General features: G+C 47.6%; 1 long non-coding RNA gene and 1 pseudogene across 1 annotated transcript; both read left to right on the top strand.

The window, feature by feature from the left end:
• The first annotated feature begins 8,589 nt into the window (after positions 1-8,589).
• On the top strand, positions 8,590-13,427 carry LOC147001529 (uncharacterized). Its single transcript, XR_015044871.1, has 4 exons — positions 8,590-9,028; positions 9,728-9,810; positions 10,796-10,840; positions 13,269-13,427. It is a non-coding gene; the product is annotated as an uncharacterized LOC147001529 (long non-coding RNA).
• A 4,396-nt stretch (positions 13,428-17,823) lies between these two features.
• Positions 17,824-17,957, top strand: LOC147001528 (U2 spliceosomal RNA; annotated as a pseudogene).
• The last annotated feature ends 50,479 nt before the right edge of the window (positions 17,958-68,436 follow it).

Genomic DNA, 68,436 nt, shown 5'->3' with positions numbered 1-68,436 from the left:
CCTCAGACTTCTGAGTGCTGGCATAACAGGTGCACTGTACCGCTACACTCAGCTTTCAATTTTCCTGTTTTTATAAAGATGCCAGTCATACTACATAGGGGCCCATCTACTCTAATGATCTAATTTAACTGTATTAAATTGGCTTCCACGTAGTGTCACCTTGCAGGTACCATGGATTAGGACTTCAGTACATCCTCTTGTAGGGTGGGACACTGGGACACAATTGAGCAAGAGCAGTGAGCAAAGGCTCGGAAGGGACAGAGCTCAGGGCCAGATGTGCCCCAGGCTGGCCTCATACTGCCCATCCTCTGACCTCAGCCTTCTGGTACTCATTATCATATCTGGCTTGGCAACTAGGAATGGCCCCATAGGCCCATAGGAAGTGGCGCTGTTAGGAGGTGTGGCCTTGCTGGAGTGGGTGTGGCTTTGTTGAAGGACGTTTATCAGGAGGGGGTGGGCCGTGAGGTCTCAGAAGCCAGACTTAGTTGGCTCATTTGCTCTTCCTGCTGCCTGCCAATCCAGATGTAGAACTCTTAGCTCCTTGTCTAGCACCATTTATGTCTGCCTGCAGGCTGCCATGCTTCCCACCACAACAATAATGGACTAAACCTCAGGAACTGTAAGCCAGAACCAATTAAATGATTTCCTTTATCAGAGTTGCCGTGATCATGGTGGTCTCTTCCTTCACAGCAATAGAACGATACCTAAGACAGTCGGCAACCTGTCTCCTCAGGGAATCCTCAGACACTGACATAGCTGTGTGGGTGCCTGCCTCTGGTGTAGGGCCCACCTCATCTACTGCCCAGGGCTCAGGTGGGGCATTTCTTGCAGTCTCATAGAGTGCCATGTCCAGTTTGGCCTTAGAGCCTTGAATCTGGCCCCTCACCCAGATCCTAAACACTTTTCTGCCAGACTTCTCACCTGGGCTTGGATGTCTTCGCCACAGGGTGTACACAGTAGCAAAGCTATCCAGGACGCCACAACTCCTGACTGCTGGGTGGGCTTTTGTGCTCGGGACCCCACCAAGTCCCTCCCAGCATCTTCCTCCAGCCACTGAAAGACCCACAGAGGTTCCCCTCCGCCCCACCTAGACCAGGACTATGGTGGATTACAGGCCGGCTGAAAGACCCTTGGCCCAACCGTGTCCCTTACCTGCCTGTCAGTGTTACCCCGAGAAGGCTTAGGCCCCGGGAATAGCTGGGTATTTCCCCTTCAGGAGCCTGACAGGCTGTTGGGAGCAGGTCCTAGGCCTAAAGGAGAACGGTCGCTGGAGCTGGGAATGGGCTCTTCTGTTGGGGCTTGCCCACATCAGCAGCCTTTGAGGTGAGGGAAACCAGGCAGCCCTGGCTGGCAGCTGAAGAGGTCTCAGGCCTCCTGGTGTATGCCTGAAGCTTTAGGGCTCCCCCTCCCTCCGGTCTCTTTCCTCATCCTGGCTAGCACATAGCCCTAGGCGTACGCCCAGCTTCTGGCTGTTAGTGGCCTTTGGACTAGGGAAGTTGCAGTTCCTGGGGCCCCATGCCAGGCTGGCACTCATGGCAATCAGGGAGAGGCTCAAACTGTAACTCTGTAGCACCCACAGGGCAGTCCCACAGGGCCTTCAACCAGCCAGTACTGTTCCGCCTTTTCTTGCTGAGAGGTGGAGTTCTGAGCTGGACCTGGAGGACACCTGGGAAGGGAAGCATACAGGACAGATCTGGCTGCAGGCACCATGTGACCACTTACCCTCAGCCTTCGTGTGTGGTGCTATGGAGTTTGACCTCTGGGTGGATGGAGGCCCTAGCTACTCCTGCATCCTTGGGGCAGAAGAGAGTGAGGTGTGCTCATCACCAGATGCCCCAAGGGCCCAAAGACTCATTTAGGTGGGTGAGCCAGCCATGTGTAATACAGAACTATTTCAGGTCTCTGAACCGCTAGTCTGTCTAGTCTGGGGTTGCCCAAAATAGCCAGTTAATGGAAGCCAGTGTCTGCAGGAATGGTTAGGGTCCCAAGGCTCCTGTTGTCCAGTTCACTTCCAAGTGGGATGTTAGAGGTTAGTCTGAGCCCCTGCTCCCCACCTCTTCCCCTCCTCCCATCCTAGGCATGGCTTGCTCTGCCACCTAGAAATCCTGAGGGAATGCCGGAACTCCTCCCCTAACAAGCTTCGAGGCAGGAATCATGTGGCTGCCACAAGCAAAATGCTCCTTAGATAAATGGCTTTGTGGGAAACTTCACGGTGCCTAGGAGAGAAAGAGTTCCCAGGGCTTTGAACCTGCTGCTCAGGTGGAGGAGCCATCTCTGTACCAGGCATGAGCCCGTGCAGGAGGTCAGGTTGAGACGGCTGGGTTGACTTCTTTCTCCAGGGTCATCCTTCATGCCCTTCTCCTAAGGAGCACTGAGATGTAGGGCCGTTTACTTTACCACACAATACCCAGAGTGTTGTTTTATAACAAGATGAGGAGCGAAGGAATATGTTTGGTAGAGGTGCAGTCAGGTGTGAGGGAGTGGGGTATCCCTGAGGGCCCATGCTCAGGCATCCCTTACCCCTGAGGGACCAACCAGCCACAGGATGGTATAGTATAGAATATAAGAGAGTTTATTCAGGACATGGGGAGGAGAGTTAAGAGGGTAGTAGAGACAGAGAAAGGCAGAGAGAGAGAAAGAGAGAGGAGTAGAGGCCAGCCATGAGCATGTGGGGGGGGGAAGGGTGGGGAGAGAAGGGGAGCAGGACTAGAGGTCAGAGGGAGAGCAAGAAGGCAAGGAGGGGGCAAGCAGCCCCTTTTATAGTGAGTCAGGCATACCTGGCTATTGCCAGGTCACTGTGGGGCGGAGCTTAGACAAAATGCTAACACAGAGGGACATCTTGAACCAGGCCTGGCTTTCCAGGCCTTGAATTCAACCACTCAGTGTCAATCTCAGCTGGGTTTGGACGTCCCCCAACAAGCACGGAGTGGCCCTAGAAGCCCCCTTCACAGGCTTTACTAAGGGTGGTAAATCCTGCTGTGTCTCCAACATCTCCTCCCCTACACCTGGAGTTTGTGAGCCACCTTGAGGATGGCATCCCTGCTAAGAGGCGTGAGACATACAGGGACACCCAAAGCACACCCCTGGGAGAGCAGAGCCAGCTTCCTTGGCATTTTCAGATAGATGGTCATTCATGCAGCAAGATCTTGCTGTGTGCAAAGTCCTTGTTATGGTCTCAGAGACTATAGGGTCAGCCTGCTCAACTTGAGACTGCTTATCTAGGGGTATAATACCCCAGCCCAGCAAACCTGACCTCTTCTTAACTCCCTGTGTAGCTGAGAATGACCTTGAGTTCCATGCCTTAAGTGCTGGGGTTACAGGGCTGTATTACCATGCCTGGTTAATGGACTGAGAGGACTGAACCCAAGCAAGCAGTCTACCAACTGATCTATACCCCTAGTCTCCCAAAATTAAAACATTTTTTAAAAGATTTATCCTATATATGTGTGTATGATAGTGACATATTGTATAATGACAATAGTGACATTTTATATATATATATATATATATATGTATGTATATATATATATATATATATATATATACATACATACTGTCATTGTCTTCAGACATACCAGAAGAGGGTATCGGATTACAGATGGTTGTGAGCTGCCATGTGGTTGCTAGGAATTGAACTCAGAACCTCTGGAAGAGCAGTCAGCACTCTTAATTGCTGAGTCATCTCTCCAGCATCCCTCCACCCCCCTTAAATACTTATTTTTATTCCTTGTGTGTGTGATGTGTTTGCATGTGCAGGTGTGTGTGTGTGTGTGCGTGTGCGTGCACGCACACACGCATTACACAGGGCCGTGGCATGTGCTCAAGTGCATGTATGTGTGTATGTTTGTCAAAGGACAATCATGGATGGCAGTCCTCCTGGGCTATCTGGTCTACCAACTTCCAGGGATTCTCCTGTCTCTGTGTCTCTGCCTCTGTTATTACAATTCCTTCCCTTGGGAAGATGTAAACACGGTCTTCTCTTCCACTTAATGTTCCAGAGACAGACAGCCAAAGTTCACTACCTATGGGGGTATGCCCAGCAGGGATGAACCCCTCCCCATCCTTTCCAGAGCTATATACTCCAGCTCCTCTCCCTGGCATGTGTGTTTAGGGAAGATTTGCATACACCAGGTGGTAGGGAGCAGCTGGAGCCTCAAGCAAGGATCTCCTGATGGTCCCCATTCCTTCATGAGGGGATGTGAAGCACCAGCAAGCCCAGTGGGGATGATCTGTTGCAGGGTGCACAGGTGGATGCCCCCCCCCTCCCCCCGCAAGATAGCAGTTGCTGGGCTCAGAGGATTGTTGCCTGAGGGAGTACTTCAATTACAGATTTGTGTTCTGAGGCTGCTCTGAACTCAGGTCCTCACGCTTGTGTAGAAAGTGCTTTATTCACCAAGCCATGGTTTCAGCCCCCTAAACAGCTAATCTATGTGTATGTACCTGTGGGTACCACTTTAAGGTAGGATCACCTGAGGCCACTAGAGGGCGTCAGATCCCTTTGAACTGGAGTTAAGGATAGTTGTTACGGGTGCTGGGAACTGATCCTGGGTTCTCTGCAAGAGTAGTAGGTGCTCTTAACCACGCAGCCAATTCTCCAGCTCTCCTCTGAGCTCCTCTTCCTGACTTCTTAACGTCCTCTGATGTCCTTGAGCAGCAATAGGAAGAGGGCAATCCTCCACAACCCTATGCTTGCCTTTCCTCGGAAGCTCATGCCTTCTCTTAATCCCACCCTAAAACCACATTCTAACCCTGGAGTCAATGCCAACCCCACCTGGATAACTGAGTCAGTGACCTTGAGCAGGTACCTAATGTCTCTGGGCTTCCTCTGCATCATTTGCACGGTGTAAATAATGATCGCTCATATCTTAAAAGTCATTGTGAGACTCAAAGGTCAGCTAGGGTCTGGGGATATTGCAGGTGTGCCCCACCCCCAACTCCAGTGCTAGGGATGAGGTTCAGGGTCTTACCAACACTGTGCAAATACTCTATCCTCAGTCCACAGAGAATGCTTAATAAATAACAGGTGGGGATTGGTGCAATGGCTCAGTCAGAAAAGGGGCTTGCAGCCAAGCCCAAGGACCTGGGTTTGATTCCTGGAACCCACATGGTGAAGGAGAAATGGACTCCTGCAAATTGTCTACTGATCACCACATGTGTGCATAAATAAATAAGACCATTAAAAACAGTTAAGTGCTATGGATTACTGTTGCTGAGAGAAAGTCCTTTAAGCTAGCCCCTCCTGTGTCTCTTCTTCCATGTTCCACCCTCCTCCCTCCCTCTGAGCCTCCTGTCACTGGGGGGGGGGGGGGGGGAAGAGGTGGACAAGGATCTACACTGAAGCATCCTTTGTCCCTGCTAAACCCAGGAGTCTCCTGGAACCCAGTGCCCTCTGTTTTCAGTCACATATTCACTCCTAACAAAATTTCAAGAATCAGAATTCTGCTTTGGAAGCCAAAGCTAAGAGACAGAGAGAGAGAGAGAGAGAGAGAGAGAGAGAGGAGAGAGGGTGAGGGTGGTATGGAAGGGACACAGCTGGGGACACATCAACCAGCTCTTCACACGTGTGTGACTCAGTGGCTCTTGTCTCATCAGACACCTTCGCCCTGGGGCGCTCCTTTCTCGAGAAAACAGAAAACAAAGTTTGGAGCCAGGCACTGGGCCCGAAGCCTGGGCTCTGGGGCTGACCCACACGCCGCAGAAACCTTACCAGAGCTGATGATTCAACTTCCTGCCTATTGAGAGAGTCCTGACCACAGAGGTTTCCTTGCTGGGAAGAGGGGGCAGCTCCCTTCGGAGGGCTAGCTACGATGGGATAAGCGCCTACCACATCCCTCAAGGACCTGAGGACCAGGCAGTGAGTGGGCAGACTGCAGAGGGCCATTCTAGAGCCCTGACTGTGTGTCTTCTGAAGCCTGGTCCCTCTGGGTTAATAGTTGCCAAATAGGGTGACCAGCTGTCTGCTTTGCCTGGGATGCCCTGGCTTTAACACCTAATGTCCCAGATCCTAGGAAATCATCTGCCCAGGGCCAACCACAGCCGCTGGCCACTCTATCATGACCCATGACTTATGGGCTGCGGTGACTGGCACTCTAATCCCTAGGACAGAACATTCTAGACTAGAGAAAGGACAAACTATGCCCCAAAGGCCACATTTGGCCCACTCTGGGGTATTTATTTAACCCATAAGCTAATAACAGTTTTTACTTTTTTGTTTTGTTTTGAATACTAGATCTCATGTAACCTAGCCTGACTTGGAACTCGTTATATAGCTAGCCCAGGATGACCTTGAACTTCTGATCTTTCTACCTGTGTTGGCTAATTTTTATCTACTTGACACAAACTATAGTTACCTGTGAAGAGGGAGCCTCACAGAAGAATTCCCCCATCAGATTGGCATGTGGGTATGTTTGTTGGGCAGGCCCAGCCTACTGTAGGCGGGTCTGTTGGATGGGCCCTGCCTACTGTAGGCGTGTCTGTTGGATGGGTCCCGGCCTACTGAGGGTTTGTGTAGACCCTGAGCAGATGGTCCTGGATTGTATAAGGAAACAAGTTGAGCAAACCATGGAGAACAAGCCAAAAAACGTTTCTTTGTGGCGTCTGCTTCGGTTTCTACCTTGAGTTCCTGCCTTGGTTTCCCTGTTTGATGGACTGAAAAGTGTAAGATGAAATATACCCTTTCCTCCCCAAGTTGCTTTTGGTCAGATTATTTATCAAAATAGAGAAGTAACCTGGGGATGCCACCTCTGCCTCCCAAGTGCTACGACTAGTGGCTTATACCTGGTTTGAGTGTGTTGGGAGTCAAACCCAGCACTTTGAGTGTAGAAAGCCAGAACTCTACCGTCTGGGCTACAGCCCAGCTCCAGAGTTTACAATTTTTAAATAGCTGAAAACAAACTTAAGAATAACACCTGATGGCATGTAAAGTTATGTAAGGACCTGGAAAAATGTCCCAGCAATAAAGAATGCTTACTGCCAGTTACTGCCAGGACTGAAGAGATGTCACAGTTGTTAAGAGCACTAACTGCTCTTCCAGAGGACCCTGTTTTGGTTTCCAGTACCTAGATGGTGGCTCTCAACCACCTATAACTACACTCCCAGCAGATCTGACAGTCTATTCTGCCGTCCAGTGGTATCAGGCACACACACGTTCAGGCAAAACACCCACACACACACAAAGAAAAGACAATGCTTACTGTAGCTGGGTGTGGTGGAACTCACCTTTAATCCCAGCACTGGAGAGGCAGAGGCAGGCGGAGCTCTGTTTATTTTATTTTTTTTAAAGATTTATTTATTGATTATATGTAAGTACACTGTAGCTGTCTTCAGACACTCCAGAAGAGGGAGTCAGATCTCATTACGGATGGTTGTGAACCACCATGTGGTTGCTGGGATTTGAACTCCGGACCTTCGGAAGAGCAGTCGGGTGCTCTTACCCACTGAGCCATCTCACCAGCCCAGGAGCTCTGTTTATTAAGCATAGTCTGAGGCTAGCCTATTCTACCAAGCAAGTTCCAGGTCAGCCAGGGCTATAGAGAGACTCTGTCTCAAAACAAAAATAGTGTTGACTGCTCTTGTAGAGGACCCGGTTCAGTAAACATGGCGGTTTACAACTATCTATAACTTAAGTTTCATGTGGTCTAATGCCCTCTTCTGGTCTCCTTAGGCACCAAGCATGTATATGGTACACAGACATCTATACAGTCAGAGCATTCATACATATAAAATAAAGTTACAAGGAATTCAAATTTCAGATTTCAGTGCACATGGATAGGGGACCTAGCTTTGCTAGTCATTTGCATAGGGTCTCTTGCTTCCACCCACATGGGTGGAGAGGGTTTCCCTGCAGACCATCTTTAGGGACACATGAGCGACAAAGCCAGTGAGACACTTCAAATGACCCTTCCTGAAAACAGATGGCCTGCCTGGTTCTAGAACAGGGCAGAGGTGTGTGTGCATGAGAGAAGGCAGTGGTGACTTAGTAAGGAAACTCTAATCTGGGGCAGGGGAGCTATCAGAGATCTGCAGGCACCGAGCAAGGCCAACATCAGCATGTGAGCTGCAGGGACAAGGCAGCAGTCCCCTCTGAGACTTAATTTGCCCATCTGTACAATGGAGTGAAGGGAGAACAGTAGGAGCCATCCTTCTCTCTGGTTTCACGGTCTAGACTTCTAGGAAGACATACCTCTACTCTCCAGTAAGTCATCCATACAAGGACACTGTGTGCCCAATCAGGACCCAACCTAGATCTCTTCAGTCTATTGGTTGGGTGTCTCTATGACTTGAAGGCAGACCCTTCATCCCATTCAGACTTCCCTTAGGGGTCTCGAAGAGCCCATGGCACACTTGACACTCTTAGGGCCTCTTGCTGTTGGTGGGTTCTGTCGCATCCTGCCATGGGGATGGGAGTACTTGCCCTGAAAGCAGGTGTAGATGGGCCACAGTCCAGCACCTCCTCCCCCATCACTGGAAGCCTGACAAGTGCCCAGACTGCTGGCCTTGTGTGCAGGCAAGCTGAGCTGAGCCAGCAGGAAGTACACAGGCTTTGAGAGTTCAAACAGCAGAGAGAGAGACTGGGCTCACGGCCAAGGCCAGTCCCTCCACCATCCTGTCTTCACGCTACCACAGGTGCAACCTCTATCTCTCCTCCCCCTCTCTCACTCTCTCCCTTCCTTCCCTTCCTCTTCTTCCTCCTCCCTCTCCTCCCCTTCTCTTCCTCCTCTTCTTCCTCCTCCTCCTTCTCCCCCTCCTCCTTTCTTTAGACAGTCTTACTACACAGCCCAAGCTATCCTGGAACTCACTAAATAGTTTGGCATAACTTTGAACATATGCTCCCTCAGTCTCTGAAACGCTTTTCCAGAGAGCTAAAGAAGAGGGCAATCTTGAAAGAGGCCTTGGGCAATCAACCTCTGCTGAGCCTCCACAACGCCCCACACAGTTTGCTTAGACAAGGCCAAGGCCAGGACAAGTCCTCTTCAGGCTGCCTGGGGAGCCTCTGATGCTTCACTGTCTTCCTAGGGGTGTGACCCTGGTAAGTTATCTCTCTTTTTCCTATGTCCCCAGAACTCTGTTTGCTGACCTCAGGTTTGAACTCTTAGGAGAATCAAGGACCTGCAGAGGTTGACACAGGATGGGCTGTACTGGTTGAAATTGCCCTGGTTCTGGGCTGGCCCTGGAATTCATGCATGGAGTGGCTTGGGCCACAGGGGCTCTCTCTCGTGTTCTCTCTCTCTCTCTCTCTCTCGTGTTCTCTCTCTCTCTCTCTCTCGTGTTCTCTCTCTCTCTCTCTCTCTCTCTCTCTCTCCTGGCACTGGAGTCACAGGTGGTTGTGAGCTGCCTTGTAGGTGCTGGAAATTGAACCCAGGTCCTTTGGAAGAGCAGCCAGTGCTATTAACAAACAAGCAAACAAGCAAATGTGTGTGTATATACATTTTAAGACAGTGTCAAACGTAAGTACTATATGTGTGTACACTCATATCCAGCTTAAATAAACTTATTAAAAATATATTTGCCAAGACAGCCATAATAGCAAATGCCTTTAGTTCCAGCACTGGGGAGGCAGAGGTCTTTGTGAGTTTGAGACCAACCTGGTCTATATAGTAAGTTCCAGGACATCCAGACCTACATAGTAAAAGCCTGTCTCAAAGACCAAAACCAAAACCAAACCAAACCGAAACAAAACTGACAAAAATTTGTTTATGTGTGTGAATGTTTTGTTCCCATGCACCAGGTGCATGTCTGGTGCTGTCAGAGGTCAGAAGAAGGTGTTGGGAGTTCCTGCAACTGGAGTGATGGATGGCTGTGAGCTGCCATGTAAGTGTTAGGAACTGAACCCAGGTTCTTTGTAAGAACAAGCGCTCTTAGCCTCTGAGCCATCTCTCCAGGCCTCTTAAATACACTTTTTAAAAAAAGATTTATTTATTTATTTATTTAATGTATGTGAGTACACTGTAACTGTACAGATGGTTGTGAGCCTTCATGTGGTTGTTGGGAATTGAATTTTTAGGACCTTTGCTTGCTCTGGTCGGCCCTGCTCTCTCAGTTCCTGCTTGCCCAAAGATTATTTATTATTATAGATAAGTATACTATAGCTGACTTCAGATGCACCAGAAGAGGACCTTAGATCTCATATGAGTGGTTGTGAGTCACCATATGATTGCTGGGATTTGAACTCAGGACCTTTGGAAGAGCAGTCAGTGCTCTTACCCTCTGAGTCATCTGGCCAGCCCCTTAAATACACTTTTAACTGAAGAGTAAATACACACAGAAAATGCTCCAATCCTGCCACCTCTCCTGTGTGAACGGAACAATACCTCCAGCCCAAGGCTCCTGTGTGCTCCGCCAGTCCCATCCCAAGGGCAGCCACTGTCTCGGCCTCTGCCACCACGGATGAGTTTCATCTATTTTTGAACTTTGTCAATGGAATCTTGTAGTACGGGCTATTTTTATGTCTGGCTTCTGTTCACTCGTGTTGTGGAGGATAGAACACTTTGCCCAGCCTCTTGCTGTACTGTGTTCTATGACTGTCACTGCTAGGGAACGAGGACTGCCTGTGTTTAACATTGGAGGTGACTGCTGAACATGTGTCACTGGTTTTACATGGGGGGGCTCACTGCTTTTATGATAACCTGAAACTTCAGGTGATATGCTAGAATGGTTTAAATTATCAGAGAGGGAACCTGTGAACCCGTTTCTTCATTCTTTCCTCCTTTGTTGATAATGAATTTGTCATGTAGCTTGGGGTGACCTTGAACTCTTGATCCTCCTGCCTCAACCTTCTTATTGCCACTATACCCAGGTGATTCGGTGCCGAGGATCTAACCCAGAGCTGTGTGTATACTAGGTAAGTATGTCCACAGACCATTCATTTCTTTACTCATTTGTTTGTTTGTTTATTGGGACAGGGTCACACTCTGTAGCTCTGGCTGTCCTGGAACTCACTCTGTAGACCAGGGTATCCTCAAACTCATAGAGCTCCCCTTGCCTCTGCCTCCAGAGTGCTAAGATTAAAAGCATGTGCCACCACAACTGGCCCTTCACCTACCCATTTCAACCTCTCATTTCTGGCAAATACTTGCCGACATGTCTTGTGACTTCTCTAACGATGTGAACCATTGTTTTTTCACCCTCCATAGGGCACCACCAACAAACCAAACAAGCCTATCCACTCAAGCCCAACTTGGCGAATCAATGTGTTTATTGGACTTATGTATAGGAGACTGGGTGAAGAGTTACAGGAGCATAGGAGACTCAAAATCAGTCATGAAGAGTCTCGTCGCAGCACAAAGCAAAGAGGCATCTGTCTTTAGTTTACTTGCTCCTTTCTATTTGCTCTCTCACCTCCCCAAGATCAAGTGAAGCTAAGGGGCAAAAGAGAGAGATGGGAAGCATCCCCCTCTGCTACAGGGGACCAGAAACAGCAGGGACCTTTTTATCTGTTGCCATGACTACAGGACCAAAGGTTTCTGTGCTCTGGGATGGTAAGGGGACAGTCATCTTGTGACTAAGGGAAAATCTGTATGTGCCAACTCCCAAACAGATCTCCAAGATGATATTGTATGGGATGGGAGTGGGCTGACCCTAAGCTAAATAAACTCCAGAGCTCAGGCCAACGGAGTGCTGGGAACCTGCAGAAAACACATATTGGGAGGACCTTAGTCCCAAAGGCCACAGAGCCCACTCAGGCAGCACAGAGGCCCAACCTAGATCAGACTATGGGGTTAGAAAACTGAGGCTGGGACATATCCCTGCCACCTGAGAAGATTAGTTTTATGACTATGGATGCACACATATGGGGTCAGGTACTCCAATGTTGTCACATAATGGTATAAGGAAAAGAGAGGTCTCCCTACCTATTCCAAGGCTGTTGCTTTGAGGGACTGGCATATAATAGCTCAGGGCTAGAGGTTAGCAGGTTGTTCCTAGAACCTGGAGGGGAATGTCTTGATCTGGTCCATTTCTGAGCTGGGTTTCGTTACCAGATTTTTAAGATCGAAGTCTTGACTCTGGCAGTCCCAACAAGCTAGATTTGGTCCTTTGATGACAGTACACCACTTAAAGAGATACTTAGCAGCTGGAAAGATGGCTCAGTGGCTCAGAGCACTGACTGCTTTTCCAGAGGTCTTGAGTTCAGTTCCCAGCAACCACATGGTGGCTCACAACCATCTGTAATGGGATCCGATGCCCTCTTCTGGTGTGTCTGAAGACAGCTACAGTGTACTCATATAAATAAAATAAATCTTAAAAAAAAAGATAGATAGAAAGAAAGAAAGAAAGAAAGAAAGAAAGAAAGAAAGAAAGAAAGAAAGAGAAATACTTAGCGACCAAAGGCAGAGAAAGGATATTTATCCTGTGTGGTTACACTGTGATGTTTAGATGAAGGGGTCCAAGGACCCCATGTCCATCCTTTCAGGTTTAAAGAGAGGGCAAGAGGCGTGAGGACTAAGCAGTCCTCGTCAACTGGCCCACCGTTGCCCATCACCGTCTTAGTTCATGTCTGCCTTACAAGGTGGTCCAGTAAGTACAGTTGCTAATCCACCAGCTGCAGAGAGAGAGAGAGAGAGAGAGAGAGAGAGAGAGAGAGAGAGAGAGAGAGAGAAACCTTACCCATGGATAGTTCTCCTCATCTGGGGATGTGAGGGTTCTAGCTGTCCTCTGAGTTGTGTGCTGGGTGTCTCAAAGGAAGGTTAAGGAGCGCCTCTCACTGAGGTGTCAAGCAAACCAGAAGGAACGCAGCCGAGATGCTGGCTTTCATCCCAGTTTTCATTGCCTTTCCGAGTTGTCATTGTGATACTACGGGGTTTCTCATCTCTGGGCCTTGTCCTCCTGTCTCTTCCTGGAAACTGGGAGGGTGGAGCTAGGGAGTCATTTTGTTAGTTTGTTTTGGGGTGTGTGTGTGTTTTCAACCATGTAGCCCTGGCTGTCCTGAAACTCACTCTGTTGATCAGGCTGACCTTGAACTCACAGAGATCTATCTGCCTCTGCCTCCCGAGTGCTGGGATTAAAGCTGTGTGGTTACTGCCTGGCTAGGGGCTCAGGAATCTGGCTAGGGAAAGGATTCTCTCAAGGTTTGAGCAGAGTCATCCCTCAGTGTGAGGGGCTGGGGTGAAGGCTGGCACCATGGCTAGCTCACCATGCCAGGGACACTGACAAAGGTCAGACGGTTGCCTTGGCCTCTTTGGGTTCTAGATTATTGGTGAGAGGAGCTGGTCTTTCTGGATTTTACCTGAGTTTCTTTTCATTTAATTAATGTATTACTTGTATCCGTATAGGTGTTTTGTCTGCATGTATGTCAGTGCACCACAGGCATGCTTGGTGCCTATGGAGGCCAGAAGAGGACATCAGGTCCCCTGCGTGGTAGCTGCGAGCTGCCATGTGGGTACTTGGAATTGAACTCCGGTTCTCTGGAAGAACAGCCAATGCTCTTGACTTGGTAAGTCAGTTCTGCAGCCCTATGGAGCCTGTCTTTTTATCCTTTCCTTTGTTTGTTTTTGTTTGTTTGCTGGTTTGTTTGCAGGTGTGCTGTGTTGGACCTCTGGCTTCGATCTCCTGGACTCAGGTGAGCCTCCTGTCCCAGCCTGTGGAGCATCTGGGATTATCACTGCTTGCTGCCTGTATACTTGGCATATAACCTGACCTTGGACAGACTTGGGCCAAGAATAGCCAAGACTCTCAGTTTGAATATTACCATGATTCTAGAAGTGTGTGTGTGTGCGTGTGTGTGTGTGTGTGTGTGTGTGTGTGCACATGTGTGCACATGCTTCCGGAAACTGAATCCAGAGCCTTGTACCTGCTACGAATCCCCCCACCACTGAGTTATAAAATGTATCTATTATACTTACTCATTCTGTGCATGCCTGCATTTGGGCTGTAAGCTTTACATTTTCAAAAATCTGCTTTTAATATGAGTTCTAAACACTTTAGCCTCCCTTCTAGCCCACCACCCGCCAGAAGTAGTGGGAAAGAAAGATTATTAGGATAAAGAGGAAGTGGACTTGTTTAGAAATGGTTCTTTGGAGCAAATCCCATCTGCATTGTCAGGAAATCAGCAGTTCAGTTCACAGGAATCAGCAGCAGAAGCTCGACCCACTCGCAGACACGATACAGATATAACAGCAGTCCAGTTCCTTAGAGTCGGAAGAGCAAACGTGAATCAGCGGCAGTAGCATGATCCAGCAGAAACAGCCAGGCCTCAGCTGAGTCAGCACAAGTCAGCCGAAGGGACCAAGACCACTACGGATGCCAGAAGTTCTTTGCTGTGCCTCTCTCAAAGAAGCAGAGATTAGTGAAGACTCGAGACCAAGAAGAGTTACAAAGTTACTTATGCAAGCCAGCCCCTGTCACTGTCCATTGGGTCCTATTTATATTCCCTCAAAACATCATGTGTCCTTCACAGGTCTTGCCTCACCATCTGTCTTTCCTCAGTCCATGAGTGTTGTCTTAGCAAAACTCCACGTGCGTCTTTATCAGCTGACATCGCTCTATCGACGGTCAGAGTCTTTGGAAGAGGCAAGAAACCGCAGGAATCTCTCCATGTATTTCTCTCTATGGAGTCTTGACAATTGGAGCTCAACAACGCATGTAAAGTGAACCAATACATGTGTGTCATTATCGAAGAATTCTTCATCATGTGTCCTTTCTGGCGCTTGCTTTAGCAAAACATTCTTCCACCTGTGTCTGCTTCAGCGAAACGTTCCTTCACATGTCTGCCTCAGCGAAACACCACCCAACGCAACTGACTTTCCAAGGAACTGTCAAGTTTCCACTTCCCGGGGTGGGGGTACATGCATATGTGTATGGAGGTCAAAGGACAGCTTGTGGGAGTTGGTTCGTCTTTTCACAGTGTGAGCTAAGGAAGCGCCGGTCATCGGCTTGGCAGCAAACACACTGAGATAGCTCTTTCTAGCCCAACCCTCAGCTTTTCTTTCCTCCTCCCCCTTCCTTCCTCCTCCTCCTCTCCTCTTTGTCTTCTCCTTTCTCCCATCTCAGGCTTGGAGATAGCAGTTTCTGATCTGGATCTTGGTATGGAGATCTTGAGGCATAGTGGCTATGGATTCCAGAAGATTAAATCTCTGAGTTCAAGGTCATCTGGGATGAAAGGTGTGGTGGAACACACCTTTAATCTGGGCTACACCTTCTGCTGGAGACAATATAAGGACATTGGAAGAAGGGAGTCTCGCTCTTGCTCCTTCACCTGCTTGCCGTGTGGGACTGAGTAACTGCTAGATCCTTGGACTTCCATTCACAGCCGCTACTGACCATTGTTGGGGATTGGGCTGTAGACTGTAAGTCATCAATAAACTCCTTTACTATATAGAGTCTATCCATAAGTTCTGTGACTCTAGAGAACCCTGACTAATGCAGATAGACTCTCAGTATCTCACCTATTGAGCTTAGGTTGTCCTCAACTCATCCTGCCTCAGCCACTTAAATGCTGAGATTATACGTTTGAGCCACTATCCGGATTCCAGGCGCCAGGAAGGATTTTCTAATAGACGTTATAGTAGACCTAGCTTAGTTTTCTCAACTCCATATGGACAGCTTGGTTGAATATCCTATTAAACACACACACACACACACACAGAGTACAGGCACTTGCTGCCAAACCACACACACACACACACACACACACACACACACACACACACACACACACAGAGTATAAAGATACTTGCTATCAAACTTACATGCCCCTCCCCCCACTGGAAAGGCACTTGCTTCCAAATCTCTCTCTCTCTCTCTCTCTCTCTCTCTCTCTCTCTCTCACACACACACACACACACACACACACACATAGTAGAAAGGTACTTGCTTTGATCTGACAGCCCAAGTTTGATCCTCAGAACCCACATGGTGGAAGGAGAGAACTCATTCCCCGTTGTTGTCTTCTGACCTCTGTATCCATATTTATACACATACATGCACACATCACCAATAATTAGGTATAAGTTTTTATTATTTTTATTTATTTTGTATGTGTGGTATGTATGAGTTCATCTACACACATGTACATATGTGCACATGGAGACAGACCAGTGGTTGATGTCAGTTGTCTTCCTCAACCACTTTCCACCTCATTTTATTTAATTAGTTTCCATTTTTTATTACGGGGAAGCCGCGTGTGCTACGGAATGCATGTGGAGGTCAGGGGATAGCTCTGTGGAGTTGGCTCTCTCCTTCACGTAGGTTCTGGGAATCAAACTCCAGCCATCAGGCTTGGCAGCAAATGGCTATGCCTCCTCGGCCACCTTACCAGCCCTCTGCCTCAGCCACCTCACCAGCCCTCTGCCTTGGCTCTGAGACAGTATTTCTTTCCCCCTGAACCTGGAGTTCACTGGTCAGCCAGTTTAGCTGAACCAATGCGCTCCGGGATCTGCATGTCCTTACCTCAGTGCTAGAGCCACAGTTGGTCCTGCCTTACCCAGCTGTTACGTGGATGCTAGAGACTGAAGTCAGGGCCTCGTGCTTGCAAGCACTTTACCAACTGAGCCATCTTCCCAGCTCCGAATGATTTCTTGTTGATGGTGGCTTGCTTTCCTGTTTGTTTTAGACAGGGTTTGGCCAGACCAGGCCAGCCTCAAATCTGCAGTGACCTCCACTGGGGGTCAAGCTCAGGTGGCCTGGCGTGAGTAGTGCTTTGACTTGAGCCATCTCCCCTCTCCTAGACTCAGCGGTAGCGACACAGCTGTCAGCAACTCCAGGCTGACACTCTCCTAGCTCTCCAAATATCCACAACTAGCTCTGATTGGACCACACGGTTTGACATGGGAATCACAGACATCTCCAAACCAGCCACTGTACAGCTCCGCCCAGTTCCGAAGGCGTTCTGAAGCCCAGTATTGAGCACAATGCCCTCTGCACCATTCGGAAGGCTCCCTGCAGCTGAGCACCCTGCAGAAAGTGCTTTGCAGTTTTGCACTATGAATAAGGCACTATACAGCTCCACGTGTGGGTAAGCTCTCTGCATCTCAGCACGGTGCACAGGGCGCTCTGCAGCTCGGCAGATGCTCAACTCCGCTAAGACGCTTGTGGTTTGAATAGGTTTGACTCTCATAGACTCATGTGTTTGAATGCTTGACTCACAGGGAGTGACATTATTAGGAGGTGTGTGTCGTTGTTGGAGTAAGTATGGCCTTAATGGAGGGGGTGTGTCACAGTGGGGGTGAACTTTGAGGTCTCCTATATATGTTCAAGTCTGGCCAGACTGAGCTTTCTGGCTGCCTTTGGATCGAGATGTAGAACTCTCAGCTCCTCCAGTACCGTGTCCTGCTTCCTGCCATGATGATGATAAGGACCAAACCTCTGAAAGTGTGAACTGGTCCCAATGAAATGTTGTCCTTTATAAAAGTTGTCCTGGTCACCGTGCCTCTTCACAGCATCGGAAACCCTAAGACAATGCTCAATAGCTCTGTCCATAGGGAAGATCCAGTTCTGCTGGGCTGGGCATGGCTCACGTGTGACTCTCATGGCAGAGAGTTCACCCCACCTTAAGCACGGGAGCAGGAAGTGTTGAGAGTAATAGTTGCCCAGGTAAAAGTGGGATGCCAGGGGCTGACTGGAGAGATCACGAACTGCTCTGCAAGAGGACCCGAGTAAAGTTCCCAGCGCTGCACCCAGCTGTACCTGCAGCTCTAGGCCTATCTGATGCTTCTGACCTCTCATGGGTACCTGCCCTCATGTGCACCCGCACATAGGCACGCACACACACAATTATGTGTAGCCTTGGCTGTCTCGGAACTCACTTTGTAGACCAGGCTGGCCTCGAACTCAGAAATCCACCTGCCTCTGCCTCCCGAGTGCTGGGATTAAAGGCATGTGCCACCACGCCCAGCTTATATATATATATATATATATATATATATATATATATATATATATATATATATGTAAATTGGAGCGTGCTCTGTCCACTCCACGCATTGACCTGGTATTGCAGTACCTCCAGGAACGGTGCACCCCCTCCAGGGAATAAGAGCGGTCTGAAAAGTAGACTTCAGAAGCAGCCTTCTCTCTTGTCTGTGGCTCTTGCTCCACTTGCACTCTTTCCTGCCCACCAGGCTTCTTGATAGCCTATCTGTTTCTGTCGTTGCTCTCTTGGTCTGCAGTGACTGACACCTGCTACTATTTTCTGAGGCATAGACTGTTGTTGCATCTTAGTCACCTCAAGATTTAAATGTCCTTTGCCAGGCAGTGGTGGCACACACCTTTAGTCTCAGCACTTGGGAAGCAGAGGCAGGTGGATTTCTGAGTTCGAGGCTAGCATGGTCTACAGAGTGAGTTCCAGGACAGCCAGGACTTCACAGAGAAACCCTGTCTCAAAAAACAAAACAAAACAAAAAAAGTAAATTGGAATACTGTTACCAGAAGAGGGGGAATGGAAACTATGCAAGGAAACGAAATTATCAACAGGGGACAGGTGAATGTGGACCAAGTCTTTTGATCGGAATCTGTGTACTGCTGGGCAGTGGTGGCGCACACCTTTAATTCCAGCACTTGGGAGGCAGAGGCAGGCGGATTTCTGAGTTCGAGGCTAGCCTAGTCTACAGAGTGAGTTCCAGGACAGCCAGGGCTACACAGAGAAACCCTCAAAAAAACCAAACAACAACAAAGATATCCATGTGCTGATACACAGCTTTGGTGCAATAAACTTGTGAGGTGTTATTCAACTCCAAGGAAGTATGGGGTTTCCTCGGCAGCCCCTGCCCTCTCTCAGCTCACCCCTCTAAGACCTGATTTCTTATTATTACTGTTCAGTCTGGGCACCTGGTTCCCTTAGGGTCAACTGTCTGGGCTAAGGTTATTGGCCCCTGAATGTACTGTGCTGTCTGTGAGGACAGGGACCACAGCTTGCTCCGCTCTGGCGCTGCAGACAGTCTTGCTGAGTGGGTGTGCATCATTGCCGGCAGGTGAGTAGAGCCTGATACCTTTCAGAGCACGTTAGTGTTGACGTTTACTTTGGTTCTTCGTTTTCCTTTTGGCTGTTCAGAATAGAGACCGGAGTCCTGTAAGACCAGAAGTCCTATGTCCTGTCCACTCATCAGCCAGCCAAACTCACGGGCTGGCACATGAGCTGACAGACCAGTGAAGCCACTGAAAGCTCGCCATGGAAGGCGCTGTGGAACACTGTGGGGGTGGGGCAGGAGATATACCCAGTACAGTGGAGAGGGTTGCACCCCAGGTGAGGGCAAAGCTTGCAGTGTCTGGTGAATGGTACCATCAAGTCCCTGACAGAGCCTGATCTGGAATGTGGCCTGGGGCCATGGTCAGCTTTGCCCAGAGAACCTCTGAGACCCTGATTGTCTTATTATTTTCATGCATGACTCAATGACAGTCTGCTTAAATAGGAGCCATTTTTCAGGACTCAGAGTATAGGTCAGTGGCAGAGCACTTGCTTAGCATTTTCAAGGCCCTGGGTCAGGTTACATGATGCTAGGATTGCTGACGGTTACAATCCTAAGGAAGGATGGCTCAGTAGTCTCCCTTTTGTCGAGCTGAGGCTTAGAGCCTGGCTTCAAGCCTATGCGATACCATACTTTCTCAGTTGAGACAAGAACAGGGGGTGGGGGGGTCGCTACAACTGTGAATCTCAACGAGGAAAAGGATGTTCTCGCAAGCAGAGGTACCTCAGGCTGGGAGCTCCTGCCACCGGAGGCGTGCAAGCAGATCTGGGAGCAGAAGAGGCCATGTAGGGTGGCTCCAGTTCCCCTTGTGGATTACACATGGTATCATCTATTCAACCCTGGGTGATCCCAACCAGAAGTTTAGGACAAAAACTGAACGCAGGGTGTGATGGTGCACACCTGTAATTCTGGCCCTGGGGAGGCTGCGGTCAGAGGACTCAAGTCAGCCTCAACTACATAGGAAGTCTGAGGCCGGCCTGGGCTACAGGAGCCTTATATCAAAAAGCAACTAAATAGGGCCAGCAAGATGGCTCAGTGGGTTAAGGTAAAGATGCTCAAGCGTGATGACCAGAGTTCAATCCTCGGGACGCACATGGTGGGAGGCAAGAAGCTACTTCTTCAAGTCGTCCTCTGATCTCTACGTGTGCCGTGACCCTCGCATGAGCACACTGTACACACAATAAAGAAATAAAAAAGTAGAGCAAAGCGTAAACAAATCCTCACATACACAAAAGAAAAACAGAGAACTATAAAAACCCACGAGGCAAAACCACAGCTCGGGTACCACAGTTCGGAGTCCTTTGAATTTCTCCTACAGCCTGGCAGCCTGGCAGCCAGGCAGCCAGGCAGGGTCTGGCCCTGCCCTATGACACAACTGCTACTCATCCTATGTCCCAGGGCAAAGACAAGTGAGTTTATTGGCCTCTGTCACTTTAATGAAATAGCCCCTACACCAAACAAATACAAGCACAGACATTTGCAACTAATTACGGTATTGCTGATCAGTCAAATTTCATTGCAAATTGCATGTTGAAATTGATAGTGTAGAGTCATGAATAAACTGTCTGTCTGGGTAAGTGACACGGCACACGGGACTAGATAAATAATTCAATTTAGCCTCAGCCAGACACTCTGAAGAAGAGGAAACAGCAGATTAGCATGACCCGGAGAATGCTTCTTCACCCTGGGTAGCAACTGCTAATGTGCCTGGCTTCCAAGGGCAGCAGAGCCTGCTGCAGGCTCCACCCTCCCCCTCTGGGAGACCGCAGGGTGGTGAGTGTTCCAGGCTTTAATTCTTGGTCTGTAAATTGTAGCTGTGAGTAGTGGTGGGAGGGGGAGCCACCCTGTGTTACCACTGGCTGCTGAGAAGCCCACTCAGGAGTGGTCTTAAGGGACAGACCCCGCCCATTCCTGACTCCTGGGCCAGGGAGCCCTAACCCACCTTGAAAGCCAGGATGTGGATCTGGGGATGTGCTTCAGATAGCAGAATGTTTGTGTAGTGTGCACACAAGCTCTGAGTTCATCCCCAACACTACATAAAATGGGGGTAGCGGCACATGCCTGTAGTCTCAACACTTGGGAGGTAGAGGCAGGAAGATCAGGAAGTCAGGGTTATCCTTGGCTATATATGAAATCCAGGTCTAGCCTGGGATACTCAAGTCCTTGTTTCAAGAAAAAAAAAATACTGCTTATGTTGGCACATGCCTTTAATTCCAGCACTCAGGTGTCAAAGGCAGGTGGATTTCTATGAGTTGTAGGACAGCCTGGTCTATACAAAGAGTTCTAGGCCAACCAGAGCTAAGTAATGAAGCCCTGACTCAAAAATAAATACTTTAAATAAGTAAATTTATTAAAAATTAAAAACATAAAACAAGCAAACAAGTCAAATAAACAAATGAAAGCCAGGCAGGTCAGGAGCCAAGACACCTTTTACAGAGGTCCCCACCAGGACTTGTATGGGTTCTAAAAACAATAAAACCCAGAGGAAAGTTCATTTCAGCGTGCTATGGAAGCCACAGATGGATAGCAATGTCTTCAGTGGCACTCTTTTGGAATGTCATTACAACCCCACATCAAGGGGGGGAAGACAGAGGCGAGGTGGGCATTCAAGTGTCAATAACCAAACACCTGTGAGGTCTGTGGGGTGGGAGGGGCAGCCACTGCAGCCCCCTAATCCTGGAACATGTCACACTGAGCGCTACTTAATGGGCTAGCCCAGGGTGGAGAGGGTCCACTGGTGGCCATGTTGGGTGAGCCACTGCTGCACTCCGGATGCAGAACAGAGAGCCTGAGAGTCAGAACCGGAAGGTCTGTAGGAAAGTGGGCCAGCTACGGACTGGGAGAATTGGCAAGCGGAGCCTGATTGTTAGGGGCTGTGAGTCAGCCTGAGGAGACAATAGGAGCGGAATTCAGAGAAGGGTTTGGCCTAGGATATATATTTGGAAGTTACTCTCTGCCAAATGATGCTTAAAGCCAGGATGCTGGAGGAGGTGATCACGGTGGGCACAGTAGGTAGAGACAAGGTCTCCAAGACTTTGCCTTGGAGAGGAACAGGGGTGGGCAGGAGGGGTGGGGCAAGGGCGGGGCACTAGTTGAGGTGGGAGATGGGCCCCTCCTCCTTTATCTTTATTTTTGATACAGAATCTCATTCTGTAGTACAAGCAGGCATGGAACTCACTATTGGGGCAGGTCTAACTCAAGATCTTGGGTTAGTCTCCCATCCACGCCAGAGTTGAAGGTGAAATTTTTTCTTTTTAAAACCTATTTATTTACTTGTTTGTGTGTGTCTGCGTGTGAGTAGGTGGGTGTATGCATATGGAGGTCAGAGAACAGCTTGTGGAGCCCCGTCTCTCCACCCACCACACGGGTTCCAGGGATTGAACTGAGGTCACCAGGCTTGGCCACAAGCCCCTTTACCCAGTGAGCCACCTTGCTGACCCAAGATGAACTCTAGTATGCTAAAGAGACAGAAGGAGGGTGAAGTCCAGTGACTGACTGTGGAACCTAAGGATATGGAGAGAGATCCCTTTGATGGCATATTTGGACTAGTGAGGGGTGGGGATGGGGGTCTATGGGAATAAGTATGATACAGGAAGGGAGAAGGGCTTGAAGGAGGCCCAATGGATCTCCTCCTTCCAGAAGTCTTGTCACAGAGGGGAGAAGAAAGAAGGAAGGTATTTGAGAGCATAAGGTCACGAGGAACTTTTCCCTTCAGAAAGGAAAATCAGAGGCTTTCTGGGTGCTGACAGAAATGATCACAGAGACAGGGAAGCATGGTTAGGAGAGGGTGAGCGCTGGTTGGCATGGAGCCCTGGAGAGGCAGGTGGGGTTGGCATCTGGTGCACAGCCGGATGGAGTGGCACATGCCTGCAATCCCAGAAGGTAGAGGTAAGGAGGAAACTCAGGAGTTCATGGTTAACCTTGGCTTCATAGCAGTTTCGAGGCTAGCCTGAGCTGCGTAAGATCGTGCCTGAACACAGCAGAAGAAAGGAAGAAAGAAAGAAAGAAAGAAAGAAAGAAAGAAAGAAAGAAAGAAAGAAAGAAAGAAAGAAAGAGAGAGAGAGAGAAGAAAGAAGGAAACAAGAAACAGGCCTCCGTGCTGGGGGACAAGGGTGGGTGCCGCCTCAGTGGGAGGAAAGGCAGAGCGGATGGGCACAGATGCCGGTGGGTGGGGAGCCGCAGAGCCAGCACAACGTCTGTGCCAAGGGCTTCTATTTTCTTAGCAAAATCGGAAGAGGTTGTCAGCTGAGAGTGAGGTGGAGGAGGAGGTGTGAAGCAGTCGTCTAGGAGAGCGGGTGTGAATAGACTTGAGGGATGGAGCACAGCGGGCCGGCCGGGCAGTCGTGGTCCTTGGAGTGGGACTGGGGGCTGAGCCTGCAGCTCAAGGGCATGGAGGAGCGAGCATGCCGAGGTTTGGACTCCTCTAGCTCCACAAAATAGTGAGTGGAGGCTGGTCAGTGAGTGAAGGTTTGCCTTCAGTTCTGGTCGCCTGTGGGACCCGTGTGGGCATAGAGGGCTGCGCCTTTGCCAGATGGCAGCACTATAGCAGGATCGATAGATAAGTAATGTTAGGACACAGCCTCCAGGCTGGGACAGGATCGGAGTGGGACATTGGGCAGATGAGAGTCACAGATGTTTGCCCAAATCAGTGGATTTCAGGGTAAAGTGTTGAGTTGGGGAACCAGAGGAGGGTAGGCGGCAGAGAATGGCAGGGCAGTGTCTGAAGTTGAGAGGTGGAAGGCTCACAATGACACACACATAATCACTCCTTGGGAGCCTGGCTATAGGAAGGGAGGCTGAGCTGTTGTAAAGAGTGAAGAGGAGACCAAGGGTGGGGGGTGGGGGTGGGGTGGCAGGGATCGAGCTGTTTGTGTACTTGAATGCTGGAGTCAAAAATTAAAGGTATGGGGGTACATGTCTTTCATCCTAGCACTCAGCAGTCAGAGGCAGGGGGATCAAACCTCTTTACCATTTTACCAATGAGCTGTTTTATAGCCCCTGCCATCACTATTTTTTTTTTAAATTAATTGTGTCTGTGTATGAGTGCAGGTGCTCATGTGTAGGTAGGGAGGTCCCAGGACAATTTTCTGAAGATGCTTTTCTCACCTCCCACCTTGCATTTGAGGCACGGTCTGCCTTGTTCCCATTGCTAACATGAAGCTGGTGGGCTTGGTTAGAGTCTGAGGAGTTTCCGGTTTCCCCCTCTCATCTCACCGTGGAATGCTGGGATACAGATGGGCCGTGTGCGCCCCAACATCATCGGGCTTTTCACATGACCTCCGGAACTAAACTTGTGTTGTCATATCAGCAAATGCTTTTTTTTTTAAATATATTTTATTACGTATTTTCCTCAATTACATTTCCAATGCTATCCCAAAAGTCCTCCATACCCTCCCCCCTCTCCCCCATTTCCCTACCCACCCATTCCCTTTTTTTTTTTTTTTGGCCCTGGCATTCCCCTGTACTGGGGCATATAAAGTTTGTGTGTCCAATGGGCCTCTCTTTCCAGTGATGGCCGACTAGGCCATCTTTTGATACATATGCAGCTAGAGTCAAGAGCTCCGGGGTACTGGTTAGTTCATAATGTTGTTCCACCTATAGGGTTGCAGGTCCCTTTAGCTCCTTGGGTACTTTCTCCAACTCCTCCATTGGGAGCCCTGTGATCCATCCACTAGCTGACTGTGAGCATCCACTTCTGTGTTTGCTAGGCCCCGGCATAGTCTCACAAGAGACAGCTATATCAGGGTCCTTTCAGCAAAATCTTGCTAGTGTATGCAATGGTGTCAGCGTTAGCAAATGCTTTTATCAGCTGATCCTTCTCCCTGGCCTGTCACTGGTCTCTAAGAAGGAGGATAAACAGGAAGTAATGTAAGAAAACACAGCGAGCTGGACTTGGTGGCATCTGCTGTCATTGCAGCTCTGGGGATGCTGAGGCAGGAGGCTCTCGGGCAAGCTTGGATTTTATAGAGACTATTTTCAAATTAAAAAAAAAAGACAAAGGCACAAATTTCACAACATACTGGCACCTCCCTGTGTGTGTGTGTGTGTGTGTGTGTGTGACTCGTAAATGAACTTTCCCATGCCTAGATCTGAGTGGCACATGGATTATTCCAGAGAGCCGTTTCCTGTCAGAGCAGAAAATGATGGTGACCATCAGAAATAGGGCTGAGAATATGGGAGTGGGGTTCACCTGAGATTCAGAGAGCCACGAGAAAAGGGGCGATGGGAAATGCAGTCTGAGAAGGACAGGGAGTCCCTGGGCTGATAGAGGACAGGTAAGTATTCATAGAACCAGGACAAAGCTAGAGGAACAGAGGTACGGGACTGGCACCGGGCAGAGAGAAGAGAGTTCTTCATGCCGGTTGAAGGTGGTGTGGGATCTGAAATAGATCTTGCTAACAGCAGATGTGGCTCTGGCTTCTCCAGGTAGAGAATTTATTTATTTGGGGAGATGGAATGAACCCAGAGTCCTACCATTCAATGCTTCACAGAGCTGATACTAATACTAGAGCACAAATACCACAGTGAGAGAGAAATATCCAGAAGTAGACTTGTACACAACAGTACCATGTTTGTTTATCTACATGCAGTAAAAGTTTGCCATCAAAAATATAGGGATTAAAGAGTGCAGTTTGGGTCTGAGGGACACAGTGGGTTAAATGATTAGGACAAAATAAATCTAGGTTTTCAAAACCTGGTGCAGGTGGATTTAAAAGCTAGTGTTCAGCTGGAGATGCAGCTCAGCTGGTAGAACCCTTGACCTGCACACATAAGCCTTGGGTTGGATTCTCATCAGTAAATAAAATAGGGCGTGGTGCACAGCTGTAATCCCAGTACTCAGGAGGTAGAGGCAGGAACATCAGGAATTCAAGGACATCCTTAACAGCCTAGCAAGTTTGAGGTCAGCCTGGATTATATGAGAGTCTACTCAAAATCAAAACAAGAAGCGGGAGAGATGTCCCAGCATCCAGAGCACTTGCTCTTTCAGAGGACCAATATTGAATTCCCAGCATTCATACCCAGTGGCTCACAATGCTAGCTTGCAACTCCAGCTCCAGGGGACCTGGTGCCCTCTTCTGGCTTCTGTGAGCACCCTGCATGCACATGGTGCACATACCCGCAGCTGGCAAAACACTCACACATATAAATAAAAATTTACAGAAATGTGGCGCCGTCCTAGAGTCGCTCACATGCAGCCCGTTGACTCTGAGCAGAAAGTGCTAAACCGCTAAATCAGGGATGGACTGCCAACAAACGATGCCGGGGCTAGTTTCTCAGCTTGAAGCACAATCCATCCGCTCTCTTCCACCACACGAGCTCCGTACCAGTCACCAGTCTCCATTTATGAATCGAAACTATCAATCTTCTTAAAGAAAATTCTAAGAACACAAACTATAACAATTGATAGCTTGGATTTTGTCAATATTAAAACCTGGGCTAGTGCAGAGGCTCAGACACCTGCATCAAACCTGGTGACCTGGGTTTAATCCCCAGGACACACATGGCAGGAGGCAACCAAATCCAGTGAGTTGTCCTCTGACCTCCACAGTCAGGGCATGGTGCATGCACCCACCTACCCACCCGCCCCCTGCCTCGAGAGTAAGTAAAAGTAAAAATTTCAGGAATTATCCAGGGGACCGGATGCCCTCCTCTGAGCTCCCTGGGTACTAGGCATGCACATGGTACACTCGGGCACAGACATAGACATAAAAAGTGGGGGAAAGGCCTGGGCACAATGACACAAGCCTTTAATCTCAGCATTTAAGAGACTGAGATAGGTGGATCTCCGAGAGTTCAAAGCTGGTCTGATCTACATAGTGAGTTTCAAGACAGAGAGAGACTCTGTCTCAAACAAAACAAAAATATACTTTAAAAATTTAAGTTCCGCAGTCTGGAATTAATGATCTCTCTCTCTCTCTCTCTCTGTGTGTGTATGTATGTGTTTCTTTCTCTCCTGCTGAGCCATCTCTCCATCCCCTAAAGACAGTCTTTATAAGATTAAGGACGTTTCTTTCCATTTCTGGTTTGGCAAAATACTTTTTAAAATTACTCACCCGTTTAATCCAATCAGTGCTGGATTGTGGCTGGTACTTTCTCTGTCTCCATTGAGATAACCAGCCAGGTTTTCTCTTTCTGTAGTCTGTCCTGATCAATTTACACAGGCTGCTTTTTGAACATTAACCAAACTTTACATTTCTAACGCAAATATGACTTGGTGGTCAGTCCTCCGAGTATCCCTTCATGTCTGGCAAATTCTGTTCATTAAACTTGTTTGGGGATTTTATAGCTGTGTTCATAAACAAAAATGGCCTTTAAGTCTCCCTTATTGATTTTCAGACTGGAGTCAGGGCCAATGCTAACTCTATGAGGTGAGTTAAGGATGCAGTCTGTTCCTCAGATGGAAATGGCTAAACTCACAGAAAAAGTTTAATCCTGGGATATTTTCCCCTTGAATACTCAACATAACCCAAAAGGTAAACCTATCTGAATTTGTAGACTTCTTCCTGGGAAGGCTTTTTATTTTAACTTGCTTTGCACCCAATAATGGCTTTGAACTACTTTTTTTTGTTGCTTTGTTTTGTTTTTTCGAGACAGGGTTTCTCTGGCTGTCCTGGAACTCACTTTGTAGACCAGGCTGGCCTCGAACTCACCGAGTGCTGGGATTAAAGGCGTGCGCCACCATGCCCGGCAGCCTTGAGCTTCTGATACTCCTGCCTTCATCCATCCCTTGGCTGGGATGCAGACAAGTGCCACCTTGTAACTTATTTTTTTCAAAGCCTACTTTAATGCTAGTTTTAAAATGCTTTAACCTCCCTTCGAACCCTCCACCCACCAGAGGTAGTACAAAAGAAAGGATACGGGGGAGAGAAGTGAACCTGTTTAGAAATGGTTCTTTAGAACAAATTCCATCTGTATTGTCAGGAAATCAGCAGTTTAGCTCGCAGGTCAGCAGCAGCAGCCCGATCCAGTCACCAACACTTCACGGATACACCAGCAGGTCACAAACACTTCATAGATATCCCAGCAGTTCACCAACACTTCATGGATAACCCAGCAGGTCAGTTCAATAGTGTCTGGATAGTAGCAGCAGTGGCACGACCTAGCAGGAACCATCAATCAGGCCTCAGCCCAAACAGCACAAGTCAACAGGGAGGATTTGGATCACCAGGAACTCCAGGAAAAGTTCTCAGCTGTGCCTCTCTCAGCGAAGATGCAAGACCAACAAGCATTGCACAGCTTGCTCTATAAGCAAGCCTAGCTTGCCTCTGTCACCATCCTTGGAGTCCTTTTTACACTCCCTCCAAACATAAACTGTCCTCCTCGGGTCTTGCCTCAGCCTGTGAGTCTGTCTTGGCTGACATCACTCTGCCAATTGGCCCAAATCCACAGAAGCAGCAAGAAGCCACAGCACACCACCAGAAGTTTTTTGATGTGTTTCTCTCTATGGAGTCCTGACAAATGCAGCTCAACTACGCAGTGTAAGTCAGACCCATACATGCATGTTGTTAGAGAAGAACTCTTCATCACGTCCTTTCATTTGCTCGCTTTAGCAGATCGTCCTTTTACTTTTGTCTGCTTCAGAGAAATGTTCCTTCATGTGTTTGCCCCAGCAAAACCCCATCAAACACAACTGACTTTCCAAAGAACCCTTAAGTTTCCACTTTACCACCCCACTTGCTTTATGCAGTGATGAGGGGTGAACCCAGGGCCCCATACATGCTAGGCAAAGCACCCTACCAACTTACATCTATCAGCAGCGCGTTCCTCTCTTGCCTCTCTCTTTCGTCCTCTTACTCTCCTCTCTCCTCCCTGTCCTTCCCTCCTACCTTTTCCTTATTTTCTTTCTTTCCTTTTTTTCTTTTCTTTCTTTTTTTGACGGATTCTCATGTAGTTCAGGCTAGTCCCAAACTTGCTATATAGCTAAGACTGGCTTTGAATTTAAAATACAAATCTACTTATTTAGTGCCTTGCACACTTGTCTGGCACAGTGCACATGCCAGAACATGCCTCTGGAAGGCAGAAGACAATGTGTGGGAGAGACGGTACTCTTCCCACCTTGTGGGTCCCAGTGATCAAATCCAGGCTTGGAGGCAAGACATCTTGCAGGCTCTGGCCTTGAGTCTTCCATCTCCTGAAGTTCTCCCATGTTCTCAGAAGCTGGGATTACATGTGTGCACCACCATACCCCACTACAGATTCATCATTGCTGTTGGAATCTACAGGATTTATAGGATATTGTGGTTTTCCACATCTTCGTGAGTCATTTGATAATTCATTATTTCTAGGAATTTTCCATTTTATCTATGCCTTTCATAGCTGTTGACATTAAGCTACCCATAACATCCTCTTGGTATCTTGGCTCTGGGCTTTGTTTTACTTACCTTGTCTGTGTGGTATGCGTATGTGTATGTTTGCATGTGTGTGCAGCAGCATCTATGAGAGTGCATGTTGGGTGCATGCATGTGGAGGCCAGAGGTCAACACTGAGTATCTTCTTCTTCTTCTTCTTCTTCTTCTTCTTCTTCTTCTTCTTCTTCTTCTTCTTCTTCTTCTTCTTCTTCTTCTTCTTCTTCTTCTTCTTCTTTTTGGTTTTTGGAGACAGGGTTTCCTTGTGCAGTCCTGGCTGTCCTGGAACTCACTCTGTAGACTGGGCTGACCTCAAACTCAGAAATCTACCTGCCTCTGTCTCCCAAGTCCTGAGATTACAGGCGTTCACCACCACTGCCTGGAGGAACACTGGGTATCTTTCTTTCATTTTACACCTTATCTTTTGAGACAAGTTCTCTCATTAAACCCAGTGCTTGCTGGCCCAGCGATTGTGTGGCACTCACACAATCCAAGCTCAGTGCTTATTGGCAGGTACTTCATCTACAGAGTCATGTCCCCAGCCTCACTGTTGGTATCTTTAAAACGTGCATGGGAACTCTAGCAATGACCCTTTCTTCTTACTCTTCTTTTTCTTCTCCTTCTCCTTCTCCTTCTCCTCCTCTTCCTCCTCTTCTTCCTCCTTTTCTTCTTCCCCCTCCTTCTCCTCCTCTTCTTCTTTGAGACAGGATTTTTCTTTGTAGCTCTGACTAACCTAGATCTAGCTCTGTAGACCAGGCTGACCTTGAACTCAGAGATCTGCCTACCTCTGCCTCCCACATGCTGTGATTAAAAACATGCGCCAGGGGGCTGGTGAGATGGCTCAGTGGGTAAGAGCACCTGACTGCTCTTCCAAACGTCCGGAGTTCAAATCCCAGCAACCACATGGTGGCTCACAACCATCCGTAACGAGATCTGACTCCCTCTTCTGGAGTGTCTGAAGACAGCTACAGTGTACTTACATATAATCAATAAATAAATCTTAAAAAAAAAAAAAACATGCGCCATTACTGCCTGCCTAGCTATTTATTTTTAATTAATAGCTTCATCAGAGTGTTATTAATTTAAAGTCTTGCTGGGGTTTGATTTTTTTTGATACAGTAGTTTTTGTTTTGTTTTCTTAAAGGAAAGTTTCACTCTGTAGCCCAGGCTGGCCTGGAACTCAGGATGGAGCTCTGACTAGCCTTGCTTTGGTCTCCCATGCTGGGATTATCGGCATGAACCACCACATGCAGTGTGAGAGCCACTGTCGTTAACATGCCCAAGAATATAGGTTCCGTTTTCAGCCCTATTTTTTAAAATTGATGAACAAAACTCATATCTATCTATCTATATCTATCTATCTATCTATCTATCTATCTATCTATCTATCTATCTATCTACTATGTTTGGCTTTTTTTTTCCTCTTGAACAGCCAGGCTTGGTGGCTCATGTCTATATTCACAGAACTTGGGAGGTGGGTGCAGAAAGATTAGGAGTTCAAAGTCATGCTTGGCCATGCATCAAGTTTGAGAGTAGCCTAGGCCACAACAGACCCTGTCTCCAAAATACAAAGGCTGAAACTGGAGCTCAGTCACTGCAGTGCCTTCCTCGAATGCACAAAGTCTGGGCTTTGGTCCCCAGCACTGTATAAACTGGGTGCAGTGGTGCAAACCCCAATACCAGCCCTCTCCCCATGATGGCAGGAGGATGGAAGTTCAAAGTCATTCTTGACTGTTTAGCAGGTTCAAGGCCAGCATGAGCTATGTGAGCTATGTGAGACTGTCTCAAAACAACAACAGCAAAGGCAACAGCAGCAGCAGCAGCAGCAGCATCAACAAAACCAATTGTTTCATGTTTATTATTTCATTTTTCTAGTTTATTTGAGCAAAACTCCCTGAACTGCATCTTTGGTTTGTGACTTTTTTTTTAAAGATTTATTTATTTATTATATGTAAGTACACTGTAGCTGTCTTCAGACACTCTAGAAGAGGGCATTAGATCTCATTACAGATGGTTGTGAGCCACCATGTAGTTGCTGGGATTTGAACTCAGGATCTTCAGAAGAGCAGTCAGTGCTCTTACCCGCTGAGCCATCTCTCCAGCCCTGGTTTGTGACTTTTAAGCAATGCCAAGTACATGTGTATTGTTGGAGATTTTACTTTCAATGTTGGAACTAAAGGCATGTGCCACCATGGTCAGGCTCAAAATCTCTATTTTCTTGACTAGGTGTGTCCCAACAAGGATTTTCTCTCAACATCATATTCACAGTGTTGCTGATGCTGTAGGAGAAAATTGGAAGTGTACTTGAAGAAGCTGTGTGTGTGTGTACATGTGCGTGTGTATGTGCATGTGTGAGAGCGTGCATGTGCGTGTGCTGTTTTTGAATGTCTGCATGTGGGGTCTGAGGGTGGGGGATGCCTGTGTGCTGAGACCAGAGCAGGATGCTGCACATCCTCTGTCATCTTACACCTTATTCCCTTGGGAGAGAGTCTCTCACCGAGCCCCGAGCTCTCTCTTTTTCACTTAGGCTGGCAGACAGCAAACCCCAGCAAACTCACTGTCATTGCTCCACCCTGACACCCCAACCCCAGCTCTGAGGCTACAGGCACAGTGGTGGGGCACTCAGAAGAGTGAGCATGGGTGCTGGAGGCCCTCATGCTTTTATCTCTGAGCCACTCAGGAGCCCTTGCCGGTGAATCTTGCCAATGTTGACGTCTCCCCTTTGACCTAATCACTCACTTCTAGGAATCAATCTTAAGGAAATGATTCTTGGGAAATAATGAGTCACTTCTAAGAAACAATTGGAAGAATAGTCATTCAAGCATAATATATAATAATAATAAATTTAGGTGAGTTAGCTGAACAGTAAAACATTATGTTCAATGTAAGACCCCATAGCCATCGGGAAATCACCACGTGATCCTGAATTATGCACAGAGGCCTCAGCGATTATTTAATTCCCCATGAGGAAATAGGAGGTGCATATCATAATTTGAAAAATCCCTTAAAATATTTTTCAAATCATACTTACACAGCTCTAAATCACAGAGTGGTGTTCATGACATATAATCCTTGTAAGAGAAAAGCATCTAACAAAACTGATTTGGTTTCTTGACTTTTGTAGAGGATTTAAAAAATATTTTACCTTAATTTATTTACTGTGGGGGTGGGGTGGGTGTCTGTTCGTCACGGTGCACAGGTGGAGGTCACAGTTCAACTTGCAGGACTGGTTCTCTCCTTCCATGTGGTTATCAGGAATTGAACTCAGAATGAGAGGTTTGGCAGCAAGCCCCTTTACCCACTGAACCATTTCAAGGGCCCTTGTTGATAACATTCATATTGATTTTTCTATGAGACATTGGTCTTTGGTTTCTTCTCTGTTGTGTTTTTTTGTTTTGTTTTGTTTTTTGTTTTTGGGTCTGGCTTTGATACCAAGGTAATACTAACCTTTTAGTGTACGCTTTGTTTTATAAATTTCATGTTAGCAACTAGTTAATTAGTTGATCTAAGGTCTCTTGTATCCCAGGTTGTCCCTGAACTTGCTGAACATGCAAGGATGACATTGAACGTAACCTCCTGCCTCTGTTTCTCGGTGCTGGGCATCCCAGGTGTTGCTTTATGTGGTTCTGGGGATGCTGTTAGTCACGGAGCTATCTCTCCATCCCTCCTCACCCCTGTTTTAAAAAATCGAATATCATTATTAATTATTTGAGAAATTTATATGTACTATGTCTTTGAATCATTGACCCCATTCCTTTCAGATCAAACCCTGACTCCCATCCCCTGTATATTGGATGAATGATATCCCATTTAGATTGTAAATCAAACATTAAAAGCAAACTAGCACACTGGACCTCTTATGAGGCCCGTTTTAGTGATTATTTTTTGTAGCACAATTATATAAAATTTCCATGTTAACTACACCTTTGTTTCCTTCCTCTCCTCCCCACCCGCCGGGCCTTGTGCTCCTTCCTGAAGTTTCTGAACCTTGGATGGTGGCGTTTGATACCCATGACCCAATGCAGCTGAGCTCTCTATGTTACTTATTCTTTAACCATTTTTGAGCCTTTGCATTAACCCAGTGCTGGACCCTGCATGCTACAATGCTGAGCGGCTGGCAAGCTGTGTTCACCGGTGCAATCATGGTGTGATGGTTTTGGAGAGCCGTGAGAAGCTGACTTCTGGCACATGTGGCATGTGTCAGGGCACAGCAGCTGAGATTATCTGACCAAGATCAAGCCAGTCCCAGTCCCAGGGTGGGGGAGCAAAAGAGAGGCCCCATCTGTACTGGAAGAACTATCCACAGTTGATGGCTGCCAAAGAAGGAAGAGTCCCCCTCTGGTGGGGACATGGTTGAGAGTAGCTTGTGTGTGATGCCCCCGTGGATGGCCATATACCCATGTATGTATAGGCAGCACTAACTGGATTCATCAGGTTAATAATAGCAATAAAAGGGAAAGGACACAGAGCTGGGAAGGAGATGAGTGGGAGCCAGAAGAGGTAGTGGTGGGTGGATACAACCAGTACCCACTATACTGTGTGACTGTATGATGCTTTTAAAGAACAAGAAATACTTAGCTGGGTAAGGTGGTACACACTTTTCTTTGATCCCAACATTCAGGAGTCAGAGGCAAGTGGATCTCTGTGAGTCCAGGCCAGAGAAGGCTACATAGTGGGACTCTGGTTAAAAAATAATTTAAGAGGGCTGCAGAGATAGCTCAGATGTTGTGAACACTTGCTGTTCTGGCAGAGGACCTGAGTTTGGGTCTCAGCATCCACGTTTGTGCCTCTTACAATGCATCCAGCTCCAGGGGATGCTGTACCCTCCGGGTCTCTGTGGGTGCCTGCATACACATGTGCACACACACACACATACATAAGTAAAGTATATAAATTTACAAACAGGATTTAATGTTGAGATCACAGTGCTTTCTAAGTCGATTCATGGGTTCATTGCAATCGTATCAAGTTCCAATTTGATTTATTTGCAAAAACTGATTTTAAAATGGTCCTAGCATTTGTATGAAAATGCAAAAACAAACGAAACAAAACAAAAACCAAAACCAAAAAACAAAACAAAACAAAACAACAACAACAAAAAAAAACCCAGGCCCATACAGTCCTGGGCACAAGGCTTAAACACACAGATCAATGAAGTAAGAGACTCCAGAAAGGATCCCCAGTCAGCTTCTTGCAATGTTGGATCAGAGTTCTCTAGAGAAACAGAACTGATAGTCTAAGTCAAAGGCATGGTCAGGTGTCGCTTCAACCCTTCCCTGGGGGAGCAGAGACCAAGGTGCACCCCTCCTCCTCAGGTCCCAGGGGGATTAAATGAGGGGGGGGGCACATAGGTTCATATGTTTGAATACTTGATCCTCATTTGCAGAACTGTTTGGGGAAGGTTAGGAGGTGTGGCCTTGTTAGAGGAGGTGTGTCACAGGGTGGGGTGAGGGTACTTTGAGATTTCAAAAGCCTATTATAGCTATTCCCAGTTATCTGGCCCCTGCCTTTCTCTCTATCTGCAACTTTTGGATTGGATGTGAGCTCCAAGCTACGGCTCCAGCAGGGTGCCTGCCCTCCTGTGGTCACGATCCTCCCCCCACCCCCATGATGGTCACAGACTCACCCACTGAGACTCTTTGTCCCCAATAAACCCTTCTAAAAGTTGACCTGGTCCTGTTATTTTTATCCTCACAATAAAAAAGCAAGTAAGACAGGTCTCAGTGACAAACTGAGACCTGATTCTCTCAAAGTTCACTCTAGGGGATCAAGGTGTTTTATGTGCTTCTTTACCCAGCATAGGTGAGGGCTTATTTCCAGGGACGTGGGGACAGGCTGTGCATGGAAAGACTTTACCCAGGAGGGATGAGGGCTCCCCATAGCCACAGAGATGGAGTCCACTCCCCAAGTCTTCCCTGCCCGTGTTGGCTGCACAGAACACAAGGCTGGAGGCCTCAGTGGTCTCAATTTGGTACCGAAGGCCTTGGATTCCTGCAGAGAACTCAGTCCATTTGGAAGGATAGAGAAGATGGGTCCTGATGTTAGCAAAGGACAGCAGCAGCAGCAGCAGCAACAGTGTAGATGCTTTCACCAGCAAAGAGCAAACGTAGGCAAGCAATGGCAATGCTGCTTTCCTCTCAGAGTCCTGTATATTTGGGGTACCACCAACTGAAGGTCCCCACTTTTAGGAGTGTCTCTCTTTCAGTTAGTCCTTCCTGGAAGTACCTTCTCAGATCCACCCAGAGGGGAATCTCTTAGCTGTTTCCAGATCCAATCAAGGTGACAATCAAAATCAACCATAATGGTTTTGATGTGATTGCTCTGGTGTTTCCTTTTTAGAATAAGAGGGATGAAATCTGTTGTTTTATTTATAGGAGCCCACAGTTAAGAGACTTTGAACTTTTAAAGCATTGGAATTTTTGTTCCATATCAATTTGCACATGTGTGTGTACCCATATACATACAAATACACATGGTATACACACACACATACACACACACACTGAACCAAAACAAAACAATAAGAAGGGCATCAGGAGCTGGAGGGATGGCCCAGTGGTTAAGAACACCAGAGGCTCTTCCAGAGAGGACCTAATTTCAAGTCCCAGCACTCACAAGACAGCTCACAAACATCCATAACTCCAGTTTCAGAGGATCTGACACCTTCTTTTGGCCTCTGAGGGTACCTGGAACACACATGGTGCACAAACATGCAGGCAAAATACTCACACTTAAAGTAAAATAATTTGAAATTAAAAATGAAGATATAAGACAACCAGAAAATGCTTACAAAGTATATCTGTGTAAGAGAGTCGTATGAAAGACTAAGCTGGTTGCTTGTATTCATATTCCCAGCATGTGGTAGGCTATGGTAGGATGATGGCCTCAAGTTTGAGGCCAGCTTGGGCTAAAGAGATGCTGATATTTCTCCAAAGAAGATGTAAAAATAACTAATGAGATGCCGGGCAGTGGTGGTGCATGCCTTTAATCCCAGCCCTTAGGAGGCAGAAGCAGGTCGATTTCTGAGTTTGAGGCCAGCCTGGTCTACAGAGTGAGTTCCAGGACAGCCAGGGCTACACAGAGAAACCTTGTCTTGAGAAAAAAAGAAAGAAAGAAAGAAAGAAAGAAAGAAAAGAAAAGAAAAGAAAAGAAAAGAAAAGAAAAGAAAAGAAAAGAAAAAATAGCTAATGAGGTGTGGGGATATAGGCTGGTGGTAGACTTCTCGGCTAGCAATATGGGAGGTCTGGATTCAACTCCCTGCACCCATGATAGTGAGCACACAAAATATCATTAATCATCAGGGAAATGAGCTATGACTCCATCCACAATGACGCTGCACTCAACAGGCCAGACAGCAACAAGTGTTGGCAGTTATGTGGAGAAATTAGAACCCTCCCTCACAGCTGCAGAAATGGAATGTGCTCTCGCTGCACTGGAAAGCAATTAACAGAGGTTAACCACAAACAGTTAACCCTGAGTTCCTGTATGATCCTGCAGTTCTCCCAGGCACATGTTAAAGGGAAGTGAAAATATGTCCACCCAACAATTCACCCATGGGTGTTCACAGCAACAGTACTGACAATGTCCAAAAAGTATAAGAATTCCAAATGTCCATGAACCGATGAATAGAAAAATAAAATGTGGTATATCTACACAATAGAATAGAAATATTATTTGGCCATGAAAAGGGGTGAGTATTTTTCTTTTTCTTTTCAAAACCGTCTTCTGAGATAGTGTCTTACTATGTAGTCCAGGTTGGCACACTGACAAACATACACTCATAAAAATAATTTTAGAAAATTTTACTTAAAAAATTTTTAGAAGATTTACTTTGGTGATGGAGAGATGGCTTAGAGTACCTGAGACTACTTGTTGCCCAAGAGGACTTGGGTTCAATTCCCAGCACCCACATGGTAGCTCACAATTACCTATAAGTCCAGTTCCAAAGAATCCAAATCCTGTTACAGATGGTTGTGAGCCTCCTCGTGTGCTCATAACCACTGAGCCAACTGTCTGGCCCTCTGCGCAACCATGCCAGGTGAGGTGGTATGTGTCTTTAATCCCAGCACTTGAGGCAGAGACAAGAGGATCCTTCCAAGTTTCAAACCAATGCAGTCTACACAGTCTGTTCCAGGTCAGCTAGAGCAACGTAATGATGTCCTGTCTCATAAAACCAGAAACCACCACAAGAAGGCAATTGAGCCAGGTCTCTTGTGACCTCAGTCAAAGCTACCATGGGCTGATGGGAAGCTGTAGGCAAGCAAGAAAGGAAGGCACAGAGAAAGAGAGAGCATCCCGGAGGCTGTGCTAGCCATGGAGGTTGAGGGGAATGAATGAAAGCAGAGCTGTTTATTCTGCCATGAGAGACACCGTGGCATTCCTCAGTTTGTCTCATCAGCCCTTTTCCCTGACACTGGCCAGTCACCTGCCACTGAAATGGAGCCACCTGGAAAAACCACATCCATCCTGGCCTGGACCCTTTCCCTCATGATGTCCACTCCCACTAAGCCCTTTCTTCTTAACGCCAGGAAGCATTGCCAGATTGAAGTGCGTGGATTCCAAGAGCAACTTTCAGGTTTGGTAGGGGTGAAGGGAGCACTCCCTGCTTTTTGAAGCCGTTGAGGGGGAGGGGGCCCAGCAAGATGGCAGCCCATTTGCCTCACGCCCCTTACTACTTTCCTCTAGTTGCTATGACAACATACCTACTGAAGTAACCTAAGAAAGGAAGAATTTATTTCCGCTCACAGTTTGAGGGGGGTATGTCCATGATGGAGGAGGAATATGCAAGGCCACATTGTATCCAAAGAAAGATCACAGAAAAAGATGCCTGCCAGAGCCTCCCTTCCTTTCTCCATCTTCACTCTTTATCCAGTCATGATAGAGTGGAGTGGTGTGTGTGTGTGTTTATTTTTCTATTACCAGGAAAAAACAACACATCTAAGGCAACTTACAAAAGATAGCATTTAAGTTGGAAGCTCACAGTTCTAGGGGGTTAGAGCCCATGGCCACTGTGGTGGAGAGCATGTCAGCAGACATGTAGGCATGGTGCTGGAGCAGTAGCTGAGGGCTGACATTCAGATCCACAAGCATGAGTTAGAGAGAGCGAGAGGCCTACTGGGAATGATGGAGGCTTTTGAAACCTCAAAGCCCACTCCCAGTGACACACCTCCTCCAACAAGGCCACAACTCCTAATCCTTCCCTAACATTTCCACCAACTGCAGCGGGTGGGGGTCAAGCACTCACATATGTGGGCTTATGGGCACCGTTCTTATTCCAAACACCTCAGTTGGTCTTTTCTCATCAGTTAAACCCTCCTAGAAACTGCCTCAAAGATATACCCAAGGGTATTCCAAATCCAGTCATGTTGAGAATGAAGACTGACCAAGACCGCCTTCCCATATACACACACTTACTACCTGCTAAAGTTTCCATTCTACAGCCCCTTCCCTGGTGCTCTGGGCACTACCAGAAGCCCCAAGAGATGCTTCAGGGGTAACTTAAGTCTTCACTCTCTTTTCTCTGCAGCTTGTCTAGACACTCTCTGCCGCCCCCCAAGCAGAGGCACAGGTCCTAGTGGTGTCACCCTATCTCATCAAGAAATCCCTGGGCAATGTAGCCCCAGCTGCCTTACTGAAGTGAAGAGAGCTTGACATCAGAGGTCAGCCTTGGCCCATGCTTTTCATGGATTTACATGTGTAGCCTTGACTGGCCTAGCTTGGGCTATGTCTCGGTAGAAGAATCAACTCTATATACAGCCTCAAGCCACACCCTCTGCCATAGTCTACAACCTCCGATTAGTATGTATCTACCAAGACCACACTGGTTCTGCAACATGCAGAAAACTGAGAGCCTTGGATACTGAATTGGTGACTAGAACTGAGAAGGAAACTGACGAGGGTATAGGACCTAGAACTTTTCCAAGTCTGCCAAACTCTTTGTTTGTTTGTTTGTTTAAGGGTCTCATGTAGCCCACGTTGGCCTCAAATTCACTAGGTAGCCAAAGCTGCCCTTCGACTCCTGATCCTCCTGCCTCTGCTTCCCATGTGTTGGAATCACGGCCATCTATCACCTACCAATCTCATTCTTAGCATTCTATCAGAGCCATCAGCTTTGTCCGGGCTTTGCCCAGGCTGACACACTTTGGAGAAGGTAGCCATTGAGTCTGGCTTTCTCAGTGCCTGTGAGTATATACTCACTCATTCCATCTGGGCCAGAGCCAGCAAGTAAGACACATTTACAAATCGGGACTCAAACAAGTTCTAAGGGATTGGGGACTGGGGGTGGGATGGAGAGAGGAGGCTATTTTGTGCTTTTCTGCGGCTGTGACAAAATATCGACCCAAAACAACTTGTCCAGCAAAGAGATTATTTCATCTTACATTTTACAGTCCACCATCAAAGGAAACCAAGACAGGAACTTGGAGAAAGCAACAGAAGCAGAGATCATCGAGGTTTGCTGCTTTGTAGGTTGCTTCCCACCTGGCTCGCTCAGTTACTTTTCTTATAAAAACATAGGCCCACCTGCATAGGGATGACACCGCCCACAGTGGGCTGGGCCCTTCCACATTAATTAGTAATCATGAAAATGCTCCACAGGCATGTCCATAGGCCATTCTGATGGAGGCTATTCCTCAATTGAGAATCCCTCTTCCCACAAAAGTGCAGGTTGTCTTAAGGTAACAAAAACAAACTCGCAAAAGGGCCCTCTACATTCAATTCTCTCCTAGAGGACAAAGAGGTTAAAGACTCTGAGAAAGTCTCCGAGTAAATGGCCTGTTGGTGTGGGTCATTAGTTTTGTTTTAATTTTATTCATTTATTTATTTTAAGATACTCTCACTGGGTTTCCCTGGCTGGACTGAAACCCTCTATGTAGTCCAGGCTGTCCTTGAACTCACAGAGATCCACTTGTCTCTGCCTCCCATACCATTCTCTGACTAGTTTTGGTTTTTGAGACAGAATCAATAGCTAGTGCTGGCCTCAAACTCCCCACATAGTAGGATATAGCTCAGGGATAGGTTTGAACTTCTGACCCTCAGCCTCTGCCTCCCAGATGTTGAGATTGCTGGCTTGAGTCACTGTGCCCATTTTATGCACTGCTGAAATTGAACCCAGGTTCTCCTGCCCTAAGTGTCCTAACAACTGAGGTACATCCCCAGCTATAGATCATTTATCTGTAGAATCCCCTAGCAGTCATCCTCACTGTAAAGTCCTGGACTTACCCCTGGAGACCTTGGTCACCCTCCCTTCTCCTCCCCCTGAGGGTAGGGTGGGCGTGGGTGGGTGGTGGACAGACACTCCTGTCCTCATTTGAGGATACAAGTTGTCCTGCCCACTGCGGCCTCCACCTGCTGGGGTACTGAGATCTTTAAATAACCACCAGGGACTCCCCCCTTCTCACACTGTAGCTTGAGTCACCCCAAAAGCTTTCCTTTTTCCCAACCTCCCTCTCCAGGGCTTCCTCTCCCTTCTGAGTTGCTTCTCTGAGGTCATGGGCACCGCAGACCACATTTGGCAAGAGCCTACGGGGAGTGGGACCGCTTCTTGAAGAGCTCTCTCAGAACTGGTGATCCATTGGTCAGCTTCTCTAGCTAGGACTCTACCTCGGACAGAGGAAAGAAACAGGAGACTGAAGGTGGGGACGGGGGTGTGGCGACAACCCAGCACCCAGCACCGGCGTCTGGGAAAAACGAAGAACCTAAGCTGCCTGGTTCCCTGAACTTTGTACTCTGTAAATGAAAGATGAACGACGTTTCTTATAGAGAAGCCCCTCCCATCTCACCTCCCGCGGTGCTCAAACCCATTCCCCAGAAGGGAACTGGCTATTTCCCAAAACTCAGACACATCCTGGCTGGAGCTGGCTGTGGGCCTGGCACCCCCGGGCAGCTGGGCAGGGCGGGGTGTCCTGGAGAGCCACGGATGGGCCTCACACCCAGGCTGGGCCAGGACACCCAGTCCTTGGCTGAGGCCCAAACCGGCTCTGTTTACAGAATCTGTCAGCCTCATTCCCCTCCCCCATCCACCACTTCCCCTAGAGTCCTGGGGGCTGGGAGAGGACAGGCGGGGCCAGTGGGAGCCCTAGCCGCCGGCCTCCCCATGAAGGCTCTGATATTCATCTGTTCCTAGCATCCTTTCTTCTGGCGTCCTTCTCTAAGCCTGGAGCGGCACTTCCAACTCTGAGGCAGGTGCATTTCAAGGGGGCTCTGTAGAGACAGAGCTTGCCCCCGAGGGAAGCTGAGATAAGAGGTGCAGAGATAGGCTCGGTGCCCAGCGGTGCCAGGGAGATTCCCAAGGGCTTCCTGGAATTCTCTCTAGACAGACGAGAATGAGGCTTTCTGCTTCCTCCACACCCCAAACCCGTGGGCCCCTCGGAGCATTTCCAGAATTCCTGGAGGCACCTAGAGCAAAGTGGATTTGCCTGGAGGGTAGATTCGGGACTTTCAGGTCTACGAAGTCCAGTGACGAGGATACCAGGCGAGCCTGCACGGTGACTCAGCTCCCGCCAGCAGCAAGGAAGCTCTGCGTCGGAGAGCACCGGGTTGGGGGGGGGATGGGAGGTTGTCTGGACACCCCGCCCCCTCTGCTCCGGGAAGGCCGGCCCACCACACCCAGCTTCTCAGACGAGCTGCAATTCCCAAGGGTTTTCCCTTCTGTGTGAAGTTACTGACAAAAGGCTGGTACTTGCGGAGAACTCTCTGTGATAACTTACCTTCCTTTAGAGATAAGGAAACTGAGTCACAGAGAGGCCAAGCTACTGAGTGGCTGGACTGTAGTTTCGAAGCAAAACATCTTTGTCCCAAGTCACACTATGCTAGGTGATAGTGGGTGACCCCCAATGTCTTCCTAAGACAGGAACTTGGAGATGCCCGGGGCCTAGGGGCTAACTCTGTTTAAAAATGTGTTATTTTTGACCAGGGTGGTGGTGCTTGCCTTTGATTCCAGCTTTTGGGAAGCAGAGGCAGGTGGATCTCTGAATTTTAGGCCAGTCTGGTCTACAGGGCAAGTCCCAGGATAATCAGAGCAACATTGAGAAACTCACTCTCTCTCTCTCTCTCTCTCTCTCTCTCTCTCTCTCAAAAAAAAAAAAATTCAAAGCTGCAGGAGTGCTTTCTCTAGTCCATTTGCTGACAGCCTGCCCTGGTGACAGAAGTGCCCCATTCCTGAGTTTCCTCATAGTCTTCTCTATGTTTACAGATTAGTCTTTGAGACCTGAGATCTTCTTGTTCAGCAATAGGCCCAGACCCTTAGCGCTTACAGGGGCGGGGTCAAGACTAGGGCAGTGCCACAGAAAGGTAGTGCTAGTCTAGACCTTTCATCCCAGCGCTCTATAGGTAGAAGCAGGTGAGTATGAGGCTAGCCTGGTCTACATAGTGAGGGGAGAGAGAGATAGGGTCAGAGAAAGAGACAGAGAGAGAAAGAGAAAGAGGAAGAGAGAGACACACAGAGAGACAAGAGAGAGACACACACAAAGAGAGAAAGAGACAGACAGACAGACAGACAGACAGACACACAGGGAGAGAGAGACAGAGACTAATTTCCAAATGTTCAAAAAGCAAAATCCAGTGTAGTAGCAGGGCATGGTGGCACACACCTTTAATTCCAGCACTTGGAGGCTGAGGCAGGCAGATCTTTGTGAGTTCAAGGCCAGCCTGGTCTACATAGAGAACTCCAGGCCAACTGAAGCTACACAGTAAGACCTGTTTCAAAACAAAACAAACAACAACAAACCACACAAAAGGCACCAATGGGATGCCCAGTGAGGGAGGGGACAGTGTCCCAGGGAAGAAGTGACTCAGAGGGCAGAGAGGAGATGCCCTCTCAGGCCCAGCCCCCTGTGCTATCAGCCAAGCAGTGTCTGCTTGAAAGTGAAGGCTGGTTCTGACAGCTGCAGAGATGGAAACTTTCCCAGACTCTCCCACTTCCTTCCCCTTTGACCTCTTTCTGCTAAGCCCTGTGATCTTAATGTCTAGAGACCCATAGGATAGGCAGAAAGAGAGCCACTGCTCATCTCTGCCATACATCCCTGCCTCAGTGTGTCCCTTGGTCTCAATGACCCGTATTTGCAGATCTGAGAGGCTCTGAGTCATGGGAAACTCTGAGGAGGGGAGGGAAAAGGAAATGGTGAGATGGGACCCTACTCTGTGGTTGAGATGGTTTGACCTGGCCCCTGTCTAAGATAAAAGGACCTCTCAGAAAATCATGACCTTAGGCAAAAATCACTTTAATCTCCCAGGGCCTCTGCAAAAGGAGAGAATTCCAATACCAGACATCCTTCCAGGACAGGCTGATGGTTGTAGCACTGAGTGACTCTTCTGACCAAGCATATGAGGGTGGGTGCCCTCCAGCTGGTCCAGCTTTGTAGGCAAACTGTCTTCTTCTCAGTTGATTCTGGAAGAAGTCAGTCCCCAAGGCCAGGAAGAGGAGAGAAAAGAGCAGGGAATTTGAGCAGGGAGTCTATGGGATGGGTTTCCTGTACTGGGAATGGCTCAGGAAACCTGTGTCCTAAAGACAGACGATGGTAAATCCAACTTCCTTGTGCCAGGCATGGCCCTGGGGTTTTCCATTGGGTGTCTCTGTAGCCCTGTTCTATGCAGATCAACCTCCAGGCTACACACACACACACACACACATACACACACATACACACACACACACCACCAGTTGTCTTGCAGGCTAGTGTAAGATGACCAGGTTCATTGTGAGGAAGGTCTCAGGGCATCATCCTTCCCTCCAATTTCAACTGACGTCATAGGGCAGATCAACTCTACCCAACAGGCTGGCGCTGGACCTTGTACAGAGAGACCAGCATCTGTAAGTGCTGGGATGGAGGCTCCAAATGGTGTAAGTCTTGAGAGTGCACTGCTGGAGGGACTTTGTATAGCAAAAGCAAATTGGAAGAATTTGGAATAGCCCCCACCCTTATTATCAAGAAGGGATCTCAGACATGCTGTGACCTGGAGCCCGACCCAGTTCCATAAAGTTTTAGAGTTGGGAAACTGAGACTGCCCGAAGTGTTAGAAGATTCTAGAAGACCCAAAGGACTCCTCCAGTCCCTCATTGGCTGCTTTGCCGTCAAAATGTGACCTTGGCCAACTCTGGATGGAGGTGACACACGTCTCTCCATTGTGGAATCTCAGTTCACAATGATCTGATCAACTCATGGGAGTCTAAGTTAGAAGCCTTGTCACCTGTCACCTCCTCTAATCCTTGTTGAGTCAGTCAGTCCGTCTGTCTGTCTGTCTGTCTGTCTGTCTCTGTCTGTCAGTCTGCCTGCCTGCCTGCCTGTTGTCCATCCATCTATCATCATCATTATTATTTTGCACAGAATTGATGTGCTTCAGCCTGGCTTCAAACTCACTAATGGATGAGAATGCTCCGGCCTCCACCTCCTCAGTGCTAAGACTTAAGTCATATGCCTGGTTTTTGCTGGGGACCAAACCCAAGGTCCTGTGCATGCTGGACAATGCTGGACTCTACCAGCTGAGCTGCAGCCCTAGCTCCTGTCATCGTCCTGTCGCTGGGCTTACAGGCACACACCACCTTTGTCTTTCTTTGGAAACAAATTGCTCCCGACTTCGGCGAATCATAATTCCCTCCGAAGAGCAATCTTGAGAATGTCAAGGGGAAATTATTGAATTATCCCAGTTGGCAGAGAAACCTAATTTATAGCAAAGCATTTCTCTTGAAGTTTTAATAGATTTTTTTTCCCTCCGATGGATTTTAATGCTCAATTGTTTCCCGGGCTTGGAAATTTCGTTTGAAGCACTAACATCACTTTGCAGTTCTTGATTTATTACCAGCTCCTGGCTTCTGAGTCTAATAGGAAACCCAACAGTCTATTTCCCTTAAACGTGAGAGAGGCCTTCAGCCTCTGATCAGCCTGTCTCTAGCTCATTAAGGCCAAGAGACCTGTCTGAACCCTCCCTTGGATCTGGGGGGGGGGTGTTCCCTCCTTGAGAAGTTTGGTGGAATTGAACCTCAAGACCATTTCTGTATAAGTGCCACTGGGCAGTGATACCCTTAGTGGTCATGTACCCGGCTAACCCACTAGTGATATCCTTATTGGTCATTTCCATGGCTAACCCACTAGCCCTTCTTTCTGCCTACTCCCTTCCTCCAAGCCAATCAACAGGTCTGCTGTACAAAGAAGAGAAAACCGGTATCACATGAAATACAGGATGACATGGCTGAGTGGCAGTGCCCCTGCTTGGACCAGTGACAGCTCAGCCTCCAGTCAGCAAAGGAACATTTGTATTGACGTCTTTGGAGTTTGGTGAAGTGAACCCTTTGGAAATAGCATGGGGAACAACATGGCAAAGAAACTGACTGGAGGTCTCTGTTTATGGGTCTCCTATGGAAAGATCTGGAGGCCCTGTAGAATCCTCCGTGAGAAGTGGATAGCATGCTGGACCCTCAGCTGCCTTCTTTCATTTATTTAAAAAATTTTTTTAGCAATAAATACCACTTAAGACCACTAGGATATGTAACATAAATATTTAAAAGATTTTCTTATTTTATTTTGCATGGATGGGTGTTTTGTTTGAATGGACATACCACAGGCCCGGCCTATGGAAGTTAGAAGAAGGTGTCCGAGTTATAGGGGATTGTGAGCTGCCATGTGGGTACAGAGAACTGAACCCAGGTCTTCTACAAGAGCAGCCAGTGTTCTTTACTTCTGAGCCATCTCTCCAGCTCTGGACACACAGCTAGCTACCTTCTGAGTGACAGATGAGCACTGCCATGCTTGCAAAGGACAGGGAGCTTTGGAATGGATGACAACAGAAATATTTGGGAATAAAACTGACTTCTTTAGTACTCTTGGAATCATAACACCGTTTTTACAGAGGAGGCAACTAAGGTTCTGAAATGAGTTTGGGGGACCCACACAGCTTTGGCAAAAGGTCAAAGGGAGACTGAGAGCCAAGGTCTTGGTCCTTGAGGGGGGAGGGGGTATTTCTCAGTGTGTAAGAGGTTCTCCCAGGCCCTGGCTAGCTTGACTCTACAGGGCTCAGCAAAAGTCAATGTTATGCTGAGAATGATATCCCTCAGGCTCCAAAGGACACTACTTGTCACCCAATAACTGCAGGTTCTGGGAACTCCTTCTTGGGGATCTCTTGTTTTCTGAGGGCCTCCTTTTCTCTGTGGGCCACCTTTCTTCCTGGCCTTCCTCCACCCAGCAACTGGAGCCTAGGTCACCTGATTCCGTTTACTCTCTGGCAGACAGTGACTGGTACCACACGTGGCTGTGAGCCAGGCCCTGGAAAGCTGAGTGCGCAGGGCACAGAGGTTTCTGTCTTTTTGAAGAAAGTGGAGAAGGGAACTTGAGTAGGCTGGTCATAAGATCCTGCTTCCTGGGGACAGGAGCTCATGAGAAGGCACGACTGGGAAATTTCCTACAGAGTGCTGGATAGCAGGCATTAGAACAGCGGCCAATGCAATTGGTATTTTCCAAGGGGCAAAGTGGTGACCATATATCAGAAAGCCACTTATAGAACCCCAAGTACATATAAAGTCAATCTTAGGACTTAAGGATGTGGCTTAGTTGGTAGAGGGCCTGTTAGCATGTATGGAACCCTGGGTTTGATCCTCGGTATCTCATAAATAGAGCATGATGGCACATCCTGTAATCTACGCATTCAGGAAGTGAAAGCAGGAGGAAGTTCAAGGCCATTCTTAGGTCATCCTTGCTTTATGGCAACTTTAAGGTCAGCCTGGAATACATGAGACCCTGTCAAAAATGGAAAACAAGAAAAAGAAAAATGGGGCTGGTGAGACGGCTTAGCGGGTAAGAGCACTGACTGTTCTTTCAAAGATCCTGAGTTCAAATCCCACCAACCACATGGTGGCTCACAACCATCCATAGGAGATCTGATGCCCTCTTCTAGTGTGTCTGAAGACAGCTACAGTGTACTTACATATGATAAATAAATAAATTTAAAAAAAGAAAAAGAAAAATGAAAAATAAGGTCAATTTGGTAAGGCTGAGAGCTTTAAGAGTTTCAATTGGTCAGAGGAGGTGCAAGTTCCTTGTCAAGGGTGGCTCAGCCCATGGGTTGACCTCTAGTTTCTAACCCAAGTTTAGAAGTCCCCAACCCCACCCCTGACATGAGAGACCCTGCTGACTAGCCATTCTTACTGTCCCTAGGGCTTGGGGTCCTTGCCAGGATTTCTGAAAGCTTGCCCTGGGGCAAGTAATTTCCCAGGGCTTGTGTCTGGCACGAGGATCACAGCCTCTGCTTCCTGCCTCCCACCTCTGGAAGAATCAGAGGAAGCGCCTCACCTATTGAGCCTATGGTGGGGACCCAGGAGAGGCTTCTGATGTGGGAGCAGTCTCCAGAGGTGGGATGGAGGACCTGTACAGACCTGAAGTGCCTGGAGCAGGAAGCCTCTTTGCTGACTCCTCCAACCCACACACCCTGGCACAGGCTGTCCGGGTCTGAGTATGTTAGGCACCAGGAGTTGGCTCGCTTAAGAGTGGTCATGCAAGAGGTATGCTTGCCATTCAGGCCCTTGGCCCCTGCCCATCTCTCATCCCATGGTTTCCTCAGCACTGGGCAGACAAGGCAGTATGCAACAGCTCTCCAATTATAGCAGGAGGTTTTTCTCAGAGAGCTTTCCTTCCTTTTGTTTTGTTTGAATCTCATGTAGCACAGGCTGGCTTCAAACACCCAGAGACCATCCATCCTGTCTCTGCCTTTCCTCTCTACCTCCTCTCTACCTAGGGTGCCAAGCTCAGCTTTCTGTATGGATTCTGGGGATCTAAGCTCAGCATGGAGGTCCACATGCCTGTGCAGGAATCACTCTTACCTCAGACTCTCTTATTTTTCTTTTTTAAAAGATCTGTGTGTGTGTGTGTGTGTGTGTGTGTGTGTGTGTGTATGTATGTATGTATGGTATACAGGGTGGTCTGCATGAGAATGTCCCCTATAGGCTCATCTATTTAAATTCTTAGTTACCATGGAGTGGAACTGTTTGAGAAGGATTAGAAGGATTAGGAGGTGTGGCCTTGTTGAAGGGGGTGTGTCATTGGGGGTGGACCTTGAGGTTTCAAAACTCCATTTCCATCCCAGTGTCTCTCTCTGCCTGCTGCCTGTAGAGCAGGATGTAGCTCTCAGCAACTTTTTCAGCACCAAGCCTGTCTGCATGCTGCCACAGTCTCTGCCATGATAATGGACTAACTCGCTGAAGCTGTAAGCAAGCTCTCAATTAAATGCTTTCTTTTAGGTTTCCTTGATCATGGTGCCTCTTCACAGTAATAGAACAGTAGCTAAGACAGTGTGTGTGTGTTTGTGTGTGTGTGTGTGTGTGTGTGTGTGTGTGTGTGAGAGAGAGAGAGAGAGAGAGAGAGAGAGAGAGAGAGAGAGAGAGAGAGAGAGAGAGAGAGAGTATGCCCACCCATAGAAGGCTGTGTTTAATGTCTTCATCTGTAATTCTCCATTTATTATTTTGAGGCAGAGTCTCTCTCTAGACAAGGATTTGGATTTTTCCAGATATACTAGAAGCTAGCAAGCCCTGGTGATCCTTTTGTTTCTAGTCCCTTGTTGCTGAGATTGCAGGCATGCAAGCTAGCTACACAGATGCTGGGATCAAACTCTGGTTTTCATAATTACACAGGAAGTACTCTTAAAAGCTGAGCCATCTCTCCAGACCTTCATATTCTTTTGAGTCTTCTCTGAGGTTAATAGTTACCATCAAGACAATATAGGGGGCTGGAGATGTAGCTTTACTGGTAGAGGACTCATTTAGCCTGCATAAAGTCCTAGGTTTTGGGGTCAATTCCAAACACCTACATGGCAGCTCACAAACATCTATAACTCTAGTTTCAGGGTATATGGTGCTCTCTTCTGGCCTCTGTGGGCACAAGGCATAAATGTGGTACACAAACATATATGTGAGCAAAATACCCATACACATAAAAAAATTTTAAAATAAAATAAAGTTCTGTGTTTTGATTCCTAACATCAAATATAACCAGTCATGGTGAGCTGGGCAGTGGTGGCACACACCTTTAACCCCAGAACAGTGGAGGCAGAGACAGGCAGATCTCTGTGAGTTTTGTTTTCTGTTTTTGTTTTGTTTGAGATTTAAAAATATTGTGGCTGGGTTTGGTGACTCTCGCCTTTAATTCCAACACTGGAGAGGCAGGATCTCTGTGGATTCAGACAGATGGATCTCTGTGATTTCAAATGTAGCCTGCTCTACAGGACCAGGTCTTCAGGATAGCCAGGGCTACACAGAGAAACCTTGTTTCAAAACAAAACAAAACAAAACACCGAAACAAGCAAACAAAAAACCGAAAAACAAAAAACCAATATTGTGTATGTGTATGAGTGTCTTGCTGAATGTATGTCTGTGCATTGTATCCATGAGATGCCTGCAGATGGTAGAACAAGGCCTTGGGTCCCCTGGAACTGGAGTTACAGGTGGTTGTAGCCTGCCATGTGATTGCTAGGAGTTGAACCCTGGTCTTCTGGAACTGATGCTTTTAACTGCTGAGTCGTCTCTCCAGCCCCCTTCTTTTCTTTGAGACCCTACCTTATGTACCCCAGGCAGGCCTCAAACTCTCAACATAGCAAAGAATGGCCTTAACCTTGATCCTCAGGTCTCCACCTGCTTTGTGCTGGGAGTACAGGCGGTGCCACCATGACCAGGTTGTGTGGAGCTGGGGAGTGGAACCCAGGGCCTTGCACACCCTAGACAAGCAGTCTACCAAATGTATACCCAGTTGCATACCCAGCCCTTCTGGTGTTTCTTATATTCTCTGTTGCTCCATGAGGTAGCTCAGCAGGGCCTGAGATAGACAAGAATTTTTGTTGTTGTTGTTGTTGTTGTTTGTTTTTGTTTTTCGAGACAGGGTTTCTCTGTATAGCCCTGGCTGTCCTGGAACTCACTTTGTAGACCAGGCTGGCCTCGAACTCAGAAATCCACCTGCCTCTGCCTCCTGAGTGCTGGGATTAAAGGTGTGCGCCACCACGCCCGGCTGACAAGAATGTTTTATGGTAGGGAAGAGTGTGGCTGTAGCTCAAAGGGTGAGGGTAGATCCCAGGTCTCATAGGAAGGAATGTAATCACAGTAAGCACAGTGACTACAGGACACCCACTGTGCATCCTCCATTGTGCTGGAGAGTTTTCTGTCAGACATCTCAGACCTTTAGAAGTAGACCTTCCAGGGCAGAGGCAGGCAGATCCTTGTGAGTTCAAGGCCAGCCTGGCATACATAGTGGCTCTTTAGTTCTAACAGTCATCTTAGTAAAAAATAGGGGGTTACAGAATAATTTGAATCTCCATAATTCTGGACACCCTAACCTGCTCTGCCTTTCTCCTCAGCACAATGATGATAAGAGAGCTATGTTAGAGTGCTTGCCTGGCATCCATAAGACCCCAGGTTCAAACTTCAGTACCTAGGAAGGCAGAAAGGAGTAATAGAATCTACAGGAAGGAGCTGGGAGATGACTCTGAAGGTAAGGGGCGTGCTGTGCAGCCCTGAGAGCCAGAGCCTCCCTGGAACCACGGAATGGCCAGAAGAGGAAGTTAGTGCACACGTGGTACCCCATCCCCAGCGTGTCTGTGTGAGGGAACGGACACGCTGCAGGAAAGGCTGCTGAAGGTCACTAATGTTAGCCGAACACAAAGTATATAAAGTATGTGGGGCTGCGGGGCTGGCTCAGCAGTTCCATGTGCTTGCTCTTGCAGAGGACATAGGCTGGGTTCCCAGCACCCACATGATGGCTCACAACCATCCCTAACTCCAGTTCCAGGGGATCCTATGCCTTCTTCTGACCTCTGTGAGCACCTGGCACACATATACATATACATGGAAAAAGTTTATGTATATAAAGTATAAAGGAGAGAACATTATCCGAGGTAGAGTTATAACTAGTGTCATCTGCTCAAGACAAAGAGTTCTAAAGTTGGGCTGGCGAGATGGCTCAGTGGGTAAGAGAACTGACTGCTCTTCTGAAGGTCCTGAGTTCAAATCCCAGCAACCACATGGTGGCTCACAACCACCCGTAATGAGATTTGGCGCCCTCTTCTGATGCATCTGAAGACAGCTACAGTATACTTAGATATAATAAATAAATCTTAAAAAAAAAAAAAGAGTTCTAAAGTCACCAATCATTGCTCTTCAGTAAACCACATGACGGTAGTCATTACATCTGTCCTATCCAATCGCCTTGAAGCTCCACAGGGGCTACAGTAGGAATAATTGCACATGCTCTTACTTCATGCCTGCTATTGTGCTTAGCCAGCACTAACTGTAAACACCAGGAGGGATGCATAGTGGCCAACATTTGCTTCTTGGTGGGTTCTTCTTTCTTCTACCCTTCTCTTCACTTTTCCCACCCTTTCAACACCCCTAAAGCTAGATAGCAAAGAAAAATAGATAGACAGGAAAGTGGGGACTTCATTGTTAGACGACTTCCTGCTGATTAGAGGCATTGAGTTCCTTGGGATGAGTTTGATCTTTACCGTCAGATTATGTAATTTCTTCTCCTTCTCCTTCTCTTTCTTCTTCTTTTGTCTTTGTGCATAACTACTAAACAAACCATGACTAACAATCATCAACAGCAACCAACTAGCAACCAACAACGCCTCTCAGAGGTCCTAGCATTAATATACCTTCTGAAAAATTCCCAGGATTCCAAATGTTACACAATCACAGGAACTACCTGCCACTGGCAAAATCACGCCCCTGCTAGAGCACGAGGCAAATCATAGTCAGCTGCTGTGGGCAGTCTGAAGCAGCCCTGTATCCCATACCTGAGATTAAAATGAAAACACATTCTTACAATGTTTCTGTGTTTTTAAAAAAGAAACCAAAATTTTAAAATTGTCAGTCCAAGACCCTGTAGACTTCTGGTAGACTTCTGCTTTCATTACAGCATAGGCTTCAGGACTCTGAAGGAGAAAGTACAGAACAGAAGGACAAGATTCTTGGGGAATGGACACCCCAATGTACTGAGCAGGAGCACAGAGAGCAGGAGGGCCCATTCTAGGAGAAGTGGGAGGGGACATGGCTGGATATGAAGGATGGGAGAGCATATGAGCGACAGACATAGGAGGTGGCTGTGGTCCAGCGTGGAAGTGAAAGTCCCCAGACTGATATCAGTCTAGTGCCACAGACTGTCTGTCCCCGTGGTCTCTAAAGAAGCTGAGTAAGTACCCTACAAAGGATGCTTTTTTTTTTTTAAGATTTTTGTAAGTACACTGTAGCTGTCTTAAGACACCCCAAAAGAGGGCATCAGATCTCATTACGGATGGTTGTGAGCCATCATGTGGTTACTGGGATTTGAACTCACAACCTTCAGAAGAGCAGTCGGTGCTCTTAACCACTGAGCCATCTCTCCAGCCCTACAAAGGATGCTTTAGGATTTGTATTCCTTGTTCCCAGGTTTGTGTGACAAAATATATATATAAAGTGAAGATTATCATTAATTTTAAATTAAGTATTTATTTATTATTTTAGTATACAAGTGGCGTTCACAGGACAATTTCTGGGAGTCGGTTTTGTCCTCCCACCATGGGAGTTCTAGGGATTTCACTCAGGTCATGAGATTGGGCAGCAAGAGCCTTACCTACTGACCCATCTCCCCAGGACAATTTTCACCTTAGAAATATCTAGTTTTAAATTTTTTCCATGTGTAGATTTGTATGTGTGTTTGTCTGTCTGCTTCTGTGTGGGCCGTGTGAATGTGGGTGTCCATGGAAGCCAGAAGAGGTCATCACCAGATTCCCTGTACCTGAAGTTACAGGCCATCATGAGCTACCCGGTGTTGTTGCTAGGAGCAGAACTCAGGTCCTAAAAGCAGAAAGCGCTCTTAGCCACTGAGCCTTCTCTCCAGTCTGTGTTAGACCTTTGATCTGCTTTGTGTTAATACTTGCATGTGGTTTAAGATAAGGGTCTAATTTTGCTTTGTTTGTTGAAAAGGCTGCCCTTTCATCACTGAGTGATTTTGTTATTCTTATCAAAAATTGTTTGATACCAGAATTGTGTAATGGCTCATAACTGCACTGCCAGCACTGAATGTCTGAGATAGAAGGATCATCATGAGTTCTAAGTCAGCCTGGGCTAGAGTGAGACTGCTAACAACGACAGCAACAACAACAACTACACAGCAAAGCCCCTGCACCAGGCAATTTTCTGTTGCTGTATTAAAAGACCCTAACCGGACGCAGCTTAAGGAAGATAGCTTATTCTTTTGGCTTATAGTTCCAGAGAGCTAGAGCAATAGGCAGCAGGAGCTGGAAGCTGTCTGAGCACATTTCATTCACACACAAAAAGCAAGTAGGAGGTGGAACAGGGCTAGCAACCCTCAAAGCCCATCTGAACTAATATACTTCTTCTAGCAAGGCTGCACCCCCTAAAGGTTCTATAGCCTGCCTATTCAGCACCACTCACTGGGGACCAACCATTATATGCATGAACTTATGGAGGGTGTTTCTCACTAAAACCGCAACAACATTGCCCCTTCCCAATTATTGGACCACATATGTGGGTTCCTTTGGAGCTCTGTTTCATTGTGCTGGTTTGTTATGTCTGTCTTAGTGGCAACAACCTTTTCTTTTTGATTAATGTAGTTTGGCAGTTCTGAAGCCAAGAACAGAAGGCTACAACTTTACTCATTTTCAAGATTGCTTTGGCTGTGGGGGCCTCTGTGATGATCAGCTTTCACTATCAACTTGATACAACCTGGAGTCACCTAAGAAGAAAGTCTCAGTAAGGAATTGTCAACATTGAGTTAGCTTGTGGGCATCTTTGTGTGATACTGACCTAAGTTAATTGAGATGCAAAGACCCAACCAGCCATGGGTGGCACCATTCCCTAGATAAAGGGTTCTGAACTAGGAGTGGAAAAATTGAGCCAGATACAAACAGTGTATGTGTGTGCATGTGTGTGCATCGTTTCTCTCTACTCTCGACTGAAGATACCATATGACTAGATGTTTGAAGTTACTGTCTTGACTTTCCCACAATAATGGACTAAAATCAGGGATTGTGAAGTGAAATAAACACCCTTGAGTTGCTTTCTGTTGGTGGTTTCATTACAGCAACAAAAATGAAACTAAAATAGAATTTCTTGAAATATTATACGAATTTAAGATTTACATTAAATGTATATTCTAAGTATATGAGTGTTTTGTCTGCATGTTTGTTTGTATACCATGTTCACCCCTGGTTCCTGTGAGGGCTATAAGAGTGTATCAGATGCCATGGAAGTACAGTTCCAGGTGATTACCATCCATGATGTGGGTTCTGAGAAACAAAGTGTCCTCTGCAAGAACCAAATCTCTAGCACCAAATTTAAGATGGATAAACTGCTTTTGAGGCCTTTGGTTTCTTGTTTTTGTTGTTGTTGTTGTTATTGAGACAGAGTCTCATGTAAGCCGGTTGGGCTGTGAATTCTTGCTCCTCCCAGCCTCTACCTCCTAAGTGCATCATGGGTGTATACCATGGTGCCCAGTTTGTTTCGGGAGTTTTGGCAATTATTTGACAATGATGGTACTCATCTATGCTATCTATCTATCTATCTATCTATCTATCTATCTATCTATCTATATATATCTATATCTATATATCTATATATCTATCTATCTATCTACCTTTTGAGACAGGGCTTCTCTGTGTAACCCTGGCTGTCCTTGAACTAGCTCTGTGGACCAGGCTGGCCTTGAGATCACAGAAATCTGCCTACTGTCTCCTGAGTGCAGAGATCAAAGCTGTGAACTACAACCACCTCAGATCACCAATATCATCTTAAGGAGGGCCTGGACTGGCTAAGGAACTCCAAGGTACTAAGCAGCCATGAGGGAAACGAAAATGAATCGTGGTCTGAGTGGTTGGGAGTGGCTCAGACTTGGCATATCAATGTGTGATAGCAAAGAGTTGTCCTGTAGGATACCCAAATCTCCGGAGTTTGCAAGACTTCCTTCATCAGAGTGAGGACTAGGAGTGGGAGCTGGCCAGGACATTGTCATCGGCATAAAGAACCTTGTATCCGTTTCCTGCTGTCACCCAGGTCTTTTGCTCTTCATGTGCCTTGTTGATTTATTGGAACAAAAACTTCCTATCCTGACTCTTAGGAGCAGTGGCTTCCTCAGAACTGTGACAGAGTATCCCACAGAAGAACCGAAGGAAGGAGGGTTTATTTGGATTCATGGTTTAAAAGGGGATTGTCCACCCTGATAGGGAAAGCACAAGAGATTTTTGTGATGGCAGGAGTGTGTGATTTAAGTCTCTCACATGTTGATGGACCAGGAACCAGAGCATGTGGGCTTGAGACAGGTTGGATCAGAACCCTCAAAGTCTTACTCTTAGTGGTCCATGTCCACCAACCATGCCTCCTTCTCCAAAGGTCCTACAGCCTCCAAGGCCAGGACTACCAGCAGGGGCCAAGTGTTCAATCACATGAGCCTGTGGGCAATACTTGACACTCGGGAATCACAATGTGAACACTAGCCATGTTCTTGAACGGACCCTTTGTGATACCTCTAACCTTTAGGTAGGCCAGTTCTAGTTCAGCCAGCTGTCTTGCATGTCTCCTCATGATAATGGGGGATGCTGAGGTATACCTCCATGAAAGAAAGTTTGATCTACCTGTAAGAGGTCCTGGGTTCCATCCCCTGCAATGGATGGACACACACACACACACACACACACACACACACACACACACACACACACACATGCACACACACATGCACAGAGTATTGTCAGCTCCTAACCCTGACAGAGCCAGGAAGAACCATTTGCTGAAGAATTAGACAGGTAATTGCAGCACTGTGTGTGTGTGTGTTTACTCCTCACACTTGCTAGGCATTCTCTCTATTGAGCTCTACTCCCCCTGCCCCAAGGGTGTCTTGTCGGATCTCATTAGATGAGGCTTACCTGCGGTAATGAAAGCAAAGGTTGTCACAGGTGGCCTTGTGCACCTTATACTCTTGGGAGATGACTCACCAAATACTTAAGAGACAGAGGTCCATGACCTACACCATGGGACTTGTTATGGAATCCCAGGCTGGGGGGCAGGGGGTGTAGCTCAGTGGCAGAGGGCTTGCCCAGGATGTGTGAGAACCAGGTTTCCAGCAACAGAGCCCTAGAAAATTCTTAGTCGGGGGAAGAGACCTGTCCAGTTGTGTTTTCTGTTTCCCTTCCTCTTTCTTCTGCTTCCTCCTCATCCTCTTTTCTTCTTCTTTTCTCCCTTTCTTCCTTCCTTTCTTTTAAAATTTAATTGAGGCAGGGTCTCTCTATGTGGCTGGCCTGGAATTCACTATGTAAACTCACAGAAATCCACCTGCCTCTGCCTCTCCAGTGATGAGATTAAAGGTACGCACACCACACCCAGCCTCCTCCCCTCTTCCTCTTTTTAGTATATTTTAATTAATCCGTTGAGAATTTCATATAGTGTATTATTATCATAGTCACACTAACTCCTTCCTCCACACTCCCACCCCACCCCACCCCCAACTTTGTATCCGCTATTTTAAAATAATCCACTGAGTCCAGTTTGTGCTGCCTGGATCTTCCTCCGTGTGGGGCATCCTCATCTGGAGTGTGCGGGACCCAGTAGGCGATCACATCCTCAAAGAAAACGGACACTTCCTCTCTCAGAAGCCACAGCCATTACTTCATGGTTAGGGGTGGGGACTTGTGATCCTCTTCCTCCTCTGTGCTAAAGAGTCACTGACTTGACCTCGTGTAGGGATTACATAACCACAGCTTCTCCAAGTTCACGAGTGCCTTGCCTTTTCCTCCTCACATTTCTTCTAGTGGGGAGGGGAGGTAGTGTGCATGCACTAGAGCAAACATGTGGAGGTCAAAGAACAACTTTCAGAGAACAACTTTTGTTGTTGTTTGTTGTTTTGTTTTTGTTTTGGTTTTTGGTTTTTGTTGTTGTTGTTGGTTTTTTTTTTTTTTTTTTTTTTTTTTTTTTTTTTTTTTTTTTTTGAGACAAGGTTTCTCTGTGTGGCCCTGGCTACCCTGGAACTCGAGATTTATAGACCAGACCAGCCTGGCCTCAAACTCACAGAGACCTGCCTGCCTCTGCCTCCCAAGTGCTGGGGTTAAAGGCATGTGTCATCACGCTCAGCCAGAAGAAACCTTTTAAGATCTCTCCTTCAACCATTAGAATCCAGGACTCGAACTCATGTCTTCGGGTTTGGCGGCAGATGCCTTCATCCGCTGAGCTATCTTGTTGGCCCAAGCCTTTTGGTTTCTCAAATGCAGTCTGTCCATCTGTTTGTTCATTTACTCATTTATTCATTCTAGATCTACACCAGGGACAGATCCCCTTGGCAGGTGCTGGGGATAGAGAGGCGAGGAGATCACAGTCTGTTTGGGGAGGTCACAAAACAACGGAGGACTTTGGTGAATGGGAAGAAGTAATAGAATGGGGGAGGGGCCCTGCTCACAGACTCTGACCAAGGAAGCTGGTGAGATCTGCCTTGGTAAGAACAAAGAAAGGAAGGCAGAGTGGACAGTGTGAGCCAAGGCCTTGGGGCTGGAGGGAGAGGCCTAGCAAGGAAACCCAGATCAGAGTCGCTTAGGGAACTAGGGTGTTAGAAACTTTGGGTTCCATTTTACCACACCCACAGCCCAATGTCCCCATTCTCATGGCCGTAGACAGCATCCTGGAGCCCTACTGGGCCACTATTGAACACTCAGAGACCCAAAAGAACTCCAAGATAAACCAGAGTATGTCCAAATATATTGAAGCCTCTTCAAACCCCCAACTGGCAGGACCCTTCCTCTGCCTTGGGTGAAGGCTGGAAGAGTCTAGCTATGTGCCTGGGGTAGCCATTTCAAACTGTACTGTCTAGCAGTGTCTCAAACATGATATGCCCAAATGGAGGTCTGCAACAGGTGTCCACTTTTCAGCAGACTAGACAGCCCCATCGGGCTACTTGCCACTAGCTTTCATTTGAAAAAGGTCCCTCACCTCCCCACAGTGAGTCTGGCCCACTTGACAGTTGCTTTGCCTAATGCTCTCCTCTCTCTCTCTCTCTCTCTCTCTCTCTCTCTCTCTCTCAGTGTGTGTGTGTATCTATGATCCACGTCCTCAACCATCAAGCCTGGATCCTCTTCATTTTCTTTATTTTCCCCCATCCCCTTACATGCTATCCTGAATTCTAAGCTGGGACCCTGGTCCTGGCCACCGTAATCATTCACCAAAACCACTCACTTCCTCTCAACTTGTCAAGGTTTCAGTGGGCCACTTGGCCATTTAGACAAAGGCTTGACCTTTTGGCTTGACAGGGATGGTCTGTACACCCCACGTGACTCCACTTCATTATGCCCTGATCTCATACACACATATCACACCAGATCCTTTCAATGTCTCCAATATCAGGGGATGCTGCCCTCTTGTTCTCTTGGCCACTCTGCTTGCTTTTCATTTAAGTCTCAGTTGAGATGCTAACACCTTGGTTGAACATTCCATACCGGTGTGTGTGTGTGTGTGTGTGTGTGAGAGAGAGAGAGAGAGATAACATGGTATTAATACACTTCAGTCCCTTGTCCCCTGGAGAAGGACATGCCAGCACAGCCATGAATCTTACATCCTCTACTTAGAAAGGCAGGGTTCATTTATCCCCAGAGCCAGTCTTACTTTGGATGACAATGGAAGGAGAGTCACCATTTTGCCGATAATATCATGAAGGCTCTGTATTTTTCTGAGAGATGGCCTCCCAGGCAGGGGACCAACTTGGAGGAAGAGAGGCCACGCTACACACCCTGACCTTTTCCATCTCACCAAGTGACCACAGACTTGGACTCAACTCTGCCTTGGCTTGTTCTGGCAGGCTACGCTAGGCCAAGGGCATTCTCTAGAGACCTGTGTGCCTTTTGAACTTGAGTTTCTGGCTCTTTGGTGAATTAGAATGCTATTCCCACATGAACGAGGAATGCCTCCCTGGGGCTCTGTGCTTTGAACTGTCTTGTAAAAGAAATCAAGAGGTCCCACACTGACTTTGGGGGTTTTGTTTCTAAGTAAACCCATATCACCACACTCTGGAAGCTTCCACTGTCCATTCCCAGCCTTGCTCTGCCATTCCTTATCAAGCAGTTAGGGAAGGTCCCCAAGCGCCCACGGGTGCCCATGCACTTGTCCAGCTGACTGCAACGAGGTCTAGGGAAAAGGACGCCAGGATGACACACTCGTTTTACTGAGCACACATCTGTAATGTGGGAATGTTTTTACAAGCATGCATGGCTCCTGTAATTAAAGATGCAAATCCAATAAAAAGCCCCAGCCCTTAGGCCACAGGTTCAGAGAGACGGGGCTGAGGTTGGGCCTGGACAGGTGGGACAGAGAGAGAACTGGGATATGGTGTAAGAGAAGTCCCAGGTCCCGGATGAACATGGGAGATCTTTTCAGGGGGACGACAGTGAATGAATGAATGAATGAATGAATGCTAATGCCTAGCTCAGCCAACACAAGCATGGGAACCTGAGTCCAGCTCTGGAGCCCACATAACAAACCAGGCGTGGATGTGTGTACTTACAATCCCAGTGTTGGGGAGTCGGAGATAGGTGGCTATCTAGGACTGATTGGCCAGTCAGCCTAGCTGACTTTCAGATACAAATGAGAGACTTTACCTCAAGAAACAAGGAACAGGGCAGAAAGTGACTGAGGAAGCTGCTTGAGGTTGACCTCTGTCCTCTATATGAGTACTTCCTGAGAAGCCTCACATACCAGACAGACAGACAACAGACACACACACACACACTGGATACAGAAAAAGAATATAGAGTACAAGTGAGAGGTTCACAGGACTGCAGGTAAGGCCTTAAGTGCCAGACTGAGTCAGAGGGATGGAACCTGCCCAGAGCTGCCAAGAGACTCCTTGTGCATCCTAGAGGGATGAGCAATGACCAGAAGAGGGTCTTTCTAGATGACCAAGGATGGCTCTAGTCTTGCCTGCCCACCTTGACTCTGAGAGAACCTGGCGCCCTCTGGACCTCACAGAGCTCACGCTTCCTTCATCCTATAGGACGACTCCAGAGAGGCTTTTCAGTTGAGACCTCAATCAGCTCAGCTTTTCTGCATCTCTCTTTTTCTGGGGTCTTGAAGGGAGAGCCTACTTGCACAGCACCTGTGCCTAGAGTGTATCAGCATGAGCCTGGTCCCTTTTTGTACTGTAAAACTGGCTGCAAGGGCCAGATGGGTGTTTAGGTGACGAGGGGGTTCCCATGGTTTCTTAAAGGACCCAGAGATCTTGGGGACTGGATCTGATGACAGGAAGTAGGTCACAGTGGGTCACCCAATACCCCTTCTAGATTAGTTTCCTACCCCATTAGAGGTGGCTGTGCCGTCAGGACTGAGAATCTACCCAGGTCACTTGAGTGAACTTTATGGATAAGGACTAGAATTCTGGGAAAATTTCCCAAGGGCAGATACATCCCACACTCTTCTTAATTTACAGGTCAGATACCAAAGACCCAAAGACAACAAGAAGCCCAGAGGTTAATGGCAGTGTTCTCAGTTTAGCAGGACTGCTCAATGGCAGGAGATCAAGGCCACACTAAGCCCCAGGGAACCAGAGACTTAAGAGAACAAGGAGCACAGCAGATCTGGGATTTCCCCTAACCGCTGCCCCAGGGAGTTAGCAGGTGCAGGGATGCTTGCTTCCTCAGATGCCTGGTCCTTCCTGCAGGTGTCACCTCCTCTGGGCTTCCTTCCCTCACAGCTTCCCCGGTACACATCCACATTTGGCGGTGGGGGGCACTTAACCCAGTTCTGCATTTTACATTCTCCACTGTTTTGCTTTGTCTGTGTGTCTGGGATGATGTCAGAGAGTCTTCCTCTTTTCTGGGTCCCCGGGATGTGGGATGTGGCTATTCTATTTTCTTCATCATTGAGCAGGTGTGGATTAGCATTGGTACAATTGAGCTGTAGACTGCAATGTCCAGCCTGGGTCACTCTGTTTTCCTTTTCTGTAACTTGACCCTGCCATTCTCCTGTCTCAGTCATCCATCAACCTTCCTCATCTTCTCCCCAAGGATGGGGAGACTGGCCTCAGTCATCGGCTGGATCGCTCTCTCCTTCTCTCTCTCCCTCCCCTACCCATCTCTCTGATAGTATCACGCAGCTCAGGTTGGCTTCGAGCTTGCTATGTAGCCAAGGATGCCTTGGCTTTTGGACACTCCTACATGCAGCTCCTGAGTGCTGGGATTACAAGCATGCACCCCATTCATGTGGAACTTGGGAAAGAACCCAGAACTTGGGTTCATTGCATGTGAAGCAAGCCCTCCACCAACTGAGTTTCAGGTCCAGCCGCTGTAGGTTTCTCTCTTGAAAGGTGAGTCTAATGAGAAGTCTGCAGAGGTCCTCCAAGTCTTGGTGAACACTGGACACTGAGCAAGACAAAGGAGAAAGGTTGGGAGAATGCTTGCTGTGGTGACTGACACCCCAATGTGTTGGGAAATGTAAGTTTGGCCCAAGCAAGCAGAGGAACACAGGATCTGACAAAGATGGCCAGCTCAGGGATGCAGGACCCAAGACCTCATCCACTTGGGCCACCTCCCCTAATCATGGGCACAACCAGGTAGGTAGAACACCCCACACTACCTTCCATGCCACAAGTCTCACAGACTTCACTCTGTCCAACCTCTTTACCCTCATCTCCAGTTAGGCCCCAATATCTATGCTGCCCACAGCAGGACAACCAGCCATCACTGCCAGAAGGGCCTCGTCAGGAACCTGCTATTCTCTGGGTGCCAAGCCCAAACTTTCTGTTTGCAGATTTTGTCTTCTTCTAAGGCCAGGGTTCCCTGTCACTGGCCACTCAGTAAAGCCAGAACCTGGCCCTCCTCCAGCCTCCAGGGAGACAAAGAGCTCATCCTTTGTGTGGTCAGGCCTTGGTGTCTCACACTCTTTCCAGCTGAGTCAGGTTGCTAGAACCCTGGCTGCGGACTCCAGGAGGTCTCAGGGCAACACCACTGCTCCTCTGAGCTCACCTGCATTTGGTCTCTTCGGTTCATTGATCAGGAATCATATGATCATTTTCAAAACACAGCTGGTGGAATCGCCCATCTGCGCCTCTGCCTTTGGACCGTTACTCAGCAGCCTGGAATCTGTTTAAACCTGCAGTTGTGCATATAGAAGGAAGCTGCTCTCACCAGGCCTCTCGTGATGGGCAGACAGGGAGTCTGCTTCATTTTCAGGACCACCCTTGGCTGGGCTTCAAGAAGTGGGTGTGTCTTGTTGTTTTCATTTAGTGTGTGTGTGTGTGTGTGTGTGTGTGTACATGCCATAACACCCATTTGGAAGTCTAAGGATAATTTGTAGAAGTCAATTCTATCCTTCCACCATGTGGGGCTCAGGGATTGAACTCAGGTCCTCAGACTTTTCAGTAATTACCTTTATCCTTTGAGCCATCTTGCCTTCCCCTGACTTTGTTTTTAATGCTCATTTGTCTCTTCAGCTCCCCTCAGAACAATTTTCTTTTTACATTTATGAATTTTTGAATCATGAGTTATTAATATGTACTTCCCAATAACACACACACACACACCAGCCAAGATAGCTCATTAATTCTAATCTAGACAGAAACCCAAGGTCTGTGATGTCCTCTATGTCCCCCATACGCCGACCTTATCAATGTGGCAGAGACTGATACTTGTTCTCCAGTGTATGGATGAGCAAACACAGACACTCCCAGAATAAATGCTAAATTTGCCAGCCTCCTTTGCAGCTATGTGAACAAGTTCTGATTAGTAAGATACATGTAGAATGTTGTGTCCAACATCTAGAAAGCATCCTTAGGGGAAGAAAAGTATGCCCTGTCTCCTTTCTATTTGTTCACCTTAACCACAAAGCATTGTCTCTAACTGACAGCTGGAATTAGAGCAGCCATCTTGGAACTCACGTCTTCTTTTTTAAGGACAGCAAATATGGTTGCCAGTTTCTAAGATGGCTTCCAGTGACTCTCAATATCCAGTTCCAATATTCTTTCTTGTTCCTTTCTCCCTTCCATTAAGTAGGACTGACCTGTGTCACCTACAACTTGAGATATCACAGAGATGCAGCCGTAGAAAGTAAGGCATGTTACTTCTGCCACAGTGTCATAGGAACATTAATTGTGCTTTGCTTTCTCTAGGGTTGCAAGCTCTAGGCCAGGAAAGGCCAGGGGCCCTGCTTTGGATTCACGGAAGTGAACGCATGGATTAAGGTCACAGTAGGGAACCCATGCTTCCTGCCAATACCAAAGGTCAACTTCTCAGCATGTTACAACCACCCTGCTCAAGCCTTCAGATGACCACAGCCCCACTGACATCCTGCCTGAAGCCTCTCGAACCATGTAGCTAAGTCACTTCCGATTCTTGAGCTACAGGAAGTGTGAGGTCAGAGATGTTTGGTCCTGTTTGGAGCTACTGAAATGTTCTTTTCTTTTGCAGATAGGAATGGAAGCAGAGCCTTGGGTAATTTAGGCAAATGTTCTTCTACTAAACCTCCCCGCAAGCCCAAGCCAGAAGTGACCAGGCCTCTGTAGCCTGGGCTAGCCTGGAGCTCACTCTCTACCTGAGAATGGCCTACCTTGAGCTTCAGATCCTCCTGTCTATTTCTCAAGTTCTGGGAACATAAGCATAGGCTACTGTGTGTGTGTATGCTTGTGAGTGTGTATGTGTGAGTGTGTGAGTGTGTGTGTGTGTGCATGTGATTTATGCATATGCATGCATGCGTGTGTGGATTTGGGTGCATGCATACCATGGCACACCTGCGGAGGTGCCAGCACAGTCTTGGGTATTAGTTAGCCCTTCCTTTCCGTGTTTGAGACATGAGGGTCTTTTGTTCTCCTTTGCATACTCACCCTTGCTGGCTTGGGAAGCTATGCAGACTCTTCTTTCCTCCCTTGAGACAGGGTTTCTCTGTGCGGCCCTTGCCACCTGGTCTGGGGACTCCTCTGTTGCTCCCTCCCATCTCACTGTAGGAGCACTGGGATCAAATGGCCAGTTTGATCCTGTACTACTACTGTACTGCGGGCGGGCGGGGGGGGAAGATTCTAGGAATCCGAGCTCAAGTCCTCATGTTTGCACAGCAAGTGTTTGATCCACTGAGCCATCTCTCCAGCAGATTTTTAAAATTACATTTGCATTTACTTACTTGTTTTGTGCCTGTGTACTCATGCATGTACCTACACACATGCCTCTCGAAGCTCATGTCCTTTCTGTCTCTCTGCTTCCTATTTACATTGGATCACAGTCACTCAAAACTTCTAACTGTATACAACTGCAAGTGCCTTTAACAGGTTGTCTTCTCAGCCATCCTCCTGCCCAAGGCATGGGGAACCCTCAGTGTTTCTAAGAGGATGACCAGTTTACTTATTTATTTATTTTTACATCTGTAGCTGTGGACAATGGTACATGCCTGCATTCCTCGAACTTGGGCAGCGGAAACAAGAGAGTAAGGAGCCGGAGGACAGTCTAATCTAAACTATGTTGTGAGGCCCTGTCTCCAAAACAACTGGGGTGTAGCTTAGGTAGAGTGCTTGCCTAGTGCACACAAAGTCCTGGGCTCCATTCCCTGTACTTCCAACACTTTAAAGGCAGGAGTGTTAGAAGTCCAAGGCCATCTTCTGATATAGAGTGAGTTCTAGGATACGTGAGACCTTGTCTTAAAAGCTAAGAACAAGCTAGAGATTAAGGAGATGGTTTTGTGGGTAAGAGGATGTGCCCTTCAATCATGGGGACCTGGGTTTGAATCTTCAGCATCCTTGAAGAAAGCTGGTTATGGCTGTACAGGGAAGCAGAGACTGATTCTGAGAGACCCTGTCTCAAGGCACCACAGCCAGGTCTAAAAATCTTGTGAATTTTCAAGGGAAAAGTGTACCAAATAGGCAAAACTACATCTTGATAATGTGCTCCAACTCAGCCAAGGCAGTCCCAGGAGGCTCCGGAGCTGTCCACCGACAGTAAGCCCGCTGAATGAGCTACCGTTCTGCCAGGAATTCCTCACTGCTCAGTACTGGCCTCCACAGCTCAGCCCAGCGTGGGGAACACCCCACGGAGGATCACACAGGAGTGGGAATATGATTCCACCTGCCCCTCCTCCTCTTGAAAGGCATCCTGCTCTGAACAGCTTGCAGCTGAACCGAAGAATCACTGCCAAACCACTGCTTGCACAACAGCACACTTCCGAGGAGGTACACCAAATATTTGTTGACTGAGTTGTGTCTTCCTTCTGACTTACATGATAGTCCAGATATGCGCTGGCATCTGCGCTCGCGAGTGGGTCATCGGCTGGGAATGGCTCCAAGCGCTTCCTTTTCCTTAGTCTTCCTTAACCAACTTACAAGGTTGTTTATTTTGGTTTGTAAGGATAGAGACACACTAAGTCGCGGGTGGTGGTGCCATCTTTCATCCTAGCACTTAGGAAGCTGAGGCAGGTGAATATCTGTGACTTCAGCCTGGTCTACATAACAAGATCCAGGCCAGCTAGGCTGACATAGGGTGATAGAGAGACCTAGTTTAAAAAAAGAAAGTTGAAACCTTCCTTCGAGAACTTTCTTCATTAGACAAGCTAGCTTTTTGTCTCTGCTGTTTGCTTTGACTTGTTTTATTTATTTATATTTTGATTTTTAAAAGGTTTATTTATTTATATTTTGATTTTTAAAAGGTTTTTTTTGTTGTTTGTTTGTTTTTTCAAGACAGGGTTTCTCTGTATAGCCCTGGCTGTCCTGGAACTCACTTTGTAGACCAGGCTGGCCTCAAACTCAGAAATCTGCCTGCCTCTGCCTCCCAAGTGCTGGGATTAAAGGCATGCATCCCCATGCCCCGCTGATTTTTAAAAGATTTTATTTTTATGTGTTCTGCCTGCATGTATGTCTGTATACCACTTGTATGCCTAGTACTACAAGAGATCAGAAGAGAGTGTGAGATTCCCCTGGAACTAGAGTTACAGACTATTGTGTGAGCTGCCATGTGTGTTCTGGGAGTTAAATCTGGGTCCTCTGGAAAAGTGGCTGGTACTCCTAGCCACTAAGCCATCCCTCCAGCTCCTTGTTTTATTTTTAAATTAATTTAAAAACATATTTATTTATTTTATGTATATGAGTACACTGTAGCTGTCATCAGACACACCAGAAGAAGGCCCCAGATGGTCGTGAGCCACCATGTGGTTGCTGGGAATTGAACTCAGGATCTCTGGAAGAGCAGTCAGTGCTCTTAACCGCTGAGCCATTTAGTCCCTTAAATTAATTTTTAAAAGAGATTTTCATTTGGTTTTTAGGTATGAGTATATATCTGTCTGTGTGTGGTTTTGTGTACTTGTGTGCAGGTGCCCACCTGTGTGCAGGTGCCCAAGGAGGCCAGAACAGACACGGGATTCTCTGGAGCTGGACTCACCGTTGTGAACGGCCAATGTGGGTGCTGGGAACCAAACTCAGGTCCTCTGAGAGGGCAGCAAACATTCTTAAATGCTGAACCATCTCCTAGCCACATCCCTCTCTCTGTCTGTTTTTGATGACTAGGTCTCATGTAGCCTAGGCTGGCCTCCTAGTTAAGGATCTTTGAACTTCTGATCCTCCTGTTTCTTGATGTCCATGTCCACTTTGTGCGGGGCTTCATGCTAGCTAAGAATTCTACCAACCACATCCCAGCCTCTCTGTTGTTTTCCTTGTGGGTAGCCACTTGAGAAGTTAGCTCTACCCACAGCAGTGAGACCATCCCACAGCCCCAGACTCCTCTCTCCACTTTTGTGTCTTGCAGCCCCTACCCACATTTGGAATCTCTGAACGTAGATACTTTGTTCACAAACTCTTCCTGGTCAAAGCAGACAGGAAAGAAAGAAGGTATGGGCCCAGAGCTTCCCCTTGCTGGCCTGTTCTCTCTGCTGGCATGAGGCCAGATCCCTGCTGCAATGGCCCACCAAGCACAGAGCCTCCATCACCTCCTAAGTCAGGGAACGGTGCTCCAGAGAGGAATGAGCTTCTTCCTGCCAAATGTGTGGGGAGGGTGAATCTTGTACTCACAGACACCCCCAAGAATGCTTGAGCTCAGACCTCTCCCCACCCCCAGCCCCACATCATCTGACCACTTCACTCCCTCCTATAAGGCCCCCAGAGACTCTCAATTGCTTCCAGGATTCAGTCCAAGCTGCAGGTCTGGCCCTCAGCTTCCTTGCCTCTCAATTTGGTCCCAGCTATGTCTCTGGCACTATCTCCCTCCACCACTGTCTAACTATCCATTCACCCTGGAGTCCAACTCATGCATTGTCTAAAGGCTGCTTTCCAGCTTCTCAGAGTTGCCAAAAAATGCCTCCCTCCAATGGCAGCCTGTCTCTCATTAATGGATGCCATCAGGACTGCATTACAGAAGATGCTGACGCAGGCAGCGCCCAGCTGGTTCAAGCACAGGGCCTCTCCCTGGGGGCTCGCGCTGCCCCTGGGACTGCACCTGGACAAATCTCATGCACATTGATTTCCAGCTCTCAATGGGAACAGCTGCAGATCCCTCCCACCTCGCAGGAGCTGTGGAGCAGAGGCAGTTGTATTAGGACACATCACAGCATCTTGCTGCCAAAGTGACAGCTACAATTATGCTTCGGCCGACAGCTGGAGATGAGAGGATGTACACGCACGCAGCCCGGGCCTCACGAGCGTCCGTGAATCAGCAGTTCATGCTGTGTACCCAGCTAGAGGTGGGGTGGACTTCTCCTGCCACTCTGCAGGTCCTCTGCTGCCTGTGGTTGTGTTGCCTACAGAACTCAGGGAGCACCTGGACGCCTCGTGGGAACAGTAGAAGCTACCCAGGACCCAGGGGAACAGAAGAGTCAGGTTGCCAGCCCCAGATAAGAGAACGGCCCTGAGGGACTTGGTTCCTGTGCAAAGCCAAGGACATACCAAGAAAGGGCCAGTATGTTGGATAGCCTAGCATGGGTATAGAGCTCAGGTCTCTGCTGAAGCCTTAGGGTTTCATCATGACAAAGTCTGACTCTGTGCTAGACAATCCCAGTTCACAAATGTTAATGTATGTGTCTCTGTGTGGATGTTTGTATGAGTATGTGTGTGTGTGTCTGATTATGTATGTATGTATGTATATATGCATGTGTATATGTGTGTGTTCATGTATGTGTGCCTCTGTGTGTGTGTGTGTGTGTGTGTGTGTGTGTGTGTGTGTGCACGCGCACAGGACACACGGGACAGCATCGGGTACCTTATTTGATCATTCTCTAGCTTGAGATTGGCTCTCCCCCTGAACCT

This window comes from Mus caroli, unplaced genomic scaffold (genome assembly GCF_978045245.1).
Source record: "Mus caroli unplaced genomic scaffold, Mus_caroli_1 scaffold_13, whole genome shotgun sequence".
Taxonomy (NCBI): domain Eukaryota; kingdom Metazoa; phylum Chordata; class Mammalia; order Rodentia; family Muridae; genus Mus; species Mus caroli.
The sequence above is the reverse complement of the archived record's forward strand: the minus strand, read 5'-3'. Positions and strand labels throughout refer to the sequence as shown.